The following is a 72089-nucleotide window of genomic DNA, read 5'->3' as shown; positions in this document are numbered from 1 at the left end:
CTGGAATATTCTTTTACGTCGGTTCTTAAATCACAACTGTTCTAATTTGGCAAACCCCCTCCAGCTCCGAAACTTCTTCCATTTGTTGAAAAATATATGGCTTCCTTACAGACTTCATATGCATCCAGTGCATAATAACTTAAATTGTGAATATATTTCTGAATGAATGTTTGTTATTTATTTTTCCGTCACCCTGTTCACTGTTATAAGTTATGTTCCACAAGGAACGCACGCCATTGGGTGCGACAATCTGTAATTTTTTTACCTTAATTACTACTTCAATTTTGTTCAACAATTTCAAGGAATATATGGGTGCAAACATGGAATACATGTGAATAATGCAGCTGCTCAGTGACAGGTATGGGGGAGGCACTATGGCCAGGCCTCGGACTTTCGACCCCTGCCCTCTTTGCCTCCGCCTACCTGGTGCTGAAAGACTTCTCAAACTTTAAAAAAAAGTAATAGTGCAGTGGTCAGAACGTCTGTCTAGTAAGCAGTAGGTCTAGGTTCGAAGCTCAGTCGGTCACAAATTTTCATCTGCTGTCGTTGCTGTATTTCAACGCGCTGTGACAGTGTGGACGTCGGTCCTTCGATATTTAAGATGCAACTGTTTTTTGAGGCAATAGAGGTGATTTGCGAACATTAGTCTTGCCATCAAAATAACGGGATTCCAACGGAATCCAATCCTTAGTCATACCTTCGTGCCGGAGCTAACCCATGCCATGTACATGCGAATTAGATTGTAGTTCATATTTAGTCAAATAACGAATGGTCAGTATACAAGTATGCCGGCCAGGGTGGCCGAGCGGTTCTAGGCGCTACAGTCTGAAACCGCGCGAGAGCTTCGGTCTCAGGTTCGACTCCAGTCTCCGACATGGATGTGTCTGATGTCCTTAGGTTAGTTAGGTTTAAGTAGTTCTAAGTTCTAGCGGACTGACCACCTCAGACGTTAAGTCCCATAGCGCTCAGAACCATTTGAACCATTTTTGACGTATTCAAGTATTTACAAACAGAAGAAGCAGGATTGCAGCGAACTGATCACTTAACCAAGTGCAGCATAGAGTACCTGTGTAATGAGTCATTCCAGCTACATAGCTGAGGATAATATTTTTTAAGCAATTCATTGCAGAATTAATGTAATACCCGCACGATGATTTCTGTAGTCATACTGTATCATTAGCAGCCCGCGAATGTAGTACTATGTTCGTTAAATTGGATTACTCAAGCTGAGACCAAATAAAGACAAGCGACGACGCCACAACACTATCTTTACTTAAGTAGGTAGTCAGCGCTAAATTATGTGCACCACCATTAACGTTGCTGTAAGCAGTTTGACAGCATAACACCACCACAACTACTGACAACCTGAACCATTATCATCACGCAGTTGAAACTCGCAGTGATTACAAGTTTCTCATGTTTGTCAAGAATAGCGAAAGCGCCTCTCAAGCTAAAAAAAAAAAAATGGTTCAAATGGCTCTGAGCACTATGGGACTTAACTGCTGAGGTCATCAGTCCCCTATAACTTAGAACTACTTAAACCTAACTAACCTACGGACATCACACACATCCATGCCCAAGGCAGGATTCGAACCTGCGACCGTAGCGGTCGCGCTGTTCCAGACTGTAGCGCCTAGAACCGCTCGGCCACCCGGGCCGGCGCCTCTGAAGTTCCATTTCCACTACGCCTAGGACGGAGAGAATCCTAAATATCAGTAACAGGTCACTTAGCGAAGAGAAGAGTCCACGTATTGTCTCAAGTTCTTGCAGTTTGATGTTTATGCAGTTCCAGATGGTTTCGCACTAACGGGTTCTTTTGGCTATGGGAATTATAAAAGTGTAATTGCTAGAACGTTCAACTATCTTAATAACACCTCATTCTGGATTGAATACGACTTTGACGTTTCCATCCAACTCCTGACGTCTTACTGAATGAAGTCTGAAGTGCACGCACAGTTGTGTTGCCTGCCGCAAGGATTCTGTGAAGTGTTGTGGCAGCTGGCGGTCATTGCTGAATACAGACATGTGCAAATATCCTCACTGCTCCAGGGGAACTCGTCTTTGTTGCATTTTTTCCATACCGTAATTAGCACAATAACATAAGGCTTGTTCTGCTGAAGAACTTGATGCCCACAAGTCCTTAAATAAGAATCTCCTAACGTGAGTAATACATGAAAGGAAACAGACTTTTGGACAAAACAATGGACAGCTCCCTGCTTTTTGCGTTTCCGATAGCGCCTACGATAAGAATCTGGTGTCATATTATGTTTCAGAACCCTAAACTGTTTATTTTTTTACCTCATACTAAAACAAAAGTTATGATATGAGAAGAGGAAATGACTTACATGCTTCTCAGGAACTTAAGTTTTTCGTGTTTATTTTCCCACTTCATACTAAAACAAGGGCGTTAAAATGAGAAGAGGAAATGAAATATACGCTTCCAAGACATAATATTTCCTTGTGTGCTACTACTGCATACATGAGAGCCCTGCAGTTAATTTTTGTATGTTGGATAAATTTTGATATCACCTCACATTCCTTTGTGAGAAGGTTCCTATTTTCTCGGGATTCAAATAGAGTGGACATTTCATCACTGGTTAATATTCTGATGACTAATGACATGATACCCGTTGCAATTGCTCCATGGCTCCTGTGAGTATAGTCTCACGTTGGTTACTATAAGAACACGCAGGCAGTGATATCCGCTCACTGCGGTCAGAGACAAGGTGATTTCTTTCTGTTTATGGCGAAGCGTCTGCTGCAGTGTCCACGCTCAGCCAACATAAACAAATCGCGGCGGCATTGGGCACTGCTGATCGCTGCGCTTGTCGCGAGCCTCGACAACAAGAGCGCACTGTCTCTGCTAACGATACTATGGAGATAATACATCTTACTTAACGTAATATGCAGGACGTGGGTTGGGTGAAAATTCAGTTAGTAACTTCCCATCGCATTAAAATACTTTACAGTCATATTTGATGAATTATTTATTGTTGGTTGTCTCTCTAATGTTAATAGTATTGATTCAGATTGTGCATGAACACGAAAACTCTCACACGCACACACACACACACACACAGATACACAGTCATTGATTCTAGTGAGGCTGACAACTACTGTGTGTTGAACAACACATGCACCAGGCAGTTCCTCAGTTGGCGTCGAGTGGATGAGTTTTTTCAATTACCTCGCATTGGAAGAATTGTAAGGAGGAGCCTGAAAGTAAATGGTCTTGTATGCTAAAGAGCTGCCACAAAGCAGATGTTGTCCGATTATCAGATAATTGTCCACATGGGTTTTTTGGACGAGTAAACTTTAAGTAGCCGCGCGGGATTAGCCGAGCGGTCTGGGGCGCTCCAGTCATGGGCTGCGTGGCTGATCCCGGCGGAGGTTCGAGTCCTCCCTCGGGCATGAGTGTGTGTGTTTGTCCTTAGGATAATTTGGGTTAAGTAGTGTGTAAGCTTAGGTACTGATGACCTTAGCAGTTGAGTCCCATAAGACTTCACACACATTTGAACATTTTTTTATACGATCATTACGTACGATTTCTCGAAGGCTTAGGGAAATGATTTCATTAAGTCGTCGACAGTGTAGCGTGATGGTTTACTTCCCAACATATGTTTTCTATATTTGTCCAAAGATCGCTTGCTTTTGTAGATCCACGTGGCAATGGCCTTGTTACCTCTGCCCACATATTCTCTATCTGGTTGATGTTTGGTGATCGTGGAACAAACGGCAACAGCTTTATCCTCTCTTGGGCCAGAAACCAATCTCGCACTGCTCTGCTATGATGGATGGGGCTCTGCTCCTGCAAATAAACTATTATCTCGTTAGTCCATGTATTTATATTTAAATAACGTATTTGCAATAAGCACATTGGATTATTATTTTCCACAGTGTTTAAGAATTCAGGCCCTGTCATAGATAAGTGATCTATATTCAACAGTCCGATTAAGAATGTGATTTGCCCAGTCTATCACATGATGAGAGTCGTAGTCAGATATCCACATTAAGACTGCCTAGCTGAATCCGATTAGAACTATCTGGTATCGAAACGAAATTACAGAAATCGGATAATTTGAACGTCTGTATTGCAACAATGCTGCGCACATAAGTTCCTATGATGGAGTAACAGGTAGCAACTGTCTAAGAAAAAGTGAGAAATATGTCTTCTAGCAGCAATGTAACGTGATTATAACCCACATTTATGTGATGGAAATACTGAATCGAACAATACACATCTATTTCAGTGGTGGGAAGATACACCATATCGGATTTGCTGATGACATAATGACAATAATAATAATAATAATAATAATAATAATAATAATAATAATAATAATCGCGTGTGGCGGATAGGGGAAACCCTCCCCCATATGGGTGCTACCGAGGAAATCAAATACTAGGGGTGAACCAAATACTAACACAATCCTGAACGGCTACCAAATCCGTTGAACCCAAAATCCAGACACGTCTGAGTGAAAATCACCGCTACTCTGGTCACCGTCTCTTAGCTCAATGAGCTTGGCTGAAAATATTTGCTTTCAAAGGCTTCAACACCCTCTGGTCCTGTCCGATCCTCGTATCATCCAAGACAAACCAATGAAACACAAGCAAACATGAACTATGCAAGCAAAGTCAACTTTACCCCAGGTGGTACACAACCCGGCTGTCGACAGGCGGCAGTTGGATTTTCGGATTCTGGGGAGTCCAGGTTAGCACGGCAGAGAATATCGAAGATCTCTGGTAAATTTCCCTACAAGGAAGAAACATGCATTTAAAAGTAAACATCGATACATTGATCCAAACACGAAAACTAAATAATCTCACAAAAGAAATCCACCGACAAAAAATTCTCATCCTTGCTCTTCAAGAACCACGACTAACTGACAATGAAACCTTGCATTAGGGAAACCATTGCGTCTTCAAAAGCAAATTACAACAAAAGGTAGCGAAAGGTGTACCAATCTTCGGCATTGCATTTCTCGAACACAGATCTATCATCAACTCTGTCAAAGAAATCACACCCATCAACAATGAAAAGGTTCAAATGACTCTGAGCACTATGGGACTTAACACCGGAAGTCATCAGTCCCCTAGAACTTAGAACTAATTAAACCTAACTTAACCTAAGGACATCACACACATCCATGCCCGAGGCTAGATTCGAACCATCGGCCGAGCAGTCGCGCGGTTCCGAACTGAAGCGCCTAGAACCGCTCGGCCACCGTGGCCGGCCCATCAACAAGCGACTTATGACTATGCTCATTCAGAGCCACAGTAAAAAATATACGCTCATCAATGCACATGTCCCCACCAACATCGAAAATAAGAACGAAAATGTCGAAAAATTCTGGAACACACTCGAAAATACTATGAGCAAAATTCACCAGGATGACGTGAAAATACTAGTGGGAGACTTCAACTCTCTATTTGGGACAGAAGAAACCTGTAGAAAAATCATCGGCACAAATTCAACACACCGAAACTCTTAGACCAACGGCACACGTCTGACTGACATTTGCCAACAATTCAACCACAAAAGGACGTCTTCCCAGTTTAGGAAAAAACCAGTTCCCAGGTAACATGCTTAGCTAACAGGTGCAAGCTGCTTTCGTTCGCCATTCGCGACTCGCTGAAAGCCAATTTTTAATTCTTTTGTAGCACAGCTACAAGCAGGCTGATAAAAACTCAATAAGGGAATCGTAAGACAACGCTCGAGCAAAATTCGTCTTGCTACTTTCAGTAACTCTTAGTGTCAGAGCGAAAACCTTACGGTACTGCCAAATTCATAATGCCACTTTTGTTTTCTGCCGACATATTTTTTGTTGTTGTGAATACATAATTTTATCTATGAAATGTCACATTTTCATAATACTTACGAATGGTACAGGAAATGAAATCAATACAGATTTTTTCGAAGTCAAAAGTTGGTAATATCCTACTAATTCGTGTTAAAATAGGTTCAATCGTCTCACAGACACTTAAAGCTTTATTAAGATAGACTGCCGTCGTGATGTTCCTGTAGTAAGCTGAATTTAATTTGTATTAGTACAGTGAATATTTTAATTGCATTTTCCATTAGTTTACTAAACGCAACAGTAATTATCAAAGAGAAATTAATCAGCAGCAGAATTTTCTTTCACGATATCTAAAACGATCTGACAATGCTAAAGTTGTTTACAAATTCTACGCCTGTAGAAACCTACTGGTTCTAACGATGTAATTAAACCAGAGTAGTTTTAAGAGTATTTCCGGCTAGAAATGAATTGCCTTGACGGTTGATCGATCAAGAGCGGGAAAGGTAAAATTTTACAAATATATGACGAGAGGGACAAGTGCTTGAGAGAGGAATTCCCTATCAATACAAATGCCTGACAGACGACTTTTCTATCAATCTCCTGGATTGTTTTGTTTGTCAAATCAACATAGTGCGTTATCATGCAGTAGCACAGGTGATGTAGTTTTGTTGCGCGATTTTCTTACACTCGGACCGAAAGGAATGCTCGATGAGTGACCTGATGACGTTCAATAATAGTCACTCCATTGATTTTTGTTGTTTCGAATTAGAGCATGCAGTACTCCTACACCAGACTTCTGAACTTTGCCTGTTGAATGCAAATGTCGCATGATGGTTAAATGGTAATCTATCACATATATCAGTAGTCGAGACTTCCTTAATGTGGAAAATCATTCATGCCAGAACGATCTTTGTTGAAACACAAATATCTTTTTCTGGCGTATTTTTACCAAAAGCACTTGCTCCAAACACAGTTCAAATCTTTCTAGCTGCCTCCTCTGCGTTCACCCCTCTGTTATACCAAAAGTAAACGTTGTGTTTCAGGTGTTACACCTTTTTCCACTTGCGACTCAATTTTACAATGCTTAACTGTAGTTAATGATTTTCAAGTATGCAAAATCCAGTGCTTAACTGCAAGATGATAACTAGAACTTCAAATTCGAAAATGACAGTTGATACATACACTGACAACGTGGCGCCGCGTTCACATGGGCGGCGCCGGATTTCAGGCGGCGGGTGGCGTCTGGCCGGTGGCCGGTAGCCGCTGCAGCGCGAGGAAACGCTCGAGCGTAAGCTGTTATGATCGCGGCGCAGCCACGAGCTGTCCTGCGGAATTGTTTCTGGAATACTTGTCGTTGCTGGTGGGTAGAATTTTAAGCGAATTATCTTCGATGCTCAATCAGAATCATAACTTTAGACCGAAATGTGGTAAAAAAAAATAGTTGGACACGAACAGGCGACCATAAGCTTAGAATGCATGACGATTACCATTTTTTCTTTTCTTTTTTTGCTTATTGTTCATTATCGATCGTTGTGTTTGGTCGTTGCGGACGTCGCAGGACATCCTGTTCAAGTTCGGTGGTTGATCCTTCCACTCAGTTTTTTTATTACATCTCGGAAGTAGACAACACTTCCTCCTAACGCTTCTGCATCTTACAGTGTTGCCAGATTGTGCAGATGGCCGGTCAGTTTTATTGGCTACGTTAAGTGAATAGACTCGGACGGTGGTCAGTTTTTATGTCTAAAACTGTACGCCAATGTGTTTCATTCACGTATCTGTGTGGCGCTAAAGTGTGGTTATGGATAATACGTATGCTCAGATTGCGAATGTAACATCATAAGTAAAGAGAGGGAAACGAATTAGGCGTCCTTCGTCTTCCGTAACATCAAATATATTTTAGTTATTCTATCTTAAATGAACTGCGCAGAAAATCATTCACCACAAGTAAATAACTTGTTAGCAACATCAGATGATATTAACAGCTTTCCGGCGCAGGTTAGCCGTGCTTTCAACGGCGTCATATCGCGGATCGCACGACTGCTTGCGCCGTCAGTTCGAATCCTTCCCCGGGCGTGGATGTGTGTTAAGTTAGGTTTGTTTAAGTAGTTCTAGGTCTAGGGGCTGATGACGTAAGCTGTTTGGTCGCATAGTTCTTGGAGCCATTTTTTGACCTTTCTCGTAAATTTTCTTTTCATAAACGGCCGTATATTTAGATTGCGTTGACATAGAAGCTCACTTTTTTACACCACCAAGGGACCGGTTACCACAAGAAGTGCGATACATTTCCGCTTATTATGTCTACCCGTTCTGGAGGTAAACGGGTTTTAAAGGTTGGGTAGACCGATAGACGGTCAAGAAAGTGAGACTTGTAGGGTTCCGTTTTTACCGGTTTAGGTGACGAAATTCTAACAACGAAAACAGCTACCACAGATACTGAAGATGAGGGCTGCATAAATAACACCCCCTACTCTTTATTCGAAATGTTCTAGTTGCAGTCGATACATCAGCATATTAATCGTAGCTAGGCTTTCGATCCAAATCACGTTTACAGGAATGCAAATAGAATCCATTTGCCTATACACGTGGTAGTTCACATCCCAGTATTAATGCTACCGCGTTTTAGAAGTGCGAACATTCCCATTACTAGCTAGCTTAAGAAACGCTTAGGCTAATGAACGTTTTGCGGCTGTGGCGAGTCTAGTGGAGAATTCGAAACAGTGCAGAATACGTTTGGCAGCTGTGTAGCCGTTTATTTCCTGGGGTGGTGCAGAAATATCCTACTAAATTTACTCTCTAATAACAGTATTTTGCTATTTCGATAAACATCCCGAATGGTTGTCACATAAGCGGTGACATAAAGGAAGAAAATTCATGTTTTTGAGCCCAGAAAGCTCTATGCAACAGAAACTGCAGATCATTTTGCCATTTTCATTGCGAAATTGGTGGCTTATTCATGTCTGGGGTAATAATAGAGGGCTGCATGGGTTGTCTGCTAGCGTAGTGAAAGGAAGGTCTGGTTTGTTTTCGGTTCTAATCTCGATGGAGGCAGGTAGAATATCAGTAAAGCAATTTTAAGAATTTCTCGCGGCCCCTATACGTTTTATCGCTACCTTTATTCTGTACTGGTGCCCTGTGCATGTCAATATGACACTCTTGTAGAATTTCATACATGTTACTGCCTACTTTTTCCGGTTCTGTCAATAATGGAACTGACTTAAGTGTGGCAGTGAATGATTTTTAACTGAATTTCGTTATGAATCTTCACGCATTGTTAAATTTGCACACTTTCATGGTAGGTCAGCAACGGTAATCCAGTATGACTGGTCTGAACGTTGACACAGACCGTTTCGCGGCCGAAAGCGGATAATATTTTGCTAATTCGTAACGATCCGGCGTTCTTTGTATTACTAAAACAATTATGTTATCTCGATAAGTTGAAATTCATTTTTATTGGTACAGTTCATACCAATTAGCGTTTCTTCTTATATTTACGTGTTGAATTTAACACACTAATGAGAATTAATATAGTCTTACAAATTATTGAAAACAGCCTAAAAAAGTTCAGATAGTTTGTCAATTTCACGCAAGTGCATAGTATGTTGGTAGCACTTCGTCGCCTTGCCTGTTATGCTGTGTAGCAGACTTTAAAGCCGTGCGGATCAGCATAACGAAAAGGCGAGGGGTCTCGCTCGTTTTGTCCACGACTGTACGGTAAACATGTCGCGCACACAATTAAAACCACATCACTAGATGACACTGTATAACGGCACCGAAACACAACACTAACGCAACACACTGATAACGAATATAAACCTACGACGATCTGCCGGGGGGGGGGGGGGGGGGGAGGACAAGGCAAAAGGAGAAAATGGAAAAGGAAGCAAGAAGGAGGGGAGAGAAAGGGGGAGGAGGTGGGGACTCCTCGAATAACTCGATGACACTTTATTGCAATTGAAGGTGTACGACTTATGGCAACTACCGCTGGAACACACTTGTCTCAAGTGAACCTTTGATCTTTCATTCGCTTCCATATATACAAGTACGTGGGGCGTACAATAAGTATTACAACACATGTTTCTTCTCAGAGAATTTCGGTTGAGAAATGGGTGTTTGTTGTGGGATCGTGAAATATTCCCCCTTCAGTCCTTATAGTTTCATAAAATTCTTTCAGGTGATGGCGCTCAAAATGCCGTTTGTAAGGGAGGTGATTTCCAAGCACAGAACTGTCATTGAGTTTATTCAGTTTATAATCAGTTATAATTACTATGTGAAAACAGGTTAGCCTGCCGGTGTGGCCGAGTGATTCTAGGCGTTTCAGTCTGCAACCGCGCGACCGCTACGGTCGCAGGTTCGAATCCTGCCTTAGGCATGGATGTTTGTGATGTCCTTAGGTTAGTTAGGTTTAAGTAGTTCTAAGTTCTAGGGGACTGATGACCACAGATGTTAGGTCCCATAGTGCTCAGAGCCATTTGAACCATTTTTGAACACAGATTATGACTGGTCTGTTTCCAGCAGTGGTTTTTAGGTATGAAATTTGTAAACGCAGTAGACGTTGAAATATCTCTCTTCCTTCCTTTCTTTGTAAATATGGAGAGTCCGCTTTTTTTAATGTTTATTGTCGTATATTTCTTATAAGATGTATGTAAGTAAAGCTGGAGCCTGATGGAGGTTTGCTCGCAGCTGAGCCACCATAGCTTGTACGGCAGCAGCATCTCATGTTGAAAGTGCTCTAAAGATAAAATATAGTGACTGAAGCAACTGGCTATTACAAAATGGTATAGAGTGGTTCAAATTGCTCTAAGCACTGTGGGACTTAACACCTGAGGTCATCAGTCCCCTAGACTTAGAACTACTTAAACCTAACTAACCTAAGGACATCATACAGATCTATGCCCGAGGCAGGATTCGAACCTGGGACCGTAGCAGCAGCGCGGTTCCGGACTGAAGCGCCTTGAACCGCCCGGCCACAGCGGCCGTCTTTACTGAGATTACCCGAGGTACTACGTACGTTCGTTTTTCGAAAATTACTAAATGCGATGAACCTAGGTGAACGAAAAATCTACAGTTAAATTTAAAATTAATCTTTTATGTGTCTTTATGTCAATTTGTCGTTCATTGGGAAGCGTCCCACTTGGATAGATTTCTTACCAATCACAGTTAGCTCTTTATTTCCATGAAGTAATGAGTGCTGTCGACAAGGGATCTCAGTTCGATTCCACATTCCTAATTTTCCAGAAGGCTTTTGATACCGTTCCTCACAAGCGACTATTAATCAAATTGCGTGCATATGGAGTATCGTCTCAGTTGTGTGACTGGATTCGTGATTTCCTCTCAGAGAGGTCACAGTTCGTAGTGATAGACGGTAAATCAACGAGTAGAACAGAAGTGATATCTGGCGTTCCGCAGGGTAGTGTCATAGGCCCTCTGCTGTTCCTTATTTACATACGTGATCTCGGCGATAATCTGAGCAGCCCCCTTAGATTGTTTGCAGATGACGCTGTAATTTACCGTCTAGTAAAATCATCAGACGATCAATTCCAATTACAAAATGATATAGAGATAATTTCTGTATAATGCGAAAAGTGGCAATTGGCACTAAACAAAGAAAAGTGCGAGCCATCCACATGGGTACTAAAATAAATCCGATAAATTTTGGGTATACGATAAATCGCACAAATCTAAGGGCTGCCAATTCGACTAAATATCTAGGAATTACAATTACGAGCAACTTAAATTGGAAAGACCGCATAGATAATATTGTGGGGAAGGCGAAACAAAGACTGCTCTTTGTTGGCAGAAACTTAGAAGATGCGACAAACCCACTAAAGAGACAGTCTACATTACACTAGACGGTCCTCTTCTTGAATATTACTGCACGGTATGGGATCCTTACCAGGTAGGATTGACGGAGGACATTGAAAAGTGCAAAGAAGGGCAGCTCCTTTCGTGTTATCGCGCAATAGGACTGAGAGTGAAATGATCATCATAATAAAATAAGAGAAACCAGAGCTCGAACAGAAAGATTTAGGTGTTCCTTTTCCCACGCGCCATTCGGGAGTGGATTGGTGGAGAAGTAGTGTGAAAATGGTTCGATAAACCCTCTGCCAGGCATTTAAGTGTGAATTCCAGAGTAACCATGTAGATGTAGATGTAGATGAAGATTACAATTATGTACTCGTACAATTCTGTTTCAGACATTCATTAAAATATTTTAAAATTGTCATGATAATATGAGTTTTGTAAATAAATTTCCTTGTTCACTGTTCAAAGTGCCGTCAATGCGAACAAGAGGTAACCGAGAGGTGTAACCAATGGCATACCATACCATCACGCCAGGTGATACGCCAGTATGGCGATGACGAATACACGCTTTCAATGTGCTTTCATCGCGATGTCGCCAAACACGGATGCGACCATCATGTTTACAGAACAGAACCTGGATTCATCCGAAAAAATAACGTTTTGCCATTCGTGCACCCAGTTTCGTCGTTGAGTACACCATCGCAGGCGTACCTGTCTGTGATGCAGCGTCTAGGGTAACCGCAGCCATGGTCTCCGACCTGATAGTCCATGCTGCTGCCAACGTTGTCGAACTGTTCGTGAAGATGGTTGTTGTCTTGCAAACGCCCCCATCTGTTGACTCAGGGATCGAGACGTGGCTGCACGATCCGTTACAGCCATGCGGATAAAATACCTGTCATCTCGACTGCTAGTTATACGAGGCTGTTGGGATCCAGCACTGCATTCCGTATTACCCTCCTGAACCCACCGATTCCATATTCTGCTAACAGTCATTGGATCTCGACCAACGCGAGGAGCAATGTCGCGATACGATAAACCGAAATCGTGATAGGCTACCATCCGACCTTTATCAAAGTCGGAAACGTGATGGTACGCATTTCTCCTCCTTACACGAGGCATCACAACAACGTTTCATCAGGCAACGCCGGTCAATTGCTGTTTGTGTATGAGAAATCGGTTGGAAACTTTCCTCATGTCAGCACGTTGTAGTTGTCGCCACCAGCGCCAGCCTTGTGTGAATACTCTGAAAAGCTAATCATTTGCATATCACAGCATCTTCTTCCTGTCGGTTAAATTTTGCGTCTGTAGCACGTCATATTCGTGGTGTAGCAATTTTAATGGCCTGTAGTGTATTCTGTGCAAGCCTCTTATCTCCAAATAGCTACTGCAGCCTACATACTTCTGAATTTGCTTAGTATATTCATTTCTTGGTCTCCCTCAACGATTTTTACCCTCACACTTCCCTCTAGTACAAAACTCGTGATCCCTTGGTGTCCCAGAACGTTCTACCAACCGATCCCTTGCTCTAGTCAGGTTGTGCCAAAAATTTATTTCCTCCAAAATTCTATTAAGTATCTCCTCATTAGTTACGTGATCTACCCATCTAATCTTCAGGATTTTTATGTAGCACCACATTTTATTGACCTTTGTGAATATCTTTTGATATATTTTTTTCTGTCTGATGGGTATTCAGGGTTTATGTTTTTCATTATTTAATGTTGACTTGTGACTGATGTACAGGATTGAATTCTATTTCCCACAGGGACAGCTGTCTATCCAATTGGAATCATTGAAGGCAGACTTTCACGAGATATGTATTTCATGTGAAGAAGCCTCAGCCGTTGTCCAGACCAGTCCCAGAGACTTTAATTAAATTAAAATCGTGTTTCCAACCATGGATTTGTACTGCTTAAGTAATCACGATTTCAACGACAGCAGTCACTGGCCTATAAACCAATCAATTAAGAAGTTCATAAAATTAATTAGTTAACTTACAAATTAAAATAAGATTTCCCCGGCCAGCTAAAATCACAAATGGCTCGGTTGTGTAGAGTTCTAAGGCATGGTATCTCGCGAAGAGACCATGAGGATAAAATCAGAGAAATTAGAGCCCACACAGAGGCATACCGACAATCCTTCTTTCCACGAACAATACGAGACTGGAATAGAAGGGAGAACCGATAGAGGTACTGAAGGTACCCTCCGCCACACACCGTCAGGTGGCTTGCGGAGTATGGATGTAGATGTAGATGTAGATGTAGATGGTAGTGGTGGACAAGTTTTACAGACTAAGTAGTTTAGAAAATTCTCAAGATGTCGAAAATCTGTAGGAGCTCAGGGCCGCTACTTTCAAATTAAAGCTGCAGCCGGCCGCCCGGTGTGACCGAGCGGTTCTAGGCGCTTCAGTCTGGAACCGCGCGACCGCTACGGTCGCAGGTTCGAATCCTGCCTCGGGCATGGATGTGTATGATGTCCTTAGGTTAGTTAGGTATAAGTAGTTGTACGTTCTAGGGGACTTATGACCTCAGGTGTTAAGTCCCATAGTGCTCAGAGCCATTTGAACCATTTTTGAAAGCTGCAGACATACCATTGCATAGGGACACCAGTTCCACCCACATGCTGAGAACCGCCTCCAGGACAGCTCCACAGCCTGGACCCCAGGAGGCCAAGCTGTCCCACCTACGAGAAGCAACAGGAACCATTTTCACTGCCACCCTAGACAAGTTGGCTACAGAAGCCTTAGTCTGTCGGTATCGGAGGACGCTCATGGGTGTGTTGCGTCCGAGTTTACAAAAGTGCAGAGACGCTTTCCGGGCCCCATTCGAGTGCAGTTCTTGGTGGCCTTTAAGCGTTATTATTAGTAGTGTAGATATTGTCGCTATTTTGTGCCACATACGTTGTTTTCCATCTTCTTGAAAGCACCCATATGTAGATTTAGTCAGTTACAGTTAAGATGTTCCATAGGAGAATGCTTGGTGCATCTTCATTCGTGGTTAACATGGAATTACGCTATTTTGCATTGCGACCAACCGGCCTCGCGGTATTATCAGTGTTAACACGGTAAGATTTGTCGTGCTGCTCCTGTCCACGTTTTCATATTACGTGTGACTCGTCATGACTGACAATTTCTTTTCGCTATTTTCATTTCCCAGGATTCACCTCAGTTTTCCGATTATTACTCTCGCCAGGGACTGGACGATTATTTGTTTCTCATCTGTGTGTCAAAATTTTCCATGTATTTCTCTTGTCCTATAGCAAAATGGCAGCTTGCCCAGTAACGCAGAATTGTCTGGTGATTAAATTGCAATTTATGTGACTAAACCATCCCTCATTTATCATGTTTTTATCGTCAGTCTACTGGATGATTGCAATTAAATTGACGATGGTCCGAACGCTGCAGTGCGGGCTGTATTCTTAACAGGACACCGAAGCGTTGTAGGCATGTTGATTAATTGATGCGCTCTGGGAGTATGCTGAAAAAATACTTCCACTCTCCGCCACCAGGTTAAAATATGCGCTGTAAGCAGTCAGAATGTGGTGTGGGTGCTTGAAAAGGGGAGGAATGATCAAACGTATGATAACGTTGGTCTTTTTGGCTGATTAGTTGCTTTGGGGGGAGGGGACCAAACAGCGAGGTCATCAGTCCCATCGGATTAGGGAAGGATGGGGAACGAAGTCGGCCATGCCCTTTAATTGAACCATCCTGGCATCTGCCTGAAGCGATTTAGGGAAACCACGGAAAACCTAAATCAGGATGACCAGACGCAGGTTTGAACCGTCGTCCTCCCGAATGCGAGTCCAGTGTGCTAACAACTGCGCCACATCAATCGGTAAAGGTGGTTCTGACACGTTCATTAGCATATGGTCACAAGTTACAACATGTAAATGCTGCATCCTTAATGCGACACGGTCAACAGTTGCTCGTAGCATATCCGATGTCATTAGAGCGATGTGTCACCATATGTTATCCTTCAGATCAACACATCCCTGATAGACACCTTTCAGATATCCCCACAACGAGAAGTCAGATGGATTTGGGTCGGTGGATCTGGGAAGGCCACACATCTTGAAATTGTCTTGATATTATCCAATCATTACCGAAAGTTTCCCGAAGCAAATCTTTCACGTGTGGTGTCGCCCCATCTTGCATGAAAATAGTGGTGTGGACACAGTTGCGGTCTTGCAAAGCTGGAATAGCGTGTTGCGCGACGTGGTACCTATAACATGCAAACGTTACAGTACACCTAACAGGCTCGTGAGGTGTTACTTTCTCGAAGAAAAACGGACCGAGAATTAAGGAGTCTCTGAAACCATACCTCTGAGTCACATAAGCTGAATACAGTTGATGTTCGTCCACAATATTTGGCGAAGTATAACCCCATATGTGACAGTTCTGTGCATTCACGGCACCATGCAGATTAAAATGTGCCTTGTTCGTCCAAAGAATATTCCCTGGGTGTTATACCGGAGCCAAGGTAGCTCCTGAGGGCCGGCAACCCATATTACACCACAGAGGACGAGGTTGTCTATGCCCAAGGCGTACCAAAAGCACCATGGTAAACACCGGCTATTTACATACAAGATAATGGAAACAGACATTCCGAGCACTACTTCCTGCAAGGGGAGCTCGAGCCACGGCCTGCAGGAAGTATCACTACGCCAAAACCTGATTGGCTGGAGACAGCTATTTAGGGGCTAGAACCAGCCCTGAAGTTCAGTTCACGCCGGATGAAGACCTCGTGTACTGCGACCGTTGAAGATAACGTCGTTGTCTCGGAATTGGAGTGTTACTAGTGTGTGAGTGTGTTACCACGAACCTTTGTGGAAAATTAGAAGTGAACTTATGTTTGCCTCAATTAGGAGACTTTTACTGGCATCGTTATTGTAACCTTTCGTTTGTATGTTCAGTCATCAACCTTGTGATCTAACATCAATAAAAGTTGTGTTTGTGAAAAATTCCGATTTGTTAATGACAACACTGGGCATATGTCGTCCATTTCCATGCGTGCCAAATATCAAGGTCAAAGTTACGACGTTGCAGCCTACGTTGTGTTTCATTTGGTGCACATTCTGAGTCTTATAGGCATACCAGCGTAAATTGCGCGGCAAAATGTTTTGAACTGTTGGCTGAGGGAGAGAGGATACCCGTGACACAGCTCCAGCACTGGCTGCAGTATTTGAGGCATGTGATGTACTGCCGGTTGTAGCTGCAGAAACTTCAACAACTGTCATGGGAAAGAGCCGCCTCCCTCTCCCGGCTGCACAATCTAATCACCTGTTTCTTCAAATTTCTTGATCAAATTCTTTGCCCATTTATTGTACTGACACGGGGCCTTGCGCTACTGTTTTTGTCGGCGACATTCCTGCAATGCAGTGCTACTACTGTTGCCGTTGCAAAATAACTTTACCAGCAGTGCACAGTCTTTCTTCTTAATAGCCATTGCGTTTCGTACGGAAAACGCCAACCTTCTTAACTCTTTACACCAACAGTCACCCGGTGACAGGAAGCGAAACTAATATTTTTTCAGCATACTCCGCCAGCGCACCGGTTAATGATCATACCTACGATGTTTCAGAGTCCTGTGATGTATACAGCCCGCAATGCAGCACTGAGAACACCATCAGTCTAATTAGAAACAACTCGTGTTTGATTTATTTCCTTGCCGACCGCTGTGGCCGAGTGGTTTTAGGCGCTTCAGTCCGGAACCGCGCTGCTGCTACGGTCGCAGGTTCAAATCCAGCCTTGGGCATGGATGTGTGTGATGTCCTTAGATTATTTAGGTTTAAGTAGTTCTAAGTCTAGGGGACTGATGACCTCAGATTTCAAGTCCCATAGTGCTTAGAGCGATCTCAACCATTTGAACCATTTATTCACAGTTCACTATCTGTTACCAGTTTGTAGTTTTCTCCCTGTCCCCTTCATAATTATGTTATTAATCCATGCTATAGAAACATCTGCTTTAGGAGAAGAGGGCAGATGTCTCTACAGTCAGGGAACAGAAGACTGACAGGTCAAACATGTAGCTTGTAGGAGTTTATGGATGTGACACTTGCATATCTAACCTTCATAAAACCTTCTGTAATGTCTGTAAAGTCTTGCAGTATTTGAAATAAAAACTATTATGGTGTTCGCTGACGTCGTAAATTTTCAACTAATATCTAGTTTCCAATTGACACTTCATATGATGCGATCCCCTCAATGGTTTCATTGTTACTAGTTACCGTCGTCCAACGTAATATTAATAATTAAAAACAGTTGTAATTTTGTAAATACTTATTGTAAAATAATGCTTTAAGTTGGAATGAGCTCATGTCATCTCCACAATTTTTGTGGTGTTTGGTTCTTTGTGTCATGTTTGTAAGGTCTGTAACGTATTTTCCCTGAACGTCCAATATCCATCGTATATTTTGTTCGCTGTACTTGCTATTGCATCTTCTTCGACAGTCTCAGCCGTGCCTACGAGGACCGGCAGGTGAAAATCACGCATCCAGTAGTGACTGCTTACCTCAACACGCTGTTGGTGAACGGAAGATCTACTTCTAAATGATGATGCAGCATAAAAATGAAATGTGACTGTCGTACTATTCGATGGGAGACCTCGTCTAGGTTTTTCGGCAGCCTGGTGCAAGTATTTTCACTTGACGCCAGTTCGTCGACTTACGCGTCGATGATGTTAACAAAAAGCCTTTCAGACCATGATGCACAAATTTTAACACTAAAAGGTTTGCGTGTTCAGTCGCATGTTAAATATAATTAAATTTTTTTTAGAAAAGTTAATCCATTTGCAATAGAGCCGGCCGGGGTGGCCGAGCGGTTCTAGGCGCTACAGTCTGGAACCGCGTGACCGCTACGGTCGCAGGTCCGAATCCTGCCTCGGGCATGGATGTTTGTGATGTCCTTAGGTTAGTTAGGTTTAAGTAGTTCTAAGTTCTCGGGGATTGATGACCTCATCAGTTAAGTCCCATAGTGCTCAGAGCCATTTGAACCATTTTCAATAGAGACCTTCGTAAGACCCATTAAGGAACAGAAGAGGAAGGACATTTTAGTGCTGATAACCTAGACGGTAAATACGAGGGTTGGAACTTCAATAGTGGCAACTATTTATTCACAACCGATAAAAGAGTTACATGTTTGCACCTGTTACTGTTCTTCAAAGTAGTCACCAGCGTTGTGTAGAACCCGTTGCCAGCGATGTGGAAGGCGTAGTATACCATTAGCAAAGCCTGTTCTGTTGATGGTGCGAATGGAGCGGTCTAAAGTTATGGCGATTCTCGTGTGCGACTGTGATGGTGTTATCCTAACGCATTACGTCCCTCCACGGCAGACCGTCAGTGCACAGTATTACTGTTCGTTTCTGGAGCATCGCCTGCTTCCCAGCTTTGCGAAAGAAGCGGCGACACTTTCTGCGCAACCCACCCATCACTTTGCACGACAATGCGCGGGCGCATACAGAGCAAGCTGTGGCTGCTCTTTTCGGTCGATGGGACTGGGAAGTTGTGTACCATCCACCGTACTCCCTGGACTTAACTCCTTGTGACTTTGATTTGAGTCCGAAGATTAAGGAATCACTTCGTGGCATTCGCTTCAGAACTGTTCCATATATTCGACACCTTCAACAGAACAGGCTTTGCTTCCACATCGCTGGCAACGGGTTCTTCGCAACGCTGGTGACTACTTTGCAGGACACAGTAACAGTTGCAAACATGCAACTCTTTTGTATCGGTTGAGAAGAACCAGTTGCCACTATTCAAGTTCCAACTCTCGTGTAATGGTTTCCTCAACATATTTCTCACGCTCTTTGAAAGCTGCTTTTCATCAGAACATTCGAAACAAGGTACTGGCACTAACAGGCAGCCTGGGTGGCGTGTTAGGGGCATAAGAATATCATGTAGAATAAAATGGGGACTATATCAGAATGTTTTATGGCGGTGGTGCCGCGACAAACACTTAGCTGTTGAAACGGCTTACGAAGTCACCGCCACACTTTTAATAGCGGGCCGACCGGTCCGCTGGAACAGTGAACAGAAAGATGAAACCCAAACACTCTGATTAAATAACAGTCGGTACTTATCTTTATTAACGAAGATACAGAAACACAGTAGTGAACTCCGTGTCTACAGAAATCTGTCTAGATCGAGTCGGAGCGGCTAGGTCAGCGTCGGCTGACGACAAACATCAACTCTGCTGCGATGAACACACAACGGACTCGCAAGTACACAAATCGGCGGCGAGCATACCACTGACCGGCGAATACAGAACTGTCCTGGCGCTCGCGACTCCAGCGCTTAAGAAGCCAGAAGCCAGCGGTGGCGCGCGCAGACTTGCGGCGATTTCCTGTATCGCTGGCGCTGCTTATACGGACGGCGTCCGGACTTTGATGCTGCCAACCTTTTGGCAGCGGGCTCGGTTGGCCCTACTGGCTAGGATATAACAGAATGTTATAAGCAGTTCCAATCGAGCTGCAGCAGCCCATTACAAACAGTATTGTAACATACTTAAAATGTTATTGGGAAGGCAAAAAGTAAGTGGTACGCAAATTTAATAGCTAATTCTCAGGAGGAATTTAAAACCATGTGGTCAGTCTTTAAGGAAGTGCCTAGTCAGCAGCTTTGGTTTGAAGATATAAAGCCATTGTGTAGTAGAAATGTTTCAGTTACTGATAAGTCGGATATATGTACAGTACTTAGTAATCACTCTCTTAATGTAGCAGGTGAACCAATTAGAAGTTTAGTTCCTACGGCGAATCACATAACTCTTAGAAAATAACGTTTCGAGGCTTATCTGAAATACTCCTCTGTGATACCGACAAGGAAGAAATTGAGACAATAATTACATCACCAAAGACTGTGAACTCTCATGGATACGACGGGGTATCTAGCAGAATACTAAAGTACTCTTCTACATATCTTATTCCAGTACTTAGCCATATTTGTAACTTTTTATTTCGAAATGGTCAGTTTCCTGACCGATTAAAGCTGTTAGTAGTGAAGCCAATGTTGTGCTCAGAGAGAGGATCAGCTGTTTAGTACTAGACACCCGTAGCTCTGGGGGCTAGTTTTTCAGAAAAGAAAAAAAGAAGGGTGAACTTAGACTGTATTACATGTAATGGTACACGTTTTTTTATCATTATATGTGTTACATTTTTTACCAAACCCGTACTCTGTGTTATCAAAGTAATCCGTGACTGACTAGAATGTATAGCTTAAGTTTTTAAGTGCCTTTTTAAATAAGCTCATTTTGGGAATCCTTGAATCTCCTTGGGAAATTTATTGTACGGTTTTACTCTTTGATAGCAAACGTAATTTGAGTTTTATATTTATTCTTTCTTGGCAAATGTAAGTTGAGCCTAGCTCTTATTCCATGGTCATGGACAGAACTGTTTGTGCAGTACTTATTATCAGTGTTATTTTCGATGTGTGCACTGATTGGTTAATGTTCTCACACAGTGCGGTTAAAATCGCCAGTGTTTTGAACAGATCTTGATAGTGGGTTCGACTAATATTTTTGGTTCTTATTCTACTGTAGTCTGGAAATTGTGTACATATTTTGTGCATCGTTACCCAGAGAACAACTTTATAGCTATGATCTGGATATACATATGAATAGTATGTAACTAAAAGACACTAGGTGTCATACGCTGATGACAGGACTGTAACGCCTATGCTAATGATATAGTGTTTGCAAGTATCTTTGTGTGTTCTCATTCCTAGAAACCGTGTGTTTGTTATACAGTCTACAGAGGTGCCATATACATTTAATTTAACATTGTAATTTTCTTTTTATAAACTGAAATTCCCGGTATTTGTTTTCTTTATGTTCGGTGTCACTCATTGTATATTACTATGTGTAAACTTCCTTGATGGTTTCATTTCCTATATCTGCGAGCAGATCTCTTGTTTTATTAGTGACTGGAATATTGCTACCGTGAGCACTAACACTATTATGAAAATCATCGATTTATATCAAGAACGATATTGATCCGTATTTGCTACCCTGAGGAACTCCTGTATTGATTAATTTTGGTCCTGTCAAGTGTTTTACTAGAAGTTTAGACTTATTTTCGGTATGTGACATACACACCGCAGCGCCAAAGAAACTGCTGTAGGCTTGCTTATTCAAATACAGAGATATGTAAGCAGGCAGAATACTGCGCTGCGGTCGCCAACGCCTGTATACGACAAGTGTCTGGCGCAATTGTTAGATCGATTACAGCTACTACAATGGCAGGTTATCAAGGTTTAAGTGAGCGATGGGACACAGTATCTTTGAGGTAGCGATGAAATGGGGATTTTCCTGTACGACCATTTCACGAGTGTATCGTGAATATAATGAATCCGGTAAAACATCGCATCTCCGACATCGCTGCGGCCGGAAAAAGATCCTGCAAGAACGGGACCAACGACGACCGAAGAGAATCGTTCAACGTGACAGAAGTGCAACCCTTCCACAAACTGCTGCAGATTTCAATGCTGGGCCATCAGAAAGTGTCAGAGTGCGAATCATTCAACGAAACATCATCGATATGGACTTTCGGTGCCGAAGGCCCACTCGTGTACCGTTGATGACTGCACGACACAAAGCTTTACGCCTCGCCTGAGCCCGTCAACACCGACATTGGGCTGTTGATGACTTGAAACATGATGTCTGGTCGGACGAGTCTCATTTCAAACTGTATCGAGCGTATGGACGTGTACGGGTACGGAGACCACCTCATAAATCCATGTACCCTGCATGTCAGCAGGGGACTATTTAAGCAAGTGGAGACTCTGTAATGGTGTGAGGCGTGTACAGTTGGAGTGATATGGGACCCATGAAACGTCAGGTGATACGTGTGTGCATCGTGTCTGATCACCTGCACCTGTTCGTGTCTATTGCACATTCCGACGAAATAGGGTAGTTCCAGCAGGACAATGCGAACCCCCCCCCCCCCCCCCTCCCATGTCCAGAATTGCTACAGGGAGGCTCCAGGAACACTCTTCTGAGTTCAAACACTTGTGCTGGCCACCAAACTCCCCAGACATGAACATTATTGAGAATATCTGGCATGCCTTGCAATGTACTGTTGAGAAGAGATCTCCACCCTCTTATGCTTTTACAGATTTATGGACAGTCCTGCAACATTAATGGTGTCAGTTCTCTCCAGCACTACTTCAGATAAGAGTCGAATCCATGCCACATCGTGTTGCGACACTGTGTGTTCGCGGGGCCCTATACGATATTAGGCAGTTGTACCAGTTTCTTTAGCTCTGCAGCGTATCTTCTCTTTGTACTCAATCTGGAAGGTATGAACCCTCTTACTATATTCAAGCGTTTATCTTCCTTTAAAATGCCCTCACCTCCCCCTCCCCTCAACCTATCCGTTCTTTGAGTCAATTTGTATCATGTTTTTTTTTTTCGAACTGTTTAGATACTTTCACATCAATGCTATGCTACATTCCAAACAAATACCTTCAGGGAAAGACACCCTAACACTTAAATTTAATTCTATGTTAACAAATTTCTCTTTTTCAGAAAATTTGTTCTTGCTATTTCCAGACTGAATTTTATGTCCTCTCTACTTCGATCATAGTTATTTTGCTGCGTAAACAGTAAAATTAATCTATTACTTGTAGTGTCGTATTTCCTAATCAAACTGATCTCCCGCTGAATCGCCTGATTTAATTGGACTACAATCCATTATTATTGTCTTACTTTTATTCACATTCATCTTATAACCTGTTTAGGAGAGTATGCATTCAGTTCAGCTGTCTTTCAGTTTCTTAGCCTTGTACGACACAAATGCTGTGTTATTGGCAAACCTCATCGTTCATATTTATTCTATATCAATTTTAATTCCCTTTTCAAATGACTCCTTTGTTTACTTTACTAGTTGCTCTAAACAAAGACTGATTAACATCAGGGATAGCCTGCGCCCCTGTCTCACTCCCTTCTCAATTATTTCGTCCCTTTCATGTCTTTCGACTTTTATAATTGCTGACTGGTTTCTGTAGAAGTCAATCTTTTACTCCCTGTTTATTATCCCTGCTGCCTCAGAATATCAAAGAGTGTCTTGGAGTCAACATTGTCAAAATCTTTCTCTAAATTTGCAAATGCTGTAGATTATTCTTCCTTCAGACTGTCTTCTAAGATGATTATGATAATAATAATCATAATTTCGTATGGATCAATGACCTGGTGCTAGTCTTTGTACCGGACCCCACTTCGGCTGCTTGCGTGTCCCTAACCTTCCTCAGTCATCCAACTGTGGAAAGACGGCCTACTGGTTAAAGTGGAATTCGAACTACCTATCGTTTCTGACGACTCCTCACATCGCTGAGAGGTGAAGTCTGAGTTACAATGCAAAGGGAAAAATCCGTGGTCCGACCGGGATTTATTTGAGAAACTCTCGTTTCCCAGACATACGCGTAAACTACTATTGTTAGACAAACGCTTTATTTATGCTTCTCAAAATGTCATGCACAGCGAAAGTGGTGATTGGGAGGAAAGCTTTTACTCCTATATAAAATGCGTCAGAGCTTGGTAGTGTTGAATGTTTCCCAGAACAATTTCGTGAAAATAGCAAAACGTCGGACGGTTGTGTTGAGCGCTCCACTGACTTTGGCCGATATCATATCGGTTTGAAGTGGTGTATTTCACATCGTTATTGTCCTGAGTGGCCTTGTTTCATAGCGATTTCTCAGATGAATGTCAGTTCCGTCCAACAAGCTATTTTGAACGCCGGATCGATGCAGAGGAAACTAGAAACGTATTTACACGCCCAGAGCGCATTGGAACGTAGCCATTTCGGTGGACGAGCATCTGTGTTAACGCAAAAAGCATAGTTCTCAACTTCACGGTAGAGACTGTTAGATATTGTGTCAGTTCAGAGAACTGTTTGACTCTAGTGTAGTGCAGCGAGCGAAGAAAATTTCATTCACGAAAATGACCCTTTATAAGTCCGACTGCAACGATGTGATGTTCGAGAATGATACGGCAAAAAAGAAGTGTCGTGCATTCGTGTGAAGCTCTCCAGCAGGGTACAGTGCAGAAGATGGTAACACTACATCGCACCAGTCACGAACTGAACTGAGTGCGGATTTGGACAGCATACCAACATATCTTCTCACCAGACTCTTGGAGAGCGTGCTGAACAGAGTTTACATTGCTGTCTTCACTAGACAAAGGGCAATGACAGTTTTTATCTGTAGAAATGCTTGAAGTTGGAGGAAAAGCGTTATGAAAGAAATTTTTTTAGAGAAACATTCTCTCAAAACTGGGGTAATACGGCAACTGCCCTACTTCGCAAGAAAGGAACAAGCAAGACAAGAAAATTGTAGGAGAATTGAGCCTGCGAGTTACATACAAGGTAGTTGTAACTAAAATTTCGCTTCTGAGACGACCCCCACGACAAACATGTGATCGTAGGAGAATGAATCTTTGTGGAAACATTTGCAAGCACATGCGGAAGAGAAATAACGAGTAAACCTCTGAAAGAAACTCATTTTAATTCCCAAATGAGACGGTAGCGTTTATTAATTGCGTACCGTATTTACTTTCCAGGTTATAAACGTTGCTCAATGTGGCGACCACCTTCATCCACGACAGCCTGGAAACTCACTGGAATTGCCATACTGCTGCCCGAAAGAACAGTGGGCGACAGAATGTTAAACTGTTGTGATACAACCCGTGCACTGGTTGAATGTTGCACGTTGCGTCCAGAGTTCTCAGCCCTGGCAACAGTAATTTCAACAACAATTTGTGGCGCAATCAGACTTACGCCTCTCTCAGGAGCAATTCTCAATTCGACAGTTAATTCGAACTTCCGGATCATGTTATTCAACTCCTGCGGAAAGAGGATCTCTCTGTACTGGTTCAATGCGTTGATATTAGCGAAAAGCAGCAGTACTATTGCCATTATTTTTATAAAACAGCTTTACGAGGAAAACCCTGATCACCTCGTCCAGACCCATACAGACTGTCTGCAAGTGTAATGCACGCCGATGCTTCTGCTTCAGACCTGTGTCGACGTACCAGTACCACAATGTTAGTGTTGCACCATAAATCACTGGTGTCGACCGGAAAGCTAAGAAAGGTCGGAAGATATTTCTGTTTAAGAAATGAGATAGGTAAATCATTAGAATTTATCTGAGCAGATTCAGGTCTGGGGAAGAGAAAGTGGAGGATCTCTGGCAATATTGTGGGATATGTGCTAGGTAATTTAGTGACGTGGAAAACAGTGAACGCTGGGGAGGACTCACCATGTTCACCACGTTCCTTCGCTTCCACCTCAAAAGAGTGTGAATTATCATGAAAACGAATTTCATGGTGTGATCAGAAATCCGTATTGGCTTTACTCACTACACTGGTTTGCGTTAGTGGAAGTAAAATTCGACATCCACAGTTTTGAGTATTTATAGTTTACCTATTTTTCTGTGAATGCGATACTTCGCAGTAATAGTATGTTAATTTTCTGTTTCACTCCTTCTGCAGCAATCAACATCGGAGAAAGTCAAAGATACAAATAATGAAAAAAACTGAAAGAGGAATAACGTTCCCAGTTTATTTGGCAACGCTACTATTGTTTCCTTTGTTAATCTGAGTGATTTTTGTTTGATCTCTGAAGGTTTAGTGAGTGGTTCGTCAAGTTGTATGAACTTGGTGTGAAATGTTCAGAATGTCTTATCTTTCAAAAAATCAGTTAACTCGGATCAGGTAAAAACACCCATCTTTTACGACAGCTCTTTCAAAATGCAAAAACTTAATTTTACCCCTGTATAGAAACGCATGCAGGGTGATTAAGGGGTGATGGAGGGTAAATGAATAAATTTGACATAAGGGACACTGGTCACGAAATGAATGCTGAATGCTTACTCACATCTACAGAGCGGCAAGTTAAGTGTTTATCTTTTCCTGTGGGTGGTGTGCGTCTGTTGTAAGACTTTCGGTACACACACCATCAGATTATTTGACTTGTCGCTCTAACGAAGTAGGCGAGTGTCAGCAATATGTTTCGTGGTCTTATCGTGGCATGTTTATCTTCTGCTGTTAGGTCAGACGATAGAAATGACACTTGCACGCTTAGAGTAGCAGATTGACAGTGACCAACTTTAAACAGAACTTCATTAATTTTCACACACATTTATTAAAATAATAACAACCATAAACCTTACTGAACTTGATTCTGGATGCTATTTACAATTGACAATCTGAAGTTCCCTTAGTCTTCGTACGTTAATCTTATCCTCACATATCTCTGATACTTGACAAAAGTGTCTATGCATTTCTCTTCATGGCTATGTACAGGGATATGGTAATCTTATTATGCACAGACTAAAACTTGACTATAGACTAATGCAGACTGATTAATCGGAGGTCTGTACACTCGTTATAATACCTTGAGCGTTCAGGTATCACTGCGCGAGTGTGATCCGTGAGGAGAAAAGCTTCTACGTTAGCAGCAATCTCATTGGCTGCGTTACATATTAATACGCGGATCGGCGGAAGCAGAATTTGGTCCGTCTCTAAGACAGCGCCATCCCGTAGTGCGGAGACGGATGAGCGCTGCGCCTGCGCTGTTGTGCTTAGCGGGGCGCACTCTAGTGGGAAAGTTGTGTACGCGCTGACTAAGTTGAACTATGTACTCAACACTGTGTTTTCCTCATAGTATATGTATTAAATTTCATGCGTGTTTTTCTGTTAAAGAGATTTAATCTCGAGCTTTTGTAAATGTAAATTCATTCAGTTTGTAGCGCACTAGTTGCTCATTTCTTTTGTTTTGAATACAAGCTTCCATTCGTTTAGTAAGCCAGTCAGTCAGGCTCCAGCTCTCGTTTGATACACATCTGCAAAGCTGAAAGTTATGTGTTTATCTTTTCCTGCCTTTCCCTCATAGTATATTTCTAAAATTTCGTGTGTGTTTCCGTTTAACAGATGTAAGCTCGCATTTTGTATGCATAAATTCGGGCAGTCTGTAGCACAGTTTTCATTTCCTCTGAACAGCCAGCTAGATAGCAACAGTGTCCATTGGTGACACAACAGGAGGGTAACAAGTTGCATATCCAGCATTCTATCTACTTTTGTAGTTTACTTTTCCAGTTCGTCTTGCGAGGACAGTTAGGAAGTGTGCGGACGCAGGACGAGCTGCCCGCAGTTCGCAAACATCTGAATGCGCTTTTGGCTACTATCATGAAACGTTCCTCTACTAGGGAATAGGGATACAAATAGGAAGGACTGGACCCCTTTTGTTATCGCTCGTTTTATTTAACAATCATATCAACAAATTCCATTAAAACAACAATATCTTAATCTGCTAACAATGTCTTTTATGAAACAAAGTCTATGTCATATATAAGAAAATATTAAAACCACTAACAATTATGCGCCTGACGGCTTAAAATTAACTCACAACTGTACGAGGGTGAGTCAAATGAAAACCTTCAATATTTTTTAAAATATTATTTATTGCGCAGAAGTGGTAAAAAGCTGTATCACTTTTCAGTATAATCTCCCCCACACTCAATGCAAGTGCTCCAGCGCTTACAAAGAGCATAAATTCCTTTAGAAAAAAATTCTTTTGGTAGTCTGTGCAACCACCTCTCCATCAGAACGGAGTTTCTTTTCTCCCATTGCGTCTTTGAGTGGTCCAAACATGTGGAAATAAATTGGGGCAAGGTCTGCTGACTATGGTGGATGAGGAAGACACTCAAAATGCAGGTCTGTGATTGTTGCAACTGTTTTACGGGCAGTGTGGGGCCTTGCATTGTCATGTTGCAAAAGGACACCTTCTGACAGCAGTCCACGTCGCTTTGATTTGATTGCAGGCCGCAGATGATTTTTTAGGGGATCTGTGTATGATGCACTGGTGACAGTGGTCCCTCTAGGCATGTAATACTTCAAAATGACGCCTTTTTCGTCCCAAAAGAGAGTCAGCATAACCTTCCCTGCTGATTGTTATGTTCGAAACTTCTTTGGTTTTGGTGATGAGGAATGGCGCCATTTCTTGCTCGCTCTCTTCGTTTCCGGTTGGTGGAAGTGAACCCAGGTTTCGTCCCCAGTAACGATTCTTGCAAGGAAGCCATCACCTTCTCGTTGAAAGCGCCGAAGAAGTTCTTCACAAGCATCAACACATCGTTCTCTCTTTTCAGGAGTGAGCTGCCGTGGCACCCATCTTGCAGACACTTTGTGAAACTGGAGCACATCATGCGCAATGTGGTGTGCTGACCCATGACTAATCTGTAAACATGCTGCAATGACATTCAGTGTCACTCGGCGGTTTTCCTTCACTATGGTTCAACTGCTGCAATGTTCTGTGGAGTCACAACCTGGTCGAGGAGCACCTTCCACTGAAGTCACACCATTTGCGAACTTCCCACTCCATTCGTAGACTTGCTGCTGTGACAAACATGCATCACCGTACTGAACCTTCATTCGTCGATGAATTTCAATAGGTTTCACAACTTCACTACGCAAAAACCGAATAACAGAACGCTATTCTCCCTGGAGCATGTCGCTAGTGAGGGGGGGAGGGGGGCGGGCATCTTTATACTGATACTGCGACGGTATGTGTGCATCTGCACTATGCTGCCACCTACAGGCCATTCTGCACGCTGTTTGTAGCACGCTTACCAACTTACAGGATAACGCCGCTAAATTACGATTTGTTGTTACAAATTTAAGGTTTTCATTTGACTCATCCTTGTACGTTGCTCTTCAGACGAAGTTTAATAAATATAATAAATACCCGACTATACATAATTAGCACCAGTATTAGTTAGCGAGCAGTGACGCCAGGTCGCTCGAAGGCGGAACGAAAACTTAACTTGGAGAAGCCAAGGCGAAAGGCGGAATCTGGCAGTTCGTACAAGCCCCACTTCTCGAGCTTCGACCCGGAGTCACCTGCCGCTACCCAGGATTTCACAGCCCCGGTACCCGTAGGTGGAAAGGTAGCGCTTACTCCAAAACACCAGCCAGCCATCTGTAAAATTTAACAAGCGCACAGAACAGGTCCGCAGGGACAATGCAAATAACCACCAAAAGACATTAAATAACAGGTTGAATTTTTCACTAATAAAACGGCACACTGCCTTCTTTAAGATCAAGTACTTTATGTTTCGATTATCATTTATAAACATTTCTCCTCCGGAATGACGACAATGCAGACACAGCTAATCAACTTCCAAATATAAATACACTGTTCAGCAGGTGTTATCACTTAGCTGACAGATGAAGGCACAAAATCAGTTTTAACAAATATGTGCATCTATTTTCAATGAAAAATACTGAATCTTGGATAAGTTGTGGCAATACAATGAAGCACACACATATGATGGTAAAAGAAGAATTGCACACCTCACTAAATAAATGATTAATATATACAAGGCTTATTACATAGCATATCACTCTAAACATCTTCAGGACTAAACACCCAAGGTTTCAGGAATACACCCGATAGTGGATCCACAGAATGCATTCAAACCACAGTAAGCTTATTAAGGCATAACCTAAATGAAAAATGTTCAATATATTTTAAAGCACAACAGCAATTCTGACAAATCTACAGTCACATATCACGGACCAATTCACTTAACTTTTCGCTGGACGACCGATATGGCTTGCGTCGGGTACAGCAGGCGGCAATAAGGGAGCGCACGACCGTAGACAGCCGTGTGCGGAACTAGCGCCGGCCGGTGTGGCCGAGCGGTTCTAGGCGCTTCAGTCTGGAACCGCGTGACCACTACGGTCGCAGGTTCGAATCCTGCCTCGGGCATGGATGTGTGTGATGTCCTTAGATTAGTTAGGTTTAATTAGTTCTAAGTTCTCGGGGACTGATGACCTCAGATGTTAAGTCCCATAGTGCTCAGAGCCATTTGAACCATTTTGAACGGAACTAGCAGCACGCAACGCAAGGCAGCAACAAACCATCTCACAGGCGACAGGAAAGGCTCTCCACCAAGCTGCTCCATACACCTGCTCGGTTCCCGCTCCACCACAAGCACACTCCGGCCTCAGGTAACATCCAACGCCCACTTTGTCCTTGGCGAGAGCCTCCAGTTAACTCCTCCGGCAAAGATAAGGCAGTCAAGACTGAGTACGTGCCACAAGCAAGGATAAGAGCGCGAAGGCGACGTATTTGCAAACACGCTGGCGCGCCAGCAAAACGCCACGGCTCAAGTCTGTCACCTCTAGGCTGCTGCCTCGGGATACGGCGGTGGCGGAGAACCTGTCGTGTCCCGTAGGACATCTCAGGCGTAGCTCGTTTCGCCCACGGGCTCTGCTACCGAGACACCTACTAGTGTGCCCCACTTGTGGATCCGCCCTCACACCAGAGTGATTGGTGGTAGTGAGTTCACGTCGCTCGAAGTGGGGGACCAACGTGGAGATTGGTCACCTGGCCTCGACCTGTGAGTGGACAGGTGGCCGCTCCTTCAGCAGGTTCCGAGCAGGCATAGGGTGGGTTTCTAGTAACCGGAATCTCGAACCTTAGGCGTGTTATGGAGCGCCTAAGGCAGACAGCGGAAAAGTCCGGAAAGAAAGCCAATGTGCACTCGGTATGTCTGCCGGGGGGCCTCATCTGAGATGTGGAGTTGGCGTTGCCTGTGGCTATCGACAATGCACGGTGCAGTCGTCTGCAAATTGTGACTCATGGCCGGCCGCGGTGGTCTAGCGGTTCTGGCGCTGCTGTCCGGAACCGCGGGACTGCTACGGTCGCAGGTAGAGATGGGGGATCCGCTCTTGAACTAATTCATAGAGTTCAATCTTTCAAAGGAGTGAACAATCAGTGATTCAGAAAAAAAGAACGGTAGCTCCAAACGTTTCCCACGGCAGAGAGAGAGAGAGAGAGAGAGAGAGAGAGAGACGGAGCATATCAGCAGCGCCTCTGCTGGTCAGAGCACAGTGCACGCCGCACAATACAGCCAGCGCCGGCCTTGCCCTGCTTCTACCTTTGCTGCCTGCATTGTGCAGTGCCCCATTGGATTTTGTGTTTCACATATGCTGTGCCGTCTCTGTGCGTCGTCTGCCGAGTGCAGTGCCTGGCGCAGCTTAACTTCGCATCGCACTCTGTCGGCGATCGTTTCAGTCGCACGTCCTGCCCTCTGGGCAGTTGATGCGAGCAACAGGACAGAGAGCCACCTAGCGGATAACATAGGAACTACTTGCAAAAACCCGCTCGCAAGGGAACGAACTATTTGTCTCGGAGCGGGTGAGTTCACCGTTACCCCCACCCTCGGAACTCGCCCGCTCAACGCTCGCCCCACCGTCTCGACTCTAGCCAGAGCGTTGAGCAAAGCTACTCAGGTGTCATGGCTGGTCTCTGCGGTCTCAGCTCACGCAGTAATACAGCTCGCGGCTCGACCTACTCGACTCAGCGCCTCTGCATCGGAGTCCGTCTCTACTGGATATTGTTCTTCGTAGTAATACCGCTATGTATATTACATTATTATGTTATGTATACATCAATTGTTTTTATTTTATTTTTATTTGTTTAAACTGATTAGATTAGATTCCTGATGACTCCTCTTACTATAGGATTTTTATTGTGGACACTCGAATTTACGCTTTAATTACGAGCGAACCGATAAACGTATCGCAAAATGTGATACACCAATATTTTCCTTGTTTTATTCTGCGTAAGACTATATGCAGCACTTTCGTTTTACAGTCAAATTTATATAATTTTTTATTCTGGTACGGATTTTGCGATTTTAGGCGTCTTCGGAAGGAAACGTTCACTTTAAAAATATATGGCTTGCGATGTATTTGTATGAGGTTAATGAAATTTTAATACATTATAGCCAAATATATTGTTAATGTAAATCTCAAGTTACAACATTTTCCGATCACCCAAAACACCACGATAGTGCAAAATAAATCAATAATCAAAAACTTTGTCATATCGTGGAAATTTCAATAAACAATACAAAATTCTTACTCATTATCTGTGTTACTTCAAAATAGGATCAAATAAGATCAAAATACAGGTATAGTACTGGAATAAACCAAGTTTAAAGGGCAATGTGCGTTCCATTTATTTTCTATTGTAAATGAGTGGTGAGTCATGAAAAAGAGCAAATTCATTTCAGGGAGTGAACAGTTCTGATCCAATCTCTGAAAAGAACAGTTTTGCCCATCTCTAGTCGCAGGTTCGAATCCTGCCTCGGGCATGGGTGTGTGTGATGTCCTTAGGTTAGTTAGGTTTAAGTAGTTCTAAGTTCTAGGGGCCTTATGACCTAAGATGTTGAGTCCCATAGTGCTCAGAGCCATTTGAAACATTTTTTTGTGACTCATGTCGGCACCAACGACGCCTGTCGAATTGGCTCTGTGGGCATTATCAGTACATGTTACGTTATGTTAACGGGGGACCTAGAAACGATGGAAAGGCTCCGTCCCCGCCGCAGCCGCAGTAGTCCGTAACCCCACGACGACTATCGCAGTACACTTCACCCCTCCGCTGCCCCACACCGAAGCCAGGGTTATTGTACGATTCGGCCCCCGGTGGCCCTCCCACGGAACGTCTCACACCATACAAGTGTAACCCCTATGTTTGCGTGGTAGAGTAATGGTGGTGTACGCGTACGTGGAGAACTTGTTTGTGCAGCAATCGCCGACATAGTGTAGCTGAGGCGGAATAAGGGGAACCAGCCCGCATTTGCCGAGGCAGATGGAAAACCGCCAAAAACCATCCACACACTGGCCGGCTCATCGGACCTCGACACAAATCCACCGGGCGGATCCGTGCCGGGGACCGGCGCTCCTTCCCGCCGGGAAAGCCGTGCATTAGACCGCACGGCCAACCTTCTCAGTACATACAGGCGGCTGACAGAACTGGTAAAGGCTGCTGGCGTCACCTGTGAGGTGCGAGCAGAGCTTGCAATTTGCAGCATTGTTCCCAGAGTTGATCACAGTTCTGTGGTTTGGAGTCCAGTGGAGGGTCTCAACCAAAGGATTCGTCGACTCTGTGACAGTCTTGGCTGCAGATTTCTATACCTTCATTTGTGGATTTGTAGGACTCTCACTGGTAGGACAAGGGTGCACTACGCAAAAGAAGCAGTCACTCAGCAGAGGACTTGTGGAGAGCACATGAAGGTTGTTTAGGCTAAGCGGTAGTTTGAGGTACTCTGATGAACACTCGCCAGTCGATACGCAGCTGGGGTAGTCATACCACGTTTAGAGTAAAGACACTTCGAATGTCAAAATTTTATCAGTAAATTGTCGAAGCATTCGTAACGGAGTTCCCGAATCTACTATCCTCCAGGAAAGTTCATGAGCTCAAGTTATTCTCGCGAAAAAGAGCTGGCTGAAATCCGATGTGGAGAGCTCTGAGGTGTGGGAACACATATCAAAAAGACAGATTAGAGACCATTGGGGAGGGAGTGTTCATTGATGTTCACAAAAATATTGTCTCTATTACGGTAGGAGTTGAATGTGACAGTGAAGTTATCTTGTCGCGTATAACAGGTCTAGGTGAAACGAAGTTAATTGTTGGATATTTTTACCAGCCACTCGATTTAGCTGTGACAGTTCTAGAGTCGTTCAAAGAATGTCTGTGGTCAGTAGCGCATAAATACCCAGATCATGCATTACTAGTTGGAGGCGACTTTAACCTACCGAGTACGGACTGGGTTGTCTGTGGATTCATTGCAGGGGTACAGACAGACAGTTATGCGCAGTACTTTTGAACACTTTCTCTTAAAACTGACTTTAGCAGTTAGTTCTGCAACCCGACGTCGTAGCTGCAAATAGGCCCCTACATTATCCTCAACATCGCTATGGATACGGGGATTAGCGACCGTGATGTCATTATAGCAACTATGGTTACAAAAGCTAATAAATCAGCTAAGACGACTAGCTAGAAACAGCAGATAAGCAATTGTTAGCAACCCATTCAGACAGTGAACTGACGTCAGTCAATTCCAGTAAGATGAACGTAGAGGAATTATGGGCAAAGTTTAAGCAGATTGTAAACTGTGGTGTGGATAACTATGTACCTAATTAACGAAGACTCACCATAGTTTAAGAACGAGACTCGGAAAATGCTGAGGAAGCAGAGGCTGTTGCACTCTCGGATCGAAAGAGAACGCGCTAGCGATGACAAAGATTAGTAGGGATTCGTGCGTCTGTGAAAACATCTATGCGCGAAGCATACAGTTACTACCACCATCATATCAAAGTAAACGATCTGGAAGAGAACCCGAGAAAATTCTGGTTCTATATAAAATCGAAAAGTGGCTCTAAGGCTTCCATCCAGTCACTTGTTGCTGAGTCTCGTGTCGCAGGTGAAGCCAGCAAAACGAAAGCCGAAGTTTTAAATTTCACGTTCAAGAAGTCGTTCTCGCAAGAGAGTCGCACAAACATCCCGTCGTTTGACTATCGAAATTTGGAAATTTGTCGTAAGATCTTATGGAACCAAACTGCTGACGTCACCGGTCCCTAAGCTTACACATTACTTAATCTAACTTAAACTAACTCATGCTAAGGACAACGTACACACCCATGCCCGAGGGAGGACTCGAACTTCCGACGGAGAGAGCCGCGCGGACCGTGACAAGGCGCCTCAGATCGTGCGGTTACCCCGCGCGGCTGACCATTGAACAGACTCCCGTATGCACGACATAGTAATAAGCACCCTTGGTGTAAAGAAAGAACTGAAGGAGTTGAAAAAAAAAATCACCAGGTCCAGGTGGAATCCCAGTTCGGTTTCTCAAAGAATATTCTACGGCATTGGTCCTTTACCTAGCTTGCATTTATCGCGAATCTCTCGCCCGGTGCAAATTCCCAAGCGAATGGAAAAAAGTGCGGGTCGCTCCTGTATATAAGAAGGTGAAAGGAACGGACCCACAAAATTACAGACCAATATTCCTAACATCGGTTTGCTGAAGAATCCTTGAACATATTCTCAGTTCGAATACAATAAATTTCATTGAGGCCGTGAAGCTTATGTCCATGAATCAGCATGGTTTTTTTAAAGCGTAGCTCGTGCGAAACTCAGCTTATCCTTTTCTCGCGTTATATCTGGATAAAGGGCAGCAGGCTGATTCCATATTTCGTTTCTGAAAAGCATTTGATCCGGTGCCCCACTACAGGCTGTTAACAAAGATAGGAGGATATGGAATAGGTTCATAGGTAGGTGAGTGGCTCGAAGACTTCGTAAGTTATAGGAGCCAGTATGTTGTCCTCGCCGGTGAGTGTTCATCACAGACAACAATATCGTCAGTAGTGCGTCAAGGAAGTGTGATAGGAGCGCTGTTGTTCTCTGTGTACAGAAATGATTGAAATGATTTGGCGGAGATGGTCGGCAGCAATCCGTGGTTGGTTGCTTATGATGACGTAGTGTACGGCAAGGTGTCGAAGTTGAGTGATTGTAGGAGGATACACGATGACTTAGACCAAATTTTTAGTTGATTTAATGAACGGGAGCTGGCTCTAAATGTAGAAATGGTCGACTTTGGTTTATTGGGATAATTCTAGAAAAATGTGGTTCATCTGTAAAGGAGACCGCATGTAGGACGCCAGTGCTACCTATTCTTGAGTACTGCTCGCATGTTTGGGATGCATACCAGGTCAGATTAAAGGAAGATATCGAACCAATTAAGATTTGCTAGATTTGTTAGTGGTAAGTTCTAACAACACGTAAGTGTTACGGAGATGCTTCGGGAAACCCTGTATGAAGGCGACATTCTTTTCAAGGAAAACTTTTGAGAACATTTAGAGAACGGGCTTTCAAAGCTGACTGCGTGTAAGGATCACGAAGATAAGATACGAGAAACTGGGACTCATACGGAGGCATACAGACAGTCGTTTTCCTCTTGTTCTGTCTGCGAAACGGGAAAGGAAATGACTAGTGTGGTATGGGATACCCTGCACCACGCTCCGTACGGTGGGCTGCGCAGCATTGATGTAAGTGTAGATGTAGAAAGTTATAAGCAAAAATCGTTCTGGTACCTCTGACAGTGAATCTCTTCGACTGCATACTCCTTGCTTTTCATGTTTTGGAAGGAGGTAATATAGGCCAAAACAAGATAAAAATTGCCTGTAATCCGACTTACGAAGAATGGCGGTTTGCGTAGGGCGAGGCATGGACAAGGACTGTATCTTCCGGTTGATAGCGACAGTTGCGGTACGCATGTGCTTTATGCTTGAAGAAAGCGTATATGCTGTAAATTACGTCTCGCTTGCTCATGTAGCATTTGTAGCCTACCGCCACCATCAACGATGACAACTCACAACAAGTAGAATTTATTTATATATTCGTATGGCTAGGGCCGCCCGTCGGGCAGACCGTTCGGCGGGTGCCGGTCTTTAAATTTGACGCCACTTTGGTGACCTGCAGTCGATGAGGATGAAAGGGTGATGATGACGACAGCAAAACACCCAGTCCCTGGGTGGAAAAAATTCCCCCGATCCAGCCGGGAATCGAACCCGGGCACAGAGGATTGACAATCTGTCACGTTGACCATTTTTTTTGTTTTTATTTATTTATTTATTTATTTTCCATAAAGATCACTCTGTTAAAAGGAACATGTAGATCATTTCATGGTATAGTACGTGCATTATATATGGAGAGGTGAGAGAAGCGTGAGGTTCATTATCAGCTGTCAAATGTGCACACCGACTGCACCCGGCACATCCCAACTGCGTGGGGGGGGGGGGGGGGATTCGAGGAAGACTGCCTGAAGATAGTTGGCAAAGGTTTTCCGATAGTGTGACCATCTATGAACCTCATTGTGGGCTTGCTGCAAGAAATACCAAAAGTCGAGTCGTGACTTGGCAGCATCCCCATAGAGGTACGCGATCGTCCAACCTTTGACCCAGATGATCGAGTGTGATTTAGTCGCCGGAAAGTAGTCACTCTCCGGATGTAAGAAGGAAGCAGGTGTAATATGTTACGGGGTCACACGGAGGTAGCAAGCCACCATCTGTCTTCCTAGGAGCCATACGTCACACACCGCGATACAAGTTAAGCGGTGATGGTCGTCATCCACTTGGCGACATTTCGGGCATAGTGGAGTGTCCACTAGTCCAATTGCATGGAGTCGTTGGTTGGTGTTGAACTTGCCACAGGCGATAGAGAAACCACAGTGCCCGAAACGAAGGTAGGAAGGAATTTTTGGTGCACATGTCTCCAAATCTTCGGCCAATGCAACTTGGGGTGTTTGAGTTCAATGACATTACGACTTATCCGTCGTAGCAGCCAAACATAAAAATCCTTCGCGCATGGTGGTCTCGTGCGCGGAAGCTCGTCTCTGATATAACTAAGTTCCACGATAAATGTTGATACATGCGCAAAATGTGGCGTAATGTTGCCCACCGCCACCGGAGGTGTGAGAGACTCTGGAACTAGGAGATCCAGTAGGCGGGATGTAAGGGAATCACGCCCGCTACGCCATTGCTTGTACATCGTGGCTAGAAGGAGCGCCCTCGCTCGGCAGTGAACATTCGTAAGTCCGAGTCCCCCCTTGTCTGTAGGGAGCGTGAGCGTTGTGTATCGCACCTTGAGGGGCGATCCAATCATCACAAAATAGCCTAGTGCTGACTGAAGTCGACGTCCGAGCGTGAGTGGTAGGGGCAGGGTCTGCGAAATATGCACCATTCGAGAAACCATATAAGTGTTCAGATACTCGACTCTCTGCAAAGGATCAAGGCGCCGTAGGAGATGTTGTCGGACCATGGTACGTGTTGTCTGTAAAATACGTCGGTAGTTAACTGCCGCAGTATGTTTTACAGATGAGGTAAAGTCTATGCCGAGATAGCGGAATCGTTGCACATAAGGAAACGGACTGATTTCTTCCGGCGTAAGGCCTCTTCCAACCGTCATTGCCGCCGATTTGTTCATGTTCACTGCACTACCCGCCGTCACACTGTGGTCCAACAACAGTTCAAGGACCGTCTTCACCTCTTCCTCAGAACGAACGAGCAGCAGGAGGTCGTCCGCATAGGCACGACATTGAAGGTGTAGCCCCGCAGTTCCATCCCAGAAAGAGAATTTGTCAGCCTCCCAATTAATGGTTCCAACGCTATCGCGAACAGCAGCATCGAAAGAGGGCAGCCCTGGCGAATGGATCGTCGAATTTGAATGGGCCCTGCTATACGCCCATTAACCTGTACCAAGGATTGCGCGCCCCCATAAATCCTTCAAATGAGAACAGTAAAACGGTCTGGAAATCCCATTTGCTCCAGTACAGCGTACATATAGTTGTGGCTCACCTTATCAAAAGCACTGTCAAAATCAACCGCCACCATCGCCGCTTTAAGCCGGCACTCCTCCGCCAGCGCTATCACATCACGGCATTCGCCAGTAGCTGTTTGCACATTCACCGATCCACCCGGTGTCGTCTGTTCTGGAGAGAGAACGCTACGAATTAACATACGACATCGGGACGCTAGCAACCGTGCAAAGATCTTATAGTCGGCATTAAGCAGGGTGATGGGGCGATAATGTGTGACCGTAATTCCTGGCTTCGGTTTATGTACTGGCACCAAGAGGCCTTCCATAAAAGCCGGTGGAATAGGTGCATCGGAATTTAACATCTCGTTGTACATTTCCGTCCATCGCGGTGCCATTTCGTTGCGAAATTCTCGATAAAATTCAGCAGGAAGTCTATCAATGCCTGGGGACCGATTCAACGCACCCTTTGCGATCGCATCATGTACTTCCTCACAGCTAATGGCTTCCAGTAAGGTTCCCGCGGCTTCCACCGTCAGCGTACGGCTATACGTACGTGGCTATACGTTCGAGGTCATCGACAGGAGCTGCTTCTTCCCGATAGATGTGTTGGTAATGGTCGACAAATGCAGAGACAATGTCCGCTTGACGCGTCACTCTTCGGTCTTCGCGGGTAATTAATTCCCGTACCAAAACGCGCCGTCGGTGCTTTCGTTCATTCACGACGTGGTGCATGGAAGGAATCTCGTGCATTATCGTATCGTGACATGTGGCGCGCTCCATGGTTCCCTGAAGATGTTTCCGAGCTAAAGCCACTAGTTTAGCTTTTATCCTTTTGCGTTCGATCCAGACGTCCTGTCTCGGCGGACCATCGTCCAGGTCGCGCAGCGCTGCAAAATAAAAGTCGGTCGTACGGCGGCGCCATTCTGCCATCTCCCTGCTATATGAGATGAACGTACGGCGAAGCGCCGGTTTAGCACAAGTCAGCCACCAATCAAGCTTCGTCGCATACCTTCCAACCCTTCGCTTGCACATCGTCCATGTCTCAAGGATCCGGTGACGGCATTCAGGATCATGTAGATGTTGAATGTTTAATTTCCACGGGGTCTTACTGTTCCACACCTCTGTACGGGGAAGAAGCACCGTACAGATGTAAGCGCTGTGATCGGAAAATGCCAATGGCCAGCGTTCCGCGTCCTGAACATCATTTGCATGAGCCCGTGAGATATAAATGCGATCTAACCTGCTCGCCGAATGACTTGTCACATAGGTGTATCCCGGTGCATCTCCATGTCGTAATTCCCACGTGTCACTAAGTACAAGGTCGTTGACAACGATTCGCAACTTCTGGCTGATGTTTGCTTGCGGCCATTGGTCTTTCTAGCTGAGAACACAGTTGAAATCTCCACCAATTATTACACATCCATAACGTCCATGGAAAAGTGGGGCAATGTCTTATGCATAAAATCGCGCCCTTTCCCGCCGCCGATTGTTTCCCGACGGTGCGTAAAGATTGATGATGCGTGTCCCAAACGTCGTGAAAGCCATTCCCCTGGCCGACGGAAGGTAACACACGTTTTCCACTGGGAAGCCATCTCGCACGTAAACTGCCACCCCACTCCCATTGTGATCTCCATGTGACGAATAGGATTGGTAGCCTGCGATGTATGGGAGTGCAGCTATGTGGACTTCCTGCAGCAAAACAATATCCACATCAGATGCCCAAATCGTTTCCTTCAGTAGGTGTATTTTGGCCGGTGAACGCACGTCATTTACATTTAATGTCGCAATACGGTTCGCATGGCGTTGAATCCCACTCTGTCAATGCGCAACAACATCTCCCTGCATCGGCGCTGGGGGCTGAGTTAGAAGACGTTCTCTCGCCCCTCTCCCTTCACCTTCAGCAATTATTAGGCTGTCTTCGTGAGTGCCGGCTGCCTCTGTATGACGTCCGGCGCCTCCTCAATATCGTCATACCACATCTTTGCAGGCAGTGATATATTCGTGTCCATTGTCACAGCATCTGCGTCTGGAGAGCCAACTGGTTGTGATTCCTCTTCAGCATCACCACGTCCCGGTACCGTCAATGTGACAGACCGCTGCGGGTCTGATCGAACAGATTCCATTGCCTCATCCTGTTTCGTAGGGGCTGTTGTGTCGTCTTGGTCCACAGGCACATCGTCGTCGGGGCAAGGGGAGTCATCCCTAGGAGATGTCGTGCGACGACGCCGTTTCCTCCTTTTCGGGGAACGTTGTTTGCGTGATCTTCCTTCCGTGTCCTCAGATTGTAGGGAATCACGGCTGCCCGACAGAAAAGCATCCGTAGGAACAGGAAGTGTTTCGAGTCCCATGGTTGTACTTGGCGGGAGTTCGGTCGAAACTGATGTTGTCGTCACAGAGTGCGTTCCAGACGGGACAGCATCCGTAGTGGCTGGAACTGCTTCGTGTACTATCGGTGTGCTTGGTGGGAGTTCGGTCTCATCTGATGTTGTCGCCGTAGATTGTATGCTCGATGGAGCAGCATCCTCTGTCATCCCGACGTCTGCTACAAGGTTTCGGAGAGTGCCATCTTGATCCGCGGCTGTGTCTTTTCGGTCATCAGCGGACGCAGTGAGGGCTTTGGCATAGGTGATCGGTAGTACTGTCATTGCCGGCGACGGCTCCCGCACATCTGAAGGCAGTAGCGTAATCCGCCGTTGCATACAGTTCGACGTGAGGTGTCCCTCCTGGCCACAGCCAGAACATGTACGTGGTTGACCATCGTAAATCACCACCGCCCGACAACCACCAATTGTCAGATAGGACGGTACATGCTTCTGAAGATCAATAGTGATCTGTCGCACTCCGTTAAGAACGGGGTACGTGGCGAATTGTGTCCAGCGTTCTGCTGTGTGACCATGTACCGTGCCGTATGGCTTAAAAGCCTCGATAACTCCGTCAGCCGGGTGCTCAAATGGCAGCTCAAAAACACGTATTGTCCGTACACCCAGACCAGCATGTTCTACAGTTACCGTGTCGACATTCCCGTCACTATGGCAAAATCGGAGACCTGCTTTTGTCGCCTGTAGAATTCTCTCACACGCCGCGTCGTTTACCATCTTAACATACACCGTGGGACTAACGATGGACAGGTGAATTCCGACAATATCGTTTGGCGGTATCTTGACGTCCTCTCGAATGAATCGTTCCACTGCTAAAGCCTTTGGTCGTTCGTAGTCTTTGCAGAAATTGAATCGTAATGTAGTTTTCCTGTACTTGTTCGCCATGATCGTTGTTACTAGTCCGCGCGCAGACTAAGTCCACAAGTAAACAAACACTCGCACACGCCGCACAGGCGGAAGTATCGGACCTCCGCTTCGCACGGGCGCTAGCGCCGAACTTACCATTCAGCTATCGGGGGCGGACAACAAATGGAATGAAAATTCACTAAATAACTCACCATGATCACTTTTAATACTTGCATTGGCTACGACATTCACAACCGAGCGCTCATAACACTACTGAACGCTAATTGGCTGTTGGAAAATGATTGACGTAGCTGTGCAAAACAAGCCTAAACTCGACCGCCGTCGTCATGGCTTCCAGTTATAGTAAGTATTGGCTCTATTAGGCATACCTTAAGCGCCATGAGAACTTATTCAGTGGAAGATACGTTTACTCTTTCCCATCATAAAAAAAAGAAATAAAGAAATGGTTCAAATGGCTCTGAACACTATGGGACTTAACTTCTAAGGTCATCAGTCCCCTACAACTTAGAACTACTTAAACCTAACTAACCTAAGGACTGTGTGAGAGACTGAAAGTAAAAAATATGCGCGTACCTCGCTACCAGTCTGATATAGAAAAATAATGTTAAGTTGTACAGCCATAGTGGATGTTTGTGGATTATAATGAATTTCAATGAAATAAGTGTTAACCCTTAGTTGAGGTGTAAGAAGGGAAATGCCAAATAACTGATAACCAGTCATGTCTGTCGACATTTAGTTATGTCCACTAAGAGTTCCACCTTCTCATACACAGCTGCAAATTAAATGGAGTTCCTGAAGAATTTAGCATCAACATTGAAAAGACATTTTCGCAGTTTCTCGACTGTGTTCTATGTGTGGAATACTGCATGTGGAATCAGACAGTGACTGCCGAATCGGCTGGATTATTTATTAAGTTTAGTTAAATTTGAAAAAACGGACATGGCAGTTAAAGTTAAGGAAACATTCCAAAGCAGATTACTACAAATATAGCATTAAAAAAAACACTGAAATAATAAGAAGCCTAAATTATAAATTAGAAATGCACAAAGGTGTAGTTCCGAAAGCTGATAACAGAAATTTTGTTGTAATGATTTAAAATAATGAATACATCCAAAAAATGGGAAAATTGTTGCTGATAATAACATAATTTAAATCAAGAAAAATCCTGTAATTAAGTTTCAATCAGAAATAAGTAAAGTAATGAAAACTATTTTTTGCCTATTGGTGAAAAATAGAAAGGGGAATTAAAAATGATGAATCCGTCGAGTCCAGTGTTTCAGCCACAAAATAAATTGTAGAAGACAGAGAACCAATTAGACGAATTATTAACAAGAAGCCATATCCCAATCACAAAGTTAACCGAGAATGCAATCAGACTGAGTGCAGTGCATACTTATTACAACATATAATGCCAAAATTAGTTATGAATTTGTGGCGTTATTAAAGACGACCTTGGCATCATTAGACATTGTTAATGTCCAAGTAAATGAAACATTGAAGATTATAACATGAAACATGTTATCACATAAGATTAGTCAAGGGGATGTAGTAGAAATCATGGAAATTTTAGAACTTGTGCTGTCATTTACTTAGTTTAAATTTAACGAAAAGATTTTTTTGCCAAAAGGACAGGCTCTCAATAGGCAGAGTTTCATAACTGAAGCAGAAAATATGTTTTTCGGATATAATCCTGACATAATCATAAATTACCTGTTATACCTATCGCAGGTGGTATGTAGACACCATTATACTGCTATATAAAGGTGACGAAAAAGAAATATTTGAGGAAGTAGTTTACAGTGGATTTAGGGGAAGAAGGATCTCAGAATAACTAAAAAAGATGGAACACAACAGCTGCTGATACGATCATAGATGCAAAATCCAGTCACCGTGTAAGTAGGCTGTTTAGGTTTTTATATTGGTAACGCCACGTAGCGCTCTGTATGAAAATCACTGGCTGTGCTGTGTGCAGCCTGTGGCTGGGTGGCATTGTTGTAATATTCGCTATTGTAGTGTTGGGCTGTTGGCTGTTAACAGCGCGTAGCGTTGCGCAGTTGGAGGTGAGCCGTCAGCAGTGGTGGATGTGGGGAGGGAAATGGCGGAGTTTTGAAATTTGTAAGACTGGATGTCATAAACTGCTATATATATTATGACTTTTGATGACTATTAAGGTAAATACATTATTTGGTCTCTATCAAAATCTTTCATTTGCTAACTATGCCTATCAGTAGTTAGTACCTTCAGTAGTTTGAATCTTTTATTTAGCTGGCAGCAGTGGCGCTCGCTGTATTGCAGTAGTTCCAGTAACGAAGATTTTTGGTGAGGTAAGTGATTTGTGAAAGGTATAGGTTAATGTTAGTCAGGTCCATTCTTTTGTAGGGATTCTTGAAAGTCAGATTGCGTTGCGCTAAAAATATTGTGTGTCAGTTTAAGCACAGTCTTGTACAATTGTTCAAAGGGGACGTCTCAACCGTAAAAACTATAAAAGTGCATGTTTTACAACCGTGATCAACATGATGTTGTAACCACTACTTAGCCGTAACGATGAAGCAGAAGAATTGAACGTCATGAAACTTAGCAAGGGTGAAGGACGGACATAAGGACGGTAATGGAACAGACATACAACAAGCTAAGGTCAAGAAGACATTAGGTCTAGACGACAAGAGGTTTGTTACTGTATTATACAATGGTGCATTTTCTGATAGAGTTGCGCAAGCTTTCAGAAAATCTAAAGTTGGATTTCAGACAAAAGGTACAGCTACCTCTAAGGGTATGCCACAAATTTGCAACAACAATAATGAATATTACACCATCAGGTGCGAGGACTGTAAAAGATTATATATTGGTCAGTCGGGAACAAATTTTAAGATCCGTTTCAAAGAACACAGGTGTAGTCAAAATAAGTGCGCATGTAGTACACATTTGAAAAACGAAAAACGAAAAACGTCTGTCAGGTAATATGCAGGATAATTTTGAGATGTTTCGTAGGGCATCAAAAGGACAATTGCTGAAGCTACTTGAGGAAATGTAGATGTGTGGACTTCGAAAACAGCAACCGGAATTATTGTTTATCGAACGGAGTTAGTCTTACTTCACTGATATTGTGATGTATTCAGCAAGTTTCTAGTCTGAACGGCATGTCGCAGCGCAGTGACACTGTGTACGGTCATGTACGCTCGCCAGCGAGTGTGGACTTTCTTCCACAAGCCAAACATTCCGCAGAGAGCCCTAAAAGCGGTGTCAGCTGGATTGTCCTCTGAATGAGCTGTCAACCATTCAGACCTTCAATTAAATAATTATTCTTTCATTAACCATCTTTCACACAGGGTTGTGTTTTATTTACTTTGCAGTGCTGCAAGATTTTCTATTAAGACTGTTTATTTCCTTCTACACGTTTTATTCAGACTTAAAGTACGGATTTTATTTCTGCGTATTGTATTGCGCTGGTGCATTAGTTCGTAGCGTTCTTCCATAACTTTAATAAACACAACAGATACACATAACAGACACCTTTGTCATCAATAATATATTTTCCTTCACTATTTACAACAGTCTGGACAAAGCTGGTGTAATTTCTATACCGCGACTGTATAAATCACGCGACTTTGAGGCGAAGAAGTCTTCGAAACATATGTGGAGCGCATTTTCATCCCGAAAGGAAGTTACTTGAAGGATCTTCGATAGAGAGCGGAAAAGGTGAAAATCTGAGGGCACAAGATCAGGTGAATGAGGTGCATGTGGAATGACTTCCCAATCCAACACCTGTGCAATGTTTTTGTCAGTTTAGCAGAATGCACTATCGTGGAGTAGCATCACTTAACGCAGTGTTCCTGGTCGTTGTTCTTTGACCGCGTTTGCAAGACGTCTCAGTTGTCATCATTGATGATTACACCTCGAGGAAGCAATTCGCAGTACACCACACCGACGCTGTTCCACCAATGCGTAATATTATGTTTTGTGCTTGAGCGCGGGTTTTTTCACGGGGAGCTGCTGCTTAGTTTGAGCTCATCCATTCCTTTCTCTTCCTTATGTCAGCATACGGACACCATTTCTCGTCACCAGTAACGATATAGGATAGGAATGGTCGGTGATGTTCACGAAATAATTGATGACAAGTAAACTGAGATGCACATGTGACCACTTGTTGATTTCTGTGATGACTTAGAACATGCGGTCACCATACACCCGATTTTTGAACCTTCCTCATTGCATGAAAATGTTGCACGAAGGTGGAATGATCAGAGTTCACCAGTTTCCCAGTTCTCGAGTACAATGACATGAATCATTGTGGATTAATGCGTTTAAACGACCTTAATCAAATCCCGAGGGTCTTCCTAGACGTGGGGAGTCACTAACATCAAAACAATCCTCCTTAAAACGAGAAAACCATTTTCTTGCCGTGCTCTGTCCAGTGACATTATCCCCATAGATTGCGAAAATGTTTGTTGCTGCCTCCGCTGCTGTCACCTCCTCTATTGAACTCAAACTGGAGAATATTTCGGAAATGTACCGATTTCTCAACTTGGCACTCTATTGTCTAGCATCCACAGTTCCACTCATTATCTCCAAATGATAGAACGACAATATGTAAACTCAAATAGCAGCAGTGAACTACAAATAAAAAATGATAATCGATAAATGAATCCATAGCAACCGGAACACCAACATGCAAAAACAAAAACGCTACGAACTTACGCACCAATCTATTTAATTTTATCTTTTATTGTTAGACAACAACTTTGCCATGTGAAATCATTTTAAATAATGAATGCGCAGATTCTGTTTTAAGCTATTGAATATGTGATGCTGAGCACTTACATACCCCAGCACTAGTGCTGGACACCCCCTGGTCCTCACCAGCACTTGTTATATGCCTACATGTAAGGGCTGTTTGACGTTGATAGTTGTATCATAAGACTTATAATGGTATGTATGTCTGTCAGACATATTATCGATGTATTTCTATATTTTCTGGATATTGAGTCCTAAGCCAATTGAACTTATTTTTGTCACATTAGTGTTGTTTTCTATTTTGTAAAACATCTAGAGATGGCAATAAGCCAAAACCGGCCATTTTGAATTGCACATTACATATTATCTTTAGTAGAATTAATTTACGAAAGCAATTGGGCTTTGATATAATTACAGTAAACCACCAGCCCGCTACTTTGAAGAATCGAACTCCTACATATAAAAAAGTTGCAAACCTCTAACTGCTTTGCAAATGAGTTAATGTGTTAAATATTTGATGTTAAGCATGTTAGTGAGAAAAGTTTAGAAAAGATGGAACATTAAGTACAAAGTTTGTTGAAAGTTGCTAAGTGTTCTCATTATTATGAGTATAGTCTGGGTAATTACCACTTAGTTTTAAGCAAAAGCCAGTTTTTCATGCATCTCAGCTGTATGACGTAATATCTCCTGAACTGGGAGTCGTACAAAGATATAATTTTGCATGCGCAATGACTGCTTGGAGAGGACTAGTTTAATTATGCACCCTAGTTCTGTGCGAACTGCACAGCGTTCAGTGTTATCTGTTAGAAGGTTTTCGAACCATTTCTAAACTTCTGTATAAAATTCTTAGAATTTGCACAATAGACAATTTTTACATTTTCTTTGCTTGTACTCATGTATTGATCTCAGTTTCCAAGATACTTAATTTTGAAATTAGGGCTCCTACGCTGGACACCGTAAGTGGAACATATTCTTCACAAATAACTAAAAACCAACATTTGGTAATGCAATGTAATTAACGCATATATAATACATAGTTGTTGAAGGTGAGTTTAGGTTAAATACTGTTGTGCACAGATTCTGAACACGAAATAAAATCAACTGCTGCTTTATGCTCCGGCTGCTAATCACCACCAACAGATGGCTGCACTTACAAATGCTCATAATTCGATTAATATATCATAGCATGAAGGACACCAGATCCTCTATTATTTTCCACCTCTATGGTGCTTGACAATTGTCACAATGTTAAGGAAACGTTTACAATGTGTCTAAAAATACATCAGCAACGCAAAAATTGTGTTGTGCTGTTCAACTATCACAACATTACTTTCCACATACACACTCATCTCTCTGGACTCTTGAATCAAGAGCCTAAAGGTTATTTTCATGGCTAAACTCATGAGGCTAGAAAATAATATGCTAAACAGACAGTTGACATCACAAGTTAGGCCAAAAGATGTCGTAAAACTAGACTCAAAAGATGTCGTAAAACTAGACTGACCAGTCTTATATGTGCAGAAAATGCATGTTGTCTAAAATATTATACAAACTAATAGGGACTCTGGACATAATTAATTAAGCCTCTCTTGATATGAGTCACAATACACCCTCAAATTAAATTTAAATTGTTCTGTAATGTTTGTCAAGTGTTACAAAATATGTGTCCAAAATGTGTAAATGGTGTCTTTCACGCATCTCAGCTGTATGACGTAATATCTCCTGAACTGTGAGACGTACAATGATATAATTTTGCAGGCGCATTCAGTGGTGAATGTGGATTTTACCTGCAGTATGTGTTGCAAATAAATTAGTAGTAAAGAAGTAATAAGTTAAAGTGGCTTGCCTGATGCCGAAGTTTTATTGTGTGTGCAGCAAAAACGTCTGACTGTTAACAATTGTCTTACTGTGTTAAATTTTTCACTTAAATGATGCCTCTTAATGAGTAGATAATGAGATCAAATGGTTCTAATGGCTCTGAGCACTATGGGACTTAACTTCTGAAGTCATCCGTCCCCTAGAACTACATAAACCTAACTAACCTAAGGACATCACACACATCCATGCCCGAGGCAGGATTCGAACCTGCAACCGTAGAGGTCACGCGGTTCCAGACTGAAGCGCCTAGAACCGCTCGGCCACCCCGGCAGGCAGATAATGAGATCGTTTTAAACTTTTAAATTAGGTCAACAATTACGTGAGATACTGAAAATAATTTTTCTTGCCCCTGTAAATACCTAGACCTGCAACCGGATCTATGCAACATGAACCGTTTGATAGTATGGACTATAAACGGTCCCATTAAATATTTCGAGTTAAAAACTTAATTATTTTGTTATAAAGAGTTTACAGAATGACAGAATTATAGGTTTTCCAAAGAAACGAACTGAATCCAATAGAACCCCACACATTTTAATGCCTCTAAAACTTGCGTCTACAAAATATAAATAAAAACTTGAAAGCATGCTACTGCTATCTTACTAACTTCGTCCCGTAGGAGGGAGGAATCCAGTCCTGGCATTGTTGAAACAACAGTCCCTTCGGACGCTTAAAACTAACTAGGGAAGCTGTGCGAAACCGAAATCTAACTGCTATATAAGGATTTCAGCCCATATTCAGTATTTTTTCACAATCAGCTTTGTCTCGAATGTTATGAAATAAAGGGCGAACCAGAAAGAGATGGACTGAACACTAACTACACTGCCAAAGAAGTAGAAGTAGAGACATCGGCGAACAATTAAAGCCAATCATTCACTGTTGTAGAGTTTTCGTTCTGGTTTTGGGTGGACTAACCGGCAGCTGAGAGAAGAGGACGGTCACAACACCGTACCCCTCGAGTGTGGCCGGGACGAGTTCATGGCGCGACTAATGGAGACTGACGGCCGCTTCCGCAGAGGGGACCCCCTACCCCTAGCGTATCCCGACCTCGGTCGTGCTGGAACTGATTTGCCAGAGGATGTGTCCCACTGTCCCGATGGAGATACGAGGCTCACTGTTCGCGCTGGTTGGCTCTGGAGGAACTATGACATCATCGTAACTACAGAGTGTTTTTAGTTGTGTTCTTTATCTGTTACCAGGTGTCGCCCATCAAGACAAACGTGACTTTCTATACTTTAAGAGATTCATTACTAATGCTCTCGTCAGTGACTGAGTTACTTTGCCAAAAAGTCAATATTTTTTATTTTTTCAATATGTGTCTCGTAACGCTTAGGTATTTTGTGAGTGGTATTACTGCGGCTATCTTAATGTAGGATACGACAGATAATACAGCAAAACTTACTATTAAAAGCAGTATGGAATGACTCAGTAAAGTTTTAGGAACTGTGTACCCAGAGGTTCAAAGAAAATCACCACCACCACTGGATCGAAACATCATCGAGCTGATCAAAAGTATCTGAATATTCAAATGGAATGCGGAATTGGCCACTAGCTGTCACGATAGGAGGACCCTTTGATATAAAACAAAACAGGGAGTATTGTGTTCTCAGTGGAGAGGCAATACCTGCAGAATGGATAGGTCAAGCGAGCTCAGTGATTATGAACATGGACTAATCATTTGGAAGTCACCTGAGTAACAGATCCATTACGGACATTGTAGCTCTACTAAAGCTGTCCACGTCGACTACTGATGATGTGAATGTGGAGTGGAAACGCAAAGGAACAACCACAGCTAGATCAAGACAGGCGGAACTCATGTACTGTTGGGCTGGGACCGTCGAACATAACGGAGGGTGGTTATAAAAAATCTCAAGAAATGAGCAGAAGAAATCATTCACGAGTTCCAAAGTGCTACCCGCAGTCGTTCTAGCACAAAGACTATGCGTGGGGAATTAAAAATAGTGGGGTACAACGGTAGAGCAGCATAACATTTTTGTAGCTAAGGCTAAGCGAGGCTTGAGGTGCTCTAAAGGGTGATGCCACTGGATAGTGGATGACTGGAAACGCTTGATTTCGCGTGATGAATCCCGCTATACCCTTTGATAACCCGGTAGGAGTGTTTGGGCTTGACGAATGCCTAGAGAACTTTACTTAACATCATGTTTAGTGCCAATAATGAAGTACAAAGCAGGTGGTGCTATGCTGTGGGCGTGTTTTTCGTGGTGAGGGTGTGGTCCCCTTATTCTGCTTGAAAACCCCCTAATGTGGAAGGATAAGATCACATTTTACAGCATCGCGTACTGCATACAACGACTGTTTCTGTCATCATGTCAATTCTGACTGTCATAATGCAACATCTGTGAGGCACTCTTCTGTGGACATAACAGTTATGAAATGGACTGATCTACCTAAAGTTTCAACCTGAACCCAATGAAACAGCTTTGCGATTAAGCAGAACGCCGATTTCGCCGCAGACCCCAGCGTCCAGATCATTACCTCCTCTAGTTTCGGCTCTCGATGAAGAATGGACAGCTATTCCTCCAGACATGCAGACATCTCACTGAATGTGTCCCCAGTAGAGATGAGGCAACAAAGGCTAAGGGTGAACAAAACCCATATTAATACCAATAATAAGTCTCCGGTTATATTTTATCAGATGGCATACACATTGTAAAAAAGTAGGGTTGCCTATGTGGAGACCAGCACACTTTGTTTATACCGTATATTCTGGACCACTTTGTTTGCATTTGTGACGAAGTCACCGATTTTGTGACGTCATTATCACATGACAAGCCCTGCCCCTTTCCTCTGTGCTGCCCCTTCCTCCCCTCCTCACCCCACTCCCTAGCCCTTCTCTCCCCTCTTCAGTCAGTCACACTATACTATTAAATAGGAAAGCCGATCACAGCTTAGTATTTTAGCGTCCATTAAAATGGAAACGCCAGTCACAATGAATTCAACTTGACTGTGCTCAAACGTAACCACTCTTAATTTTTTACGCCACGTCCAAAAATTATGTACGTTTCACCTGAACTGCGTAAACTGTGACCATCAAAATACGCGCGCGCTCGTGTGCTCATCCCCCCCCCCCCCCCACCACACACACACACAAAACATTGTGCAAAGCAAGTAACTTGCAGTCTTTCATAGTACTTTAGAGGCTGCTCAGATTTATCCGTTTCTTTTGCTTTTCCCTAGTTCAAAAGTGTTTGTCTAGGAATTAATGTAAAGGGTAAAATTCGGCTGTCTGAACACTGATTTTCTTTGCACCATATTGAAATAATTTATCACAAGAACTACGTAAAGGATATAACTTACAGTACTTCTAGCTGTGATCAAAATTATCCAAATTCTCTGATTTTTTTTGCGTCACGTTCGACCAAAAAAATTACACAAAGGGTGAAACTCGCAGTATATTTGGGCACTGCAAAAACTATATGAACGCCCTGAATTTTTGGCTCCGTATTCTAAAGTATTTATCCAGTTACATAAAGCACTACTTGAATACATTCAGAGTTCGAACAAAGCGTAAAATTAATTATTTTCCAGCCTAAATTGTTGTCAAGTGTCACAAGGCAGGCAGAAAGACAGGCAGGTATGTACAAGACTGATCTTGTGAATGAGCGTTTTGCTTATTCTGACAAGTCTTTTCCTAATGTGACGTCCAATCGGCATAACATGACACACGGGTCGAGTAGGCATCAGAAAGAGTGAATTCGCTGACTTGTTCCACCAAGGCTATCTTGCTGTGACATCCGGTCAGAGTATATGACATGCATGACGCACTGTAAAACTAACATGGGCTCTAAAGCTTAAAGTGCACTCGTTGAAAAGTGTAAAAAATGTTATTTCTGTGTCAACAACATTATAGTGACTCTCCCAAATTATTTTTCACATTTATGATGCTTATCAAGTACCACAATATTCTTTGCACATCTAAAATGTCAGTAAAAATAGGTTAGCAACATATACAGACGAATATTTGTCAAATTGGCGTCAAAAAAGATTGTTAACTATGAAGTGACTACTGAAATGTTATTTTCACGCCTAACACATGTGGCTTGCTAAGCAGGGTTATGGAAAATAACAAGTAGTACAGGGCGCTCAGCAAAGGAGTCCCTGACTTCAAAATGAAATACCTCGAAAACTAAGATCGATAGACGAGCGCAACAAATGGTAAGTTCATTGTGAAAGCTGTAAGAATCTTATACAGTAGTTTTGAAAGAGTTCAAGAAGCTGCCAACAGATGTCTCTGTAATCGCAATATGTAATGCCTTGTGAACAACAGTCCAGAGCGATCAGTTCCACCATTGAAACGTGAAAGAAGTTTTGGTATATTGAAGGAAGAGGTTGAAATCATCAATTCCATTCAACAACGTGTTTTTCTGGTACTGCAATACCACAGGTTAGACACAGTACTACGGCAACAAGGCGCAGTTTTCAAACACGAATTAATGTTCCAAAAGGAGCCAATGCGAAAACCATTCGCAAGATCTTCACCAAATTCCGACAGGCAGGCAGCGCTGCTGATCTAGCGGGGAATGTTGGCCCAGGCGAACTGTAGTTACTCCTAAAAATGTCGCCACGGCATCTCAGCAAAATTCATGGATATCCGTCCAAAGAATTCCAGCACAGACTCGTTTGAAGTATTTCAGCACGTAGTTAACACTGAGATAGAGCCTACACATGTTTTCATTCAAAATTCAAAGCCGACAGGCCATACCTGTACGAGCTGTGTGGCAGAAGGCTGATTTTGTCAACCATATTCTCACAATGACTGATAATGTAGGATCTGATGTTGGCTGCATATGTTTCACAGATGAAGCACGCTTCCATCTGAACAGAGTCGTGAATAAACAAAACTCGCGATCTTGACGTTCCGAATATCCCCACTTGTGTGAAGCGAAATCCCGGTACTCTCTTAAAGTCACCGTTTTTGTTTCAGTAGCAGAAGAGGCTTTATTGTCCCTTTTAGTCAACCGAGAAATGATCACTGGTGAACGTTACGTTGAGGGATTGACCGGGCACTGACTGGTTAATATGAGGCCAGACCACATCACATCGAATAGGTGTTTCACTTGCTCGTGAATAGTTTGGGAATAGTCACTCCGTTAGATTATTGCAAATTTACTGTATTTACTGTAACAGTGCCGGATTGGTCTCCATTTTCGCTCTAAATGACTCCCTGTGACTACTTTTTGTGGGGCACATTGAAAGACACTGCCTACTGGAAACATTTCAGCACTCTGGACGAGCTTGAATCGGCGACGTCCCTGGCATCTCAATCCATTTCCGTTGAGACACAATAGGATGTGTTGGGAAATTTAATTGTTTCTTTGCGCCACCTCTGTACTGTAAGTAGTGGAAGTTTCGAAAAGACTGGGGTGTGAATGCAAAGACTGCTTGCAGAGGACGATTTTAATTATACACCCTGATTCTGTACGAGCTGCACAGCGTGCAGTTATCTATTATAAGCTTTTCGAACTATTTGTAAACTTCTGTATAAAATTCTTACAATTTTCACAGTAAACATACATTTCCTTGTACTCATATATTGATCTTAGTTTTCAAGATACTTAATTTTAAAATAAGGGATTCCTTCGCTGGACACCCTGTGTGAAACATATTCTTCATAAATAATTGAAAACATAAAATTTGCTGATTAAATGTAATTAATGCATTTATAATACATAGTTGTTGAAGGTCAGTTTAGTTTAAATACTACTGTGCAAAGATTCGGAACACGAAATAAAATCAACTGCTGTTTTATGTTCCCAGTTGCTAGTCATCACCAACAAATGGCTGCGCTTACAAATGCTCATAATTCGAATAATATACCATGGCACGAGGCACAAAAGAGCCTCAATTTACTATTTTCCATATCTGTGGCGCTTTTAAACTGCCCCACTGTTAATTAAACATTTTAAATGTCTATAAAAATGTATTAGCGACGCAAAAATTGGGTTGTGCTCTTAAAGTATCATAATGTTACTTTCCACATACACACGCTTATCTGTCAAACTGGTGACAAAAACATCGCTGCGGACGCTTGAAATAAGTGCATCAATGCTATTTTCTTGCCTAAACAAATATGGCTAGAAAATAACATGATAAAGAGACAGTTTACAAGTCCTAGATGTTTGTAACGGGAATTTACGAACACCTTGTATGTAGTTAATAAGGCGCACAAAACTTGGCTATATTAATGCAAATCAGGTAACCTCTCTCGTGTGAGACCTTTTCAGAATTACTTAATTATATTGCTCGCATTACTGCAATGCAGATGTTCAGAAATACGATTGTAGATAACACTCACATTATTAGATAATTTACACATCAAAGGGTTCTGCAAAGAAGTTCATCACTGTAGTAGAAAAACTTGGCCATGAATTATATTTCTTGCGCTGAACTTCATTAGTAGTTAAAATTTTTATGGCTGTTGCCATATAACTGAAAATGTGTTTTCCTGAATAATGGACTCCTTTCCTGACCAAAGTTAGTGGTTTAAACCTTTGCGTGTGTTATTGTTATGGCCGAGCGGTTCTAGGCGCTACAGTCTGGAACCGCGCGGCCGCTACGGTCGCAGGTTTGAATCCTGCCTCGGGCATGGATGTGCGTGATGTCCTTAGGTTAGTTAGGTTTAAGTAGTACTAAGTTGTAGGGGACTGATGACCTCAGAAGTTAAGTCCCATAGTGCTCAGAGCCATTTGAACCATTTGTTATTCTTATATACAGCATTGATTCCATGTACTGAGGAGTTTTTCCAAAAAGCAATATATTATTTATATCTTAATTAATTAATGACTAAATATATTGAAAAGTATTAATTAGTATCGCCAGTTCCTTGAACAGCTTACACACTTCTTGCAGGAAATCGCAAAGAAAATCTGTACTGCGTATGATGTGTCTTTTGAAAGTTTGGTGACAAAGAATTAGCTAGATACCATTTATTAATGTTCATCAGAATTTCGCTAACTGTTCATTATAGAACTTTACTTGATTTCCTATTTATTTCAATCCATGTATCACATGCAAACAAAACAGACTCGGCATCTGGTAACGTTACTGATGAGAGGTGATTAAAATATACAAAAAAAAAGTAAGGGCTTTAAGATGAGACACCACATGTAATTAGTTTCCAATTGGATAGTGAGTGATAACTTAATTAAGACTCTTCCTTGCCAACACCCTTTGTTTTCTGTTAGAGAGATACAAATACTCCAATTTCATAAATGTAAAGTATTGTACCATCATTCATCGATAAGTATAGCCCTTTTTGAAATAAATTAAAACATAATCTTGTTCTAAGGTTATCTGAATCAGTTATTGTTTTTAAAGGCGAATATCGATAATCTAAAAACGTAAATAAATTAATGCCTTCCATATTCTAGAAGTAGAGAATAGTCAAGTGTCTACTACAGTTAGGCGTAACGAGTCAGCAACATCGAACTGCCTTCATAGTAACTGATTTTGACCAAAAGTTCTCGTTTTGAACTGGAAGTTTCTCGATACTCCGACCTTGGCTGTTTGCCAGTATTAACATTACTACTTGTTAGCGACCTCGGTGGGTATTTCCGCCGCCTCTTTCCTGTGTTATGTGGTAGTTTACCTGTGACTACTTAAAAATACATCCTCGTTTCAAGTGAGTACGTTGTATTGCCGTTCGTTCGGTGTAAAGTTTCATGATTGGAAACTCATGTGCGGCATCATGGAATTCCTTACACTATTAAATTGGAGAGAAAAAATCTTCACTGTCGTTTTGTTGTATTCGTATGAGGCAGCTAAGGGAGCTTCGGAAAATACGTTACCTTCTTTCCACTTTACTATGCATACCGGAATGGTAAAGCGTTTGCATTAAACAAATGTACTGTTCTTGAGTAATATCGTTAAAACTCTTATATCCTGGCTATGTAATAATGCATTAACTTTGTAAGATTGCTGTTAGTAGGCATCTACATAGTGCATGGCTGATCAAAAAGTTTCCGTTAAAAGGCCGTAGAGACCAGAAGTCAGGCAATGTCGCAGTCAGCATTGAGGCAATCATCCCACAGACTCATCAAGTTGAAGATCCCCATTTAGTAAGACACCGTGTCCTGCTGTGTGAAGTCCGCAGTTACCTGCTGTACATCCTCATCCAACAGCAATAATCGACCCTTAAAGGTCTGTTGCAAGGGACCGAAGGCGTGTTAATTGCATGGGGAGAGATCAGTGTCGAGCGAAATGGATGAAGGTCGTCCATCTGATAGTCATCCTTCATTCACCGATGGATGTCTACCGGTGTTTGTCCTTCGGCAGCCAAGAAAAGAACAACGGCATGCTGTTGCCGCCTGTAGCTGGGTGACGCAGAGAATAGATTTCCAAAGTAGGCTGCTATCGCACCTTGCTGGCCAGTTCGTGTCGGTGACCTCAATCAGTTACACGAAGGCGTTGTCATTTGCCGCCTCACAAATAGTGTCCAACTGCAACATGAATTAAAAACTTGGAGAGATGTCCTATCCACTACTTTCTGTATGTCTCGTAGCTTTCCCGTAGTAGTGTTCTAAAACCCTGGAACTATTTACGAATAACCCTGTACTTAGCCATAACTAAGAAGCCATATTAAATGGGGTGGCCACGGAAACTCAGTATTAGGGAAGACGAATGGAGGATCTAAATTTGGTGGAATAGTTCGGCTAAGTGCAGTGATCCGTAAAGGAAAAATGTGTACCAGACGCTATTGCGAACATCCTAGAGTATGGTTCCGATGTTTAGAGTCCTTATCAATTAACCATGCAAACAGACATTGACCAAATTCAGAGACACGTTGCTCGAATCGAACCAGTCGGTAAAGCCCTTTCAAATGTAAAAGAGGTGCTATGGGAACGAAAATGGAAATTAATTCATAAAAGGTGACGAAGTTATCACGAAAGTTATGTTCAAAGAAGTCTGTGCAAGCGTTATGTTGGTACCATTGCATGTATCGCTTAGTGACCATGAGAATATAGTAAGAGATACAAGGGCGCACTATAGAGGCATGTAGTTATTTTTAATTAGCTCTATGCACGGACGAAATACAGGACAAAATCGAAACTGGTGATGTATCCTCCACCATACGATGGCATTTGGAATATATATGTAGATTTAGATTTCTGGTAATTTTAGCTAGCTTTCTGTATGTAGTATGATATGAGCCCCATTCCTGTTTAGCAGTGATTCAGTTTCTGGATCTTTGATGCGAATGCTTCGATAGTCGATCAGTAAGATGTTAACAGTCTCATCTTTGGGTCACAGGCGAGGGGGGGAGGGTCTTTTCTCTTGGCCTTCATACATGTAAAGATGTTCCCGAGTACAGTGTACTGCCGCCCGGTTAGCCAGGCGAGAAGGCGTACCGGTCTCCGGCGCCAATCCGCCTGGCGGATTAGTGTCTACGTCCGGTGTGCCGGCCAGTCTGTGGATGGTTTTTAAAGCGGTTTTCCATCTGCTTCGGCGAATGCGGGCTGGTTCCCCTTATCCCGCTTCAGGTACACTATGTCGGGGATTGCTGTGCAAACGCTTGTAAGTAGGCTGTTTAGGTTTTTATGTTGGTAACGTCACGTAGTGCTCTGTATGAAAATCGCTGACTGCGCTGTGTGCAGTCTGTGGCTGGTTGGACTCATTGTTGGAATATTCGCTATTGTAGCGTTGGGCAGTTGGATGTGAGCCGCCAGCAGTGGTGGATGTGGGGATAGAGATGCCAGAGTTTTGAGAGGTTACTATGAGACGTGTGTCCGTCAGAAAAAGGAAATTTGTAAAACTGGATGTCATGAACTGTAATATATATATATAGGCAGTATTGACGCTCGCTGTATTGCAGTAGTTCGAGTAGCGAAGATTTTTGTGAGGTAAGTGATTGATGAAAGGTATAGGTTATTGTTAGTCAGGGCCACTATTTTGTAGGGATTATTGAAAGTCAGATTGCGTTGCACTAAAAATATTGTGTGTCAGTTTAGTGATGATCAGAATAAGTAGAGAGGACTGTCTGAGCCCGCATCTCGTGGTCGTGCGGTAGCGTTCTCGCTTCCCACGCCCGGGTTCCCGGGTTTGATTCCCGGCGAGGTCAGGGATTTTCTCTGCCTCGTGATGGCTGGGTGTTGTGTGCTGTCCTTAGGTTAGTTAGGTTTAAGTAGTTCTAAGTTCTAGGGGACTGATGACCATTGATGTTAAGTCCCATAGTGCTCAGAGCCATTTGAACCATTTGACTGTCTGAGTACGTTCAGTTTTGCTCAACTGTTTGAAAATCAAATAACGTAAGAGTTTTTCCAGCCCTGTCATTCTTTACATACAAAGGGGAAGTTTCATACTGTCTCCACGTACGTGTACACCATAATTACTCTACCACGCAAACATTTGGAGTTACACTCGTCTGGTATAAGACGTTTCCCGGGTTCGGTGTGGGGTGGAGATTGGGTAAGTGGACTGCTGTAGCCTGTTGGGTTGTGTACCGCTGCAGGCGACCGCGCTACGGCGGGGACGAAGCCTCTCAGTCGTTTTTAAGTCCCCAGTTCAATACAATACAATACAGTGTACTAATTTCATATAGTTCTTGTCATTAGTTTCTTGGTAAGCGTGAGTCTTCCTCCTTTAAATAGTAAAATTAAAACCCAGTTTCATTTTTGTGGTTTCTGGGTTCGGTTCCTTTCATATTTCTTCTACCTCTGTATCATTGACAGTTGGAGTATCTGAAAATGCCTATACTATCTTGGCAGAACTTGGATAGCTGTGTACTGGCATATTGTTTCTAAATGTCTTCATCATTCTGTTTTATTTGGAGCTGGCAAACATAAACAAAGAAAGTGCAACTGGTTCCATATGTCGGGAATGAGTGTAGGGGAGCTGAAGCAGGAATCCTGTATCGCCATTGCAGGGTGCAGGTGGTTTGCCGTTGCCTTTCTCCGACCCGTTACATAGTGTGAAGTGTGTATCTGTTCGTGGGGAGTGTTTCTACTGTGTGGCGTTTGGTTTGTGTCGTTATGGTTGAAGGGAAGGGAGAGAGTGAAACCCAGTACCGGCACATAGCCTACTTCTCCCCAACAGCACCAAGGGGGCCGCCAAGTTCAACGTCCCCATACGACAGACGGATCACTGTCATCAGTGTCACAGGGTCTCACTTCATTACACTCTGTGGAGAGGTTTGGAATGTAATACAGGACGTGGGCGCAAAGGCTGGTGATTAGTAACTTACACCACAATCTTAGCTACAGGGGCAGGGACCCATATGTAGCACTACCTGTAGAAAACGTGTCCTAGTGTTTTACACTTTAAATAGAAGGAAGACTAGTGATGAAATTTCCCAACTTTTACTCGCAATTTTTAATGGTGTTAACACGTAATAGGTACAAGGGATTGTTTACGTCATTCCAGACAAATTATTTGGTTATGAATGTATTTTTCAAAGAGGTGCTCAAACAACTTTAGAACAGTCTTTGCTGACTTTTCTTAAGAAGCTTTTCGTGAACAACTGCAGGTCAAGAGAAAGTATTTTAGATCACATTCTGACGTATAAATTAAAGTCATATATGGTTCTATAGTAGCACTACAATCATGTACAGGATTTTCCTTATGTGTCTAACTAGGGAGGCAGCGTCTGCCACTCGGTGGCTTTACCTATAATATCCTCAACATCTTCTTAGTGAACAACTGGAACGTGGACGGTTGGAGAAATTTTTTCCACACAAGCAATATATCATTTCCAGAATGAGATTTTCACTCTGCAGCGGAGTGTGCACTAATATGAAACTTCCTGGCAGATTAAAACTGTGTGCAAGACCGAAACTCGAACTCGGGACCTTTGCCTTTCGCGGGCAAGTGCTCTACCAACTGAGCTACCCAAGCACGACTCACGCCCCGTCCTCACAGCTTTACTTCTGCCAGTACCTTGTCTCCTACCGTCCAAACTTTACAGAAGGTCTCCTGCGAACCTTGCAGAACTAGCGCTCCTGAAAGAAAGCGTTACTTCTGCCAGTACCTCTTCTCCTACCGTCCAAACTTTACAGAAGGTCTTCTGCGAACCTTGGAGAACTAGCGCTCCTGAAAGAAAGGATATTGCGGAGACATGGCTTAGCCACAGCCTGGGGGATGTTTCCATAATGAGATTTTCACTCTGCAACGGAGTGTGCGCTGATATGAAACTTTCTGGCAGATTAAAACTGTGTGCCAGACCGAGACTCGAACTCGGGACCTTTGCCTTTGGCGGGAAAGTGCTCTACCATCTGAGCTACCCAAGCACGAATCAGAAATCCAGAATTCCCAGCCTTTCTATAATATCATGTCTCCCAATATGAGCTCTCTAAAGAAACCAAACTCTGGCAGTTACAAGCCAAAATAAAGAGGGGGGGTGGAGTTATTGAGAAGACTGCAGTTGTCTCTAAGACGAATAGGAACAGGCCATCACCAAAGCAGTTCGCAGAGCGGCAGCAGTGGCACTAAGAGCCGGAGATGATATACAGAAAAGCTTCGCCTTCAGGAAGGCAACAGTTCCTCCACAGATGCTGGAAATTAAAGAGACTGATCCGACATCTGTGATGCAGGCGTAGTGAGGCGACTTCAACTCAATGGCTCATGGTTTCCACCTGCTGCGCGAGCATCTAATGGCGCCAGTCGAACGGGGAAGCGGGCGCAGAATGTAATGCCGGCGGTGGATTTTGGTCATATATTACACTGAAGCGCTAAAGAAACTGGTGTAGGCATGTATTTGAATAAATACAGAGATATATAGACAGGCAGAATACGGCCCTGCGGTAGGCAACGCCTGTATGAGACAATAAATGTCTGGCGCAGTTGTTAGATCTGTTACTGCTGCTACAATGGCATGTTATTAAGATTTAAGTGGGTCTGAACATGGTGTTATAGTCAGCGCGCGAGCTATGGGACACGACATATCCGAGCTAGCGACGGATTAGGGATTTTCCCGTACGACCATTCCACGAGTGTACCGTGAATATCAGGGATCCGGTAAAACATCAAATCTCCGTCATCGTTGCAGCTGGAAAAAGATCCTACAAGCACATGACCAACGACGACTGAAGAGAATCGTTCAACGTGACAGAATTGCGACCCTTCTGCAAATTGCTGCATATTTCAATGCTGGGCCATCAACAAGTGTCAGCGTGCGAACCATTCAACGAAACATCATCGATATGGGCTTTCGGAGCCGAAGGTCCACTCGTGTACTCTTGATGACTGGAAGACACAAAGCTTTACGCCACGGCTGGACCTATCAACACGACACTGGACTGTTGATGACTGGAAACTCGTTGCCTGGTCGGACGAGTCTCGTTTCAAATTGTATAGAGCGGATGGACGTGTACGTGTATGGCGACAACCTCATGAATCCATGTACCCTGCATGTTAGCAGGAAACTGTTCAAGCTGGTGGAGGCTCTATAGTGGTGTGGGGCGTATGCAGTTGGAGTGATATTGTAATGTATCATATTATTATTTTTTTCTTTTCTTTTCTCCCTCGTACTTTTCATATATATAATAATATCGTACCATAGATAATATTGGATTACAAACAGAACAAGTAGAGATATGATCTTCAATTTTTTGATTTCTTTATATTCATCTGTTCGTCTCTATAAGTGATAGCGGGCGGACTATTACGAGTTCCGCCGAGTTAATATAGTTGAAAAATCTGTCTGTCTCTATAAGCGAGTGAATGTATGACGAGTTCAGCCAAGTTAATATTGTTAAAAATTGTGTATTCCAATTGTACATTAAAATGTGTTATAAAAAGTTATCAAGATATCAAAGTGTATTCGTACATTCACGACGACCATACATACCCGTCTGTTCATCATTCCGCGACACGTCGAGAACGTCAAGAGGATCGAAGCAGACAAGAATAATTTGCGTGAACAGAAGAGGGGCGATCTGGAACCAATATTGTCATACCAAGCTCTATGCACAATGGCGGTAACAATAAAAGGAAGTACGTAAATTTAAATGCTGAATATACATATTGAATATTGAGGATCTGTTGATATTAATGCCAGTTAAAGTTCACTCAGGATATGTGTACCTTCTAATTTTTTGCAATTATTCTTTCCAAATTTATTTTTTTAATTATTTAAGCAGCAATTATTAATCAGTTTCGATTTTATATATTAAATTTTACTCCCCCCCCTTTCAACTATTCAATATGGAACCCCTGAAACGTCTAGATACGACTCTGACAGGTGACACATTCGTAAGCATCCTGTCTGCTCACCTGAATCCATGGTGCATTCCGACGGACTTGGGCAATTCCAGCAGGACAATGCGACACCCCACACGTCCAGAATTTCTAGAGTTTAAATACTTCCGTTGCCCACCAGACTACCCAGACGTGATCATTATTGAGCATATCATGGATGCCTTGCAACGTACTGTTCAGAAGAGATCTCCACCCCCTCGTACTCTTACGGACTTATGAACAGACCTGCAGGATTCATGGTGTCAGTTCCCTCTAGCAGTATGTCAGACGTAAGTAGAGTTCATGCCACGTCATGCTGCGGGACTTCTGCGTACTCACGGGGGCCCTACACGATATTAGGCAGGTGTAACAGTTTCTTTCGTTCTACAGTGCATAACAGTCGCATGTAAAGACGAAGTCCAAGATTCTGCTGGCAGTGGAATCTTCCTCGCAGATTCCGTGAAAGGTTTATTGTTGACATTTCACATTTCTCTTCAAAAGTGGCCTGTCGGAGGCCGAGCAATTAATTTTCACATTTGTGGACTTGAGAACTCGTCGGCCTCGACTCATTAGAAACGAGTTGTCCTCGAGAATCCCTGGGGACAGACCACACAGATTTATTTGTTCTAGGAAACAAACTGGTTCCAAAATGAAGAGTCATTAAGTCAGCTCAACTGTAACTTGAGATTTTTAGGACCTTAAGCTTGAAAGCTCGTGTTCAGCGTGGAGAGAAAAAAAAGTGCACGCATGAATTCACGATAAAAAAAAAAAAAAAAGCTCTGAGCACTATGCGACTTAACTTCTGAGGTCATCAGTCGCCTAGAACTTAGAACTAATTAAACCTAACCAACCGAAGGACACCACATACATCCAAGCCCGAGGCAGGATTCGAACCTGCGACCGTAGCGGTAGCTCGGCTCCAGACTGTAGCGCCTAGAACCGCACGGCCACTCCGGCCGTCTCACGATCACAATTAAACGCACTAAGAATTAGTGTGAAGAAAGATAGGAGAAATGATGAATGAGAGAAAAGTTTGTTAGCATATGTTAACTGGTAACTAAATTTGTTTCTGGTCTTTCAGGGATAAAGCCGCATCTGATATGAAAAGTACCTACAACACACTTCTGAGTAGTTTCTGTTGTCAAGGAGTTCTCGAACGGAACTGCCGTGACAGATGCTACGAACGGTAGAAAAGTGCATGTTCATCCATTTACAGCATCATTGTAAAATCGAGAAATAGTGATATTTTGGTACATCTACATCTATGTAGACACTCCTCAAGCCACTTTACGGTGCGTGACGGAGTATCTCTATTTGTCATTTCCCCAACTACTGTCTGTTCGCCTCCGTATGGGCTCTTGTTACTCGTATCTTATCGTCATGGTCCTTACGCGCGATGTATGTTGGTGGCAGTAGAATCGTTCGGCAGTCAGCCTGAATTTTCTCAATAGTGTTTCTTGAAGAGAACGTTGCCTTCCCTCCAGGGATTCCCATTTGAATTTCTGAAGTAACTCCGTAGCACTTACGTGTTGATCGAACCTAACGATAACAAATCTCGCAGCCAGCCTCTGAATTGCTTCGATATCTTCCTTCATTCCGACCTCGTACGGATCCCGAACACTCGACCAGTACTCAAGAATAGGTCTCACCAGCGTCCTATATGCAGTCTCCTTCACAGGTGAACCACTCTTTCCTAGAATTCTCCCAATAAATAGAAGTCGACCATTCACCTTCCCTACCACACGTCTTACATGCTCGTTCCACCTCATATTGTAGTGGGACGAAATTGAAGCGTCACCCATCCACCAGTGTCAGCCCAGTTTGCAGGTGAATATAAGTTTAATTTAGTTTTTGTTTATGTATTTTTGTAATATTTTTGTAATAGTTGTGAATTGTCTAAAGCTTGTATTTAATTTTTTATGTTTCATGTACGGAGAGGGCGGCGCAACGAACGGAGACAGCATCTTCGTTGCCGGGACCAGAGAGAAAATTGCTGGCCACTATACGTCGCGGGTCGACAGCCAAGCAGCAACAGAAGATTCTGAAACTGAGTTGTTGCGTTGTGCTTCTAAAAATTGATAATGACTAATTTGTAATGTTTTGTACAACAATGACGTCATAGGAAGTTTAATCTTATTGAAAATGTCAGTCCTATCTTGTCAAGGCTCAGGTTCACGTCTGTATGTAGGAAGATAATAAACTAGTGGATGCTACTAAAGTTGAAATACGTGTTCTGAGGATTTATTTATGAAGAATTATGTGAATGGATTAATAATATATTTGACAAGATTATTGAATTTTGACAGCGTTCATCGCAACTTTGAATCTCAAGAGTTTATTCAATGTGTGGTTCTAATTTCGATTAAATCAGATAACGTGTATCAATATAATTTCTGAGGAGAAACAAACGACATCTAAAATTGAAAAACTTTCCGCAAACCAATTGGACCGAGTGACGTAATTCTGTGCATACGACTCAAATGATGTTTTATAGTTTCGTTCAAGAACCATTCTGAGACAATTTAAAAAGAATATAAATAATTTTGAAGTGGGTTGTAACTGACGTAGGTGACGAAGTCTGCACATGGTCATATGTCGAAAGAAAATCATTTGTAAAGAACTTACGTCGTTACACTACAATATCACTTTGCAGCGTTACGCTCAGATATTGGAACGACTTGACTGTGTCAAGCAGGACACTAGTAATACTGTATCCGAACGATAAAGGTTTGTTCTTCCCACTCATCCGCATTAACTTACATTTTTCCACATTTAGGGTAGCTACCATTCATCACATCAACTAGAAATTTTGTCCAAGTCGTATCTTTCTACAGTCACTCAAATTCGACACCTTACCTTACACCACGGCATTATCAGCAAACAACCGCAGATTGCTGCCCACCCTGCAAGCAAATCATTTATGTATGTAGAGAACAACAACAGCGGTCCTACCACACTTCCCTGTGGCACTCCTGACGACACCCTTGCCTCTGATAACACTCGCCGTCGAGAGCAACATGCTGGTATGTGATTTTTGTCCCGAGAAAGGCATCGTAAACGTCTGTAAAAATTTCTGCACGCTGTTTTCTGGGTTACATCATTTAGTGTTAATTTATGATCTTCGTTAAATACGAGGGCAGTTCAAAAAGTTTTTCTGAAACAGGGGTTGTTTTATTCAGCATTGAAATACACCAGGTTATTCTCCAATCTTTTAGCTACACAACACTATTTTTCAACGTAATCTCCATTCAATGCTACGGCCTTACGCCACCTTGAAATGAGGGCCTGTATGCCTGCACGGTACCATTCCACTGGTCGATGTCGGAGCCAACGTCGTACTGCATCAATAACTTCTTCATCATCCGCGTAGTGCCTCCCACGGATTGCGTCCTTCATTGGGCCAAACATATGGAAATCCGACGGTGCGAGATCGGGGCTGTAGGGTACATGAGGAAGAACAGTCCACTGAAGTTTTGTGAGCTCCTCTCGGGTGCGAAGACTTGTGTTCGTTCAGATTTTTGTGCCTACGAACACGCTGAAGTCGTTTCTTCAATTTCTGAAGAGTAGCACAATACACTTCAGAGTTGATCGTTTGACCATGGGGAAGGACATCGAACAGAATAACCCCTTCAGCGTTCCATTGCAGGAGTCACAGCTGTGCACGGCCGGCCCGCACGCGGGAGATCAGACAGTCTTGCTTGACCTTGCGGCGATGATGACACACGCTTTGCCCAACGACTCACCGTGCTTTTGTCCACTGCCAGATCACCGTAGACATTCTGCAAGCGCCTATGAATATCTGAGATGCCCTGGTTTTCCGCCAAAAGAAACTCGATCACTGCCCGTTGTTTGCAACGCACATCTGTTACAGACGCCATTTTAACAGCTCCGTACAGCGCTGCCACCTGTCGGAAGTCAATGAAACTATACGAGACGAAGCGGGAATGTTTGAAAATATTCCACAAGAAATTTCCGGTTTTTTCAACCAAAATTGGCCGAGAAAAAAATGTGTTGCATTACTTATTGAACTGCCCTCGTAAATGTTCCTGGTTACTGTTTTAGTGTCAGAGAGACGTAAACTGAGTCTTCCTTCGAAAATAGGTAGGGATTCTTCGGTTTTTACAGGAGATACGTTTCGATAGAGCTATTTGGTCGCGACGTAAGTTCATTTAATTTTTGGAAGCTCGATGAACTCAATGTTGGACTACGCCTAACTTTTATTGTAAGGGGACACAGGGCATGGTTGATATTGAAGTTACCAACCACTGAAACAGTGTAGTTTACTAATACAACCTGTTGTGACTGACAATAGGCAATTTTTCACAAACACAACTTTTATTTACGTAAGTTTACAAGGTTGATGAATGAACAACAAAAGAAAGGTAACAATAACGATGCCAGCAAAAGTCTCTTAATTGGGGCAAAGAAAAGTTCACTTCTAAATGTCCACAAAGGTTCTTGATAACACACACACACTAGTAAAAATCCAATTCAGAGACGAAGATGTAATCTTCAGCGGTCGGAGTCCACGACGTCGGCATCCGGAGTGAACTGAACTTCAGGGCTGGTTCTAGCCCCTAAATAGCTGTCTCCAGGCAATCAGGTTTTGGCGTAGTGATACTTCCTGCAGGCCGTGGCTCGAGCTCCCCCTGCAGGAAGCAGTGCTCGGAATGTCTGTTTCCATTATCTTGTATGTAAATAGGTGGTGTTTACCATGGTGCTTTTGGTACGCGTTGGACGTAGGCAACCCCATCCTCTGTGGTGTAATATGGATTGCCGGCCCTCAGGGGCTACCTGGGCTCCGGCATAACACAATCTATCCTTAATTTCTTGTGTTAGGGGAATATCCGTATTAGACGGGTGGTTTGGTTAGTTAAGAAAGTTTGAAGCTGCATCGTGCCCCTCTGTTTTGTACCAGATGATCGTTGGTTTTTCGTATTCGCTAATGTATAAAGAGGTTCTTTAATGCTGTGTATAAGCGGATCTACTGACAAGCGGAGAGTAACTACACTCCTGGAAATGGAAAAAAGAACACATTGACACCGGTGTGTCAGACCCACCATACTTGCTCCGGACACTGCGAGAGGGCTGTACAAGCAATGATCACACGCACGGCACAGCGGACACACCAGGAACCGCGGTGTTGGCCGTCGAATGGCGCTAGCTGCGCAGCATTTGTGCACCGCTGCCGTCAGTGTCAGCCAGTTTGCCGTGGCATACGGAGCTCCATCGCAGTCTTTAACACTGGTAGCATGCCGCGACAGCGTGGACGTGAACCGTATGTGCAGTTGACGGACTTTGAGCGAGGGCGTATAGTGGGCATGCGGGAGGCCGGGTGGACGTACCGCCGAATTGCTCAACACGTGGGGCGTGAGGTCTCCACAGTACATCGATGTTGTCGCCAGTGGTCGGCGGAAGGTGCACGTGCCCGTCGACCTGGGACCGGACCGCAGCGACGCACGGATGCACGCCAAGACCGTAGGATCCTACGCAGTGCCGTAGGGGACCGCACCGCCACTTCCCAGCAAATTAGGGACACTGTTGCTCCTGGGGTATCGGCGAGGACCATTCGCAACCGTCTCCATGAAGCTGGGCTACGGTCCCGCACATCGTTAGGCCGTCTTCCGCTCACGCCCCAACATCGTGCAGCCCGCCTCCAGTGGTGTCGCGACAGGCGTGAATGGAGGGACGAATGGAGACGTGTCGTCTTCAGCGATGAGAGTCGCTTCTGCCTTGGTGCCAATGATGGTCGTATGCGTTTGGCGCCGTGCAGGTGAGCGCCACAATCAGGACTGCATACGACCGAGGCACACAGGGCCAACACCCGGCATCATGGTGTGGGGAGCGATCTCCTACACTGGCCGTACACCACTGGTGATCGTCGAGGGGACACTGAATAGTGCACGGTACATCCAAACCGTCATCGAACCCATCGTTCTACCATTCCTAGACCGGCAAGGGAACTTGCTGTTCCAACAGGACAATGCACGTCCGCATGTATCCCGTGCCACCCAACGTGCTCTAGAAGTTGTAAGTCAACTACCCTGGCCAGCAAGATCTCCGGATCTGTCCCCCATTGAGCATGTTTGGGACTGGATGAAGCGTCGTCTCACGCGGTCTGCACGTCCAGCACGAACGCTGGTCCAACTGAGGCGCCAGGTGGAAATGGCATGGCAAGCCGTTCCACAGGACTACATCCAGCATCTCTTCGATCGTATCCATGGGAGAATAGCAGCCTGCATTGCTGCGAAAGGTGGATATACACTGTACTAGTGCCGACATTGTGCATGCTCTGTTGCCTGTATCTATGTGCCTGTGGTTCTGTCAGTGTGATCATGTGATGTATCTGACCCCAGGAATGTGTCAATAAAGTTTCCCCTTCCTGGGACAATGAATTCACGGTGTTCTTATTTCAATTTCCAGGAGTGTATATGTGGAAATTAGCGTTGTGGTCTCAGTTCCCTCAGATAATGAAATGGAGAGTCAGTGCGTACTAAGCTGCACTCCAGTATTCTCAAACATGCCAACATGGAGATTTGTTATAAGTGAAACATAATCACGAAAAGAAATCCAACAATACAAAAAATGGTTCAAATGGCTCTGAGCACTATGGGACTTAACATCTGAGGTCATCAGTCCCCTAGAACGTAGAACTACTTAAACCTAACTAACCTAAGGACGTCACACACATCCATGCCCGAGGCAGGATTCGAACCTGCGACCGTAGCGGTCGCGCGGTTCCAGACTGAACCGCTCGGCCACACCGGCCTGCACCAACAATACACATGTGTGTAAATAATATATGGCTATAGAAGACGATTCGTGTTTTTGATGAACATTCTGATCATATCATTCTGATGTTAAATTTTTCAGACTAAGAAAGGGAGTTAAAAACCGACAATGCCATACTCACCAACAGAAGACTGCAAATTATTTTACTGAATTCTAAATGATGTATTAGAAATTAGAGGGAACAGCACAAAATAGGGTTAAAAGTTATTGTTTCCATTGGTGATTCTCTGTCACTGCATAAGAATAATGTAGATAACGTTACTATCGTTCCAGAATCCAAAGGGTACGTGTGCAATGGGTATTCTGAAACGTTACAAAAAATTAAGTGTATTGAAAAGTACATAAGTTGTCGCTGTGGTACGTTTAAAACAACGTATTCTTTTGTATCTTTTATGCATCATAGAAGTATTCTTCTTGCTCTTTATATAATGCACCAACCAATACCCAAAATCATGCAGACAGCTACACTGTTTGGGGAATATCTGAATCCCGTCTCAGACACACGTCAACACTACACTGTTAGTCCATTACCGTTTGGCCACTTAGTCTAATTTAAGGGAGCAAGAGATTATTAGCTATATTCATGCTGAGAGGTGACACTTTTGACTTATTCTCAAAAATGTTCAAATGTGTGTGAAATATTATGGGACTTAACTGCTAAGGTCATCAGTCCCTAAGCTTACACACTACTTAACCTAAATTATCCTAACGACCATCACACACACCCATGCCCGAGGGAGGACTCGAACCTCTGCCGGGACTAGCCGCACTGTCTATGACTGCAGCGCGCCAGACCGCGCGGCTAATCCCACGCTGCTGACTTATTCTATGGGAATATTTGAGTTCATGAATACTGAATCTTAACATGTAGAGCCATGAATATTTCATATATCAGCAAACACACCTCACTGATTGCAATTCAATAAAAATTGGAATTTGGAACTTAGATTTGAAAAACTTGTACGTTCCAACGTTTCTTTACTTTATTTCTAGACTGAGCTCGAATATGCCATAAGTACAAACTTACGATGTTTCTGTTTGAGTGATAAAATTGCGGTACGCATTATTACTCTGATTTCAGCTTATGGTTGTGTAGCACATGGCTGAAATTATTTTGTAGCGACTGAAATGTGAATTGCTAAGAGTTTACAAGGAAATTAGTGTTTAAGGTGCAATACAACAGTCTCCTTATTGAATGTGCGATCTTCTTGCAGAGGCAGCGGAGAGAAGGTACAAAAGTCTGAGCCCTATGCCGTAAGATTCCGTCACCCATTCACTCTCATAAGCGGCTACAGCCACGTGCTTGGACAGCTGTGAGAGATCACTTGCTACCCAGCGCGTTTTATTGCCACTAATGGACAATGAATTGGCCGCAGGGTCGCGCATTTGCAATTTGCAAGTCACGCTGTCTCGTTAGCAGCAGGAGGTAGGCTAACGACAACGCGACATTGCCGGCAATCACTGGCCGCGGGTCAGCTGACAGCTGTTCCTCCCCCCAGCTGACCTGCTCTTGCCTACAGTAAAGTGATACTGGAGCGTAACAACTATCACAGATCCGTGCTACACACTGCAGATGCAGATAACATTTTTCACACAGCTAGTAAAATCGGTAATGCCGTGCTTGTGACACGTGCAAGACACTCAAATGAATTTGTGTTGCGGAGGAGTTGCGCCGTGAGCCTGTTTTATGTAGACTTGTCCTGAGTCAGTACCTGGCCTTGGTTTAGTCGCCATCCTCGTCGTTTGTCCCGTAATAAGCACACTGGAGAAAGATTTGTCTACCCCTACCTCCCACCACCAGAAGACATCACGCTAATACCTTGTAGCAAAGCTTTTAGATAATGGTCTCAGTTGGGTGAGGAAGAGAGTACGCAAGTTTTTTCAGGCATACAATAACCAGTTGAAGCCACTTATCGATGATCGGATCATATACAGCTACCGTACTTCGTAGATCCCCACTGTTATGTCCTCAATACAAACGGAAGGCCAGTTGACAGTTTACTGGAAATAGTCCACTGTTTTTCTTCAAATTCTTCTTCCAGATAGCCACGAAAAGGCTGATACTCATTACCAAATGGAAAAAATGAGAGACGTTCTCGAAGAGCCTTAAGAGAATACAGCGGCCGCATATCCATGTAAGGATGTAGAGGTAGCTGAAATCATATATGAAATGGCATAGCACAGGAAGTGGTACCATAATGGATATTTTCTCTGGCACAAGAAACGCAGTGCATTTTCAGTGATTAAACACACATGCAAGGACAGCTGCATGTATTTTGTACATACTAGATCCTTTTTAAACTTTTTTGTATTTAAGCTTAAATGAAATTTAATGTATCCTATAAATTTCTTGTGATGTTTCCTGTAACTTTGACTATATGCAATTTATATCTAAGGTATACGCTTTGGTCCACTAGGAAAATTTTTATGTGTGTAAAATTTAGGCAGTGTGAAAGTGACAAGTGAATGAAGTCAGTCAGTGCAGGACTCGATAATATAATAACTCA

The sequence above is a fragment of the Schistocerca cancellata genome, chromosome 6 (genome assembly GCF_023864275.1).
Source record: "Schistocerca cancellata isolate TAMUIC-IGC-003103 chromosome 6, iqSchCanc2.1, whole genome shotgun sequence".
In the NCBI taxonomy this organism is placed as follows: domain Eukaryota; kingdom Metazoa; phylum Arthropoda; class Insecta; order Orthoptera; family Acrididae; genus Schistocerca; species Schistocerca cancellata.
Note: the sequence above shows the minus strand (reverse complement) of the source record.